The 60,948-nt window shown below is 33.1% G+C and overlaps 1 long non-coding RNA gene across 2 annotated transcripts; it reads right to left on the reverse strand.

Moving 5' to 3' along the window:
* Nucleotides 1-3,129: 3,129 nt before the first annotated feature.
* LOC128222281 (uncharacterized) lies at nucleotides 3,130-58,711 on the reverse strand. 2 transcript variants are annotated; one of them, XR_008259119.1, is made up of 4 exons: nucleotides 58,584-58,711; nucleotides 36,458-36,526; nucleotides 5,074-5,166; nucleotides 3,130-4,120 (listed from the first exon to the last, which is right to left on the reverse strand). It is a non-coding gene; the product is annotated as an uncharacterized LOC128222281 (long non-coding RNA). The 2 variants fall into 2 exon arrangements; XR_008259118.1 differs by having other exon boundaries at nucleotides 3,130-4,398.
* Nucleotides 58,712-60,948: the final 2,237 nt, after the last annotated feature.

Genomic DNA, 60,948 nt, shown 5'->3' on the forward strand with positions numbered 1-60,948 from the left:
GTTTAAGTATAACATAAACGTAGTTTCAGTATCAAATATAAAACACCACGGCAATTTTAGCGTACATTCAGTCGTAGTACGTTTATAATAGCTGTTTTTACAGTTAATTTGGAATTCATCATTTTAAGCCCTTAACGCTTTTGTAATCTTTGATGATGATAATTAAGCATTTTACGTTTTAAACTATGTTGGGTTTTGTTTAATGGTAAGTATTTTATAGTCTGATTCTTTTTAAAATTGTAAATATGCAAAAGTAGTGTAACATTGCAATTCTTTGTATTTAATCTTCTTTGAACCATTTGATTTTAATGTGTTTCTCTATTTGCAGAAGTCGAAATCTGATCGTGTAGTATTTGTCCTTAATGTAATTAGGAGATACATAGCAGAGATTCTCCGTTCAAGAATAGAACTTCTCCTCATCTGTGTGTGCATTTTCTTTTTTTTTGTTGGCATAAAAGAGCGCTTTTTATTACACACTGTGTATTCATATCATAAATATGTCTGTTAACCCACGTATTTCTAAATTAACGAACAACATCCATTTATCATTACTGTCTGGGAAAACATCCAGGACTTTGAACTAATCCTAAATAGTGCCAATGTTTCATGCTTTATAACGAAACAGCAGATGCGTCAATTCAAATTTTTTAAACTGTTTATGATTATACAGATAAGTCATTATGGTTTACAATACTGCTTAAAATAAACCTGTAAACGTGGTATTGACCCTCTGTTTATAACCACTAGTCAATAATCTTACCATATTGACTTATGACCATTCTGATGAAAATATATAACGTACAATGGTTTAATCGGTCACGACATGTTAATTGATATAAATTCTCTGCCTCACTTGTTCTACATTAATAATGAAATAACTTCATGTCACGTTTAACTGTTAAAACAGCAAGGATATCTTATTGACCCCACCCCCCGTCCTTATTTAATCTTTTACTGATAATCAATCACGCGTACTGTATATTTCACAAATTTTATGGTAGGATGAGGTTGGAGAGTATCCTCAATATTATATTTATCGAATTGTTTTCTTGCTTCATTGTTCAATTGGGACATTGAACCGTCGTATTTTACAACACCTCTATGAGCTGCATTAAGTAGAACCTTTAACGAAGATTATGCTTGGTGTCACAAGGATGAAGGCCAAAATGTCGCAAACGAGAGACACGATCTACAAGAAACACAAGTAAAAATACACCTTGAGTGAGCATGTGTGTTTCTTTGATATATTACAACGTATATACATATATCAGTTGAATTAAATCAGACGACAGTAACAATTCAGCGTTAATTATTTTGTTTGCATGCAATAAACAAAAGTGACTTATTGTTTAAGACAGCTATAACTTAAAAGTGTGATATTAACCGTACATATAAAACAGCGTTTATTCATTAAAGGCTCAAAGGTTATAGGTCGTTTAGTCCTAAAACTACCGTTGTGTCAAACTGACGCGCCATGACATTAAAACGTCAATCTGATCATACAAAGTAAACACTATATGACATTAATTGTCCCATAACGGCCTATAGAACAGTTGTGACATGAAGTAATTTATTAAAATGTCTGATCGAAGCCGGTGCATTTCAAGCTTGATGCTGATTCAAAGGTAGATCAATCTGTAGAGTCTAAGACCGAAACTTTTGAAACCCAACACATTGTAGTCAGCATATTTCTCTTGGTGAAAATAGACAGCACACTAATTAAGAAAATACAGATTCAATGAAAAGCTGCATATGCAAAATCATGACTTTAAATTGTTACCAGTCATCAGATAGGCGATTATAAACAAGTGTGATGTTGACCTTTATTCTTGTTAATACCCTAAAGGCATGTTTGAGGTTGACCTTCTTTCTTATTAACTACGTTAGGATACGTGTGAGGTTGAACTTTCCTAATATTAATAACGTTAGGATAGGTTTGAAATTAAACTTCACTCAGCCATTACAGCTAGGACAAGTTAGGCGGAGCTTGTCTTTTATTACTTATCTGTGCTTCAAGTCTGAGGTTGAATTTCATTCTAATTGATATCCGTTATAATAAGAATTAAATTTAGATTCACTCTTATATACTCTTATATATAAATGTGACAATAAGAGTGAGGTTGGGGTTTCTCTTTAATTTCCGTTATAACAAAAGTGAAGTTGGGGTTTCTCTTTAATTTCCGTTATAACAAGAGTGGGGTTGGGGTTTCTCTTTAATTTCCGTTATAACAAGAGTGAGGTTGGGGATTCTCTTTAATTTCCGTTATACCAAGAGTGGGGTTGGGGCTTCATTTCCATTTTCCTTATAACAAGAGTGAGGTTGGGGTTTCTCTTTAATTTCCGTTATAACAAAAGTGAGGTTGGGGATTTTCTTTAATTTCCGTTATAACAAGTGTGGGGTTAGGGTTTCTCTTTAATTTCCGTTATAACAAGTATCGGGTTGGGGTTTCTTTTTAATTTCCGTTATAACAAAAGTGAGGTTGGGGATTTTCTTTAATTTCCGTTATAACAAGTGTGGGGTTAGGGTTTCTCTTTAATTTTCCTTATAACAAGAGTGAGGTTGGGGTTTCTCTTTAATTTCCGTTATAACAAGAGTGGTGTTTGGGTTTCACTTTAATTTCCGTCATAACAAGAGTAAGGTTGGGGTTTCTCTTTAATTTCCCTTATAACAATAGTGAGGTTGGGGTTTCGCTTTAATTTCCGTTATAACAAGAGTGAGTTTGGGGTTTCTCTTTAATTTCCGTTATAACAAGATTGAGGTTGGGGTTTCTCTTTAATTTTCGTTATAACAAGGGTGGGGTTGGGGTTTCTCTTTAATTTCCGTTATAACAAGAGTGGGGTTTGGGTTTCGCTTTAATTTCCGTTATAACAAGAGTAAGGTTGGGGTTCTCTTTAATTTCCGTTATAACAAGATTGAGGTTGGGGTTTCGCTTTAATTTCCGTTATAACAAGATTGAGTTTGGGGTTTCGCTTTAATTTCCGTTATAACAAGAGTGAGGTTGGAGTTTCTTTTAATTTCCGTTATAACAAGAGTTAGGTTGGAGTTTCTTTTTAATTTCCGTTATAACAAGAGTTAGGTTGGGGTTTCTCTTTTATTTCCGTTATAACAAGAGTGAGGTTGGGGTTTCGCTTTAATTTCCGTTAAACCAAGAGTGAGGTTCGGGTTTCGCTTTAATTTCCTTTGTAACAAAAGTGAGGTTGGGGTTTCTCTTTAATTTCCATTATAACAAGAGTTAGGTTGGGGTTTCTCTTTAATTTCCGTTATATCGAGAGTTTTACTTTTGAGTGATAATATGATCAAATGGCATTAAACCTGTATGAAAGTGTATCTGAATCACACGCATTCTAAAACTTACAAATTATAATGTGATATACTGCATTCAAAATAACAAAACATATACACCGATCAATGTTGAAAAAATAGGATATAACATACAAAATGAAAATAGAATATACGAGTAAAAACATATGATTTAATTATGGAAAAGTATGAAGCGCAAAGTGTGTTGCACGAGAATGCGTTTCATTCAATATGCTCAACAAAATAACTTGTTTAAGAAGATGTATGAGAAAGTGTGGGTTACGGTGATGTCATAAATAATATCTTCATAAACAAAACAAAACAAATATTATCTATCATGTCGTATCATAGTTCATGTACACATAATTTGCAGGTAACAAAACAATAGTTCAGTGGTTTAATATAGAAGTCCGTGAAAAAGTTTATATATTAATATTACTGAATGTATGAAAATCAGAATACATTTCTAAAGACTTCTTACTTCGTATTGTTGAAACGCAGCCTCAAAGTAAGCCTTTGAACTGTACAATGTGAGCAAAATATGCAGCACGGTGATTCTTACAAATAACTTAAAGAAAGATCATCGATCAAAAGAAAACGTTTTCATATGATAGCGCATCCATCATTCTCACTGCATTAGGAACGGTGAGGAATACACCTCGACGACAAGATGGTTGGTCTGGTCGAGGGATAAATTCAAACCTGTGTTCCTCCCGCCCGCTGTTGCCGATTTATAAGCTCTTGTTGAAGTCGCAGGTTCTCTTGAAGTAGACTGTTTTGTTCTTTGAGAGTTTGGAAAGTTGAATTGGTAAACCTCTCCTGCGAATGTACATCCTCAATTTGTGTAATAAAAGTTGTATATTTGCCAATAGTTCCGTAGCTTATCACAACTCCATCTCTTTGATCATCAAGAATATGAACGCCAACATTGCTACCATATGTGCGTACAATACACATGCCTAATACGTTAACACCTACTGTCAATATGCAGACGGCGATTGTAACACCAGATAGAACTTTCACTTTGTCCTCATATCCTGTTTGGTTATAAGTGGTTCTTATGCCGGCGGTAATCGTTCCAGCAAAACAGCCGATAACTAGTATCATTGACAGGAAGTATTGGCATGTTATCTAAATATGGCACTAAATATTTTCAACTTGTGTTATTTTAACCAAATTACTAAGTAACAATAAAGTATTAAAGTGAGAAAGACGTTATCAGACAACCAGAAATAGGCGATATATATCATGAACCTTTTAAACGTATACGATTTAGATGCAACCTTCATTCAACGAGAGATGCAAACAACGCATGATAAAACTCAAACCGACCACACAGATATTGTCTAGTTTTGATAAAAATGTAAAGTAAAAAGTATAAGTAACCAAAGTATAAAAATCGTCCGCGATGAATTGCAATTTGCATTTTAAGAAGGCATCAATAAGACTTTCAAGATAAGGTGTTAGACTAAGTTTAAGTAAGTAAAAAAATGATCACGAAATAATCGTCCTCGGAACTTATTTTTTTTGTAAATTACAAACGATGAATGAGCTGTTCATATATGCATATACTGCTATGTATTTTTTATTACTTTCAACCATTCATGTATGTCGATCATTCATAACAATTTCTAAACTATTGGTTTAAAGCCCAATTAACATAATAGCGTTTTAATACCATACAAATGTTTTACATTATGCATGTATATTTCATCGCAAAATAACTATAAGAAGAGTGACCTTGAATTACCATCTAAAATTACATTACTTACCACGCTACCGATTGCTCTTTTCTTGATGTCATCATTTTCGATATCGCCGCCCTTTAACACAAGGAATGCACTTATCGACGAGTGAAGCAGACCCTGTAAAGTTGTATGAACCCAGTCATATGTAAACAAAATATAATAAATCAGTACAGTGTACTTAAATCAAACACTATCAGACGGATGACTACGCCCCAATTTGAGAAGTATATCGCTTTGGACAAGTCGATCCGTCGGTCCGTCTGTCCTTTTCCTATCATCATCATCATCATCATCAGCATCATCATCATCATCATCATCATCATAATCATCATCATCATCATCATCATCATCATCATCATCATCATCATCATCATCATTTACAATAAAAATGGCTTGTAACTAGAGACGTTCTGGTGGGAGAGAGTTCAGTATATAATGAATATACTCAGTTTGTGTTTTACATCATAACATTTTTTATTTAACATTTTATAGAAATAGTATGATCCCTTGGTCTATTCTTATTTCAAACGTTAGTCCAAGGAGTTATACAGTTGTTTGTTGTTGGTGGTGTTTGTTGCTGTCTTAGGTTTCTGAAAGTCTGTCTTCGACATTCGTGGTCCGCGAGTAATTTTAGTTTTTGTTTTGTCTTAGATCTTACTTTGTCTCGGAAATTCTTCAGTGTGCCATTAAATAGGAAAACACAATTAATGTTGATCATGGGACTGTGATTAGTGTTTCTAATGCATCATAATAACAACATGATGCCTGCTCACATGAAAACACTCACTATAAAAAAAGGAAGAAGCTAATAAAACCTTCAGTTTTTCAGTCAGATTAGTTGCATGGGATTGTCCCAATTAGTTATACTATGCATCATTAATAACATTGTCAGACGTTTCATATTAATAATGCACTATCATAATCAGATAGAAGCCAAAAATGCGTCTCGTTATTGTTGAATGGCACTACGGTGAGTGCCAAATACGTGTGTTTGTTATTTTTGTTTACTGTCAATTCATTTCGAAGAAGAATGCCAAATACTTGTTCTCGAATCATGAATGTTTTTCTATTGCATTCTGTTTACTTTAAAAACATAGATGTATAATGCCAAATAATTATCGATAATTAACGAACCTTTTTTTCATTCTGTTTACTGTAAAATCATTTGAAGAATGCCAAATATTTGTTCGAACGTCACTTTCAAATCACTCAAATGTAGAATGCCAAATACTAGTTCAAGAACCATGTATATATTTTTTTTTCATTTTTTACTAAGACGAAATCTAATACATAATGTTCAAGCAACTTAAATGCCTCTATTTATCCGTATTTTGGACATTCAAACGAAAGTTTGATTCTGAATTGCGGTCAATAATGTGTACACTCCACTGATGTATATAAATACTTGAATGAAATATTATACAAATTAGAATACCATGCACTGTTTTAAAGTTTTGAGATAAGAATATGCACTACACCGAAGGCGACGCCACCGAAGATGTCACAAAACCACGACTTTTAGCGACTATATTATCGTCTTAAACAATAACGGACAATGTAATTTAAACCTAACTGTAGATTGTATTTTTACATGTTCGATACAACATTTTAAAGTCACGTATTGCATTAAAAGATACGATACAACAAGCATCCAATTTTGTACATTAATGGATTTTCAGCAGTCTTTTAAAAGGAAATATTTTATTAATAATGATCAGATTTATTAAATATATTGGCGATAAATATCATCAATTTCGTTCGTATTAAGAGTATTTAGAAAGATGCAATCATTTCGTTTAAATGTACCAAAATACATCAAAACTAGTTAAATACAGGGACAGTCCAAGAAGTAAAGCAATAACGAAACATCAACAAATACCCTGTCGAGAGGGACATTGTTAAGCCTAGCATTCACTAAGGTGATTACAAATAACGTAACATAACAACAAAGACAAACCACTTAACATTACAAAATATATAATAAATTCTCACTATAAACGTGTATATGGACTCTTTTGTTTACTGTACGTCAAGGTTTATATGTGTGATTTCTGTAAGCTGACAGTCCAGTATATATGAATGTGATATCTACAGCTTTTTAGAGGGCACTATTTACCAAACTTCAATTTACCTGTGCCTTCTTTCCCGGAATTTTAACCCTGTTATTAATACCGTATTAGACGGATGAATATACTATTCAAGAATCGAAACATCTATTAAACTTAAACATTTACATGTATCTCGTTACATGATATTATGAGTTAAACAAACATGATCAACGTCAATATCTTAAGAATAAAACGTGTAAAAAAAATCAAACAAAAAATCATATAACTTATATCTTTAAGTTTATATCACAACAAGATGGTTAAGAAATAACTACACACAGTAATTTGTTAAGTATTGAAACGTAAAGTAAGAAATATTATCGAGAGGGTGGATTTTATATAAAGTACAGTGAACATATACATGTATGCAATATATACACAATATAAAAAAAATAATTATAACCACAAAAATAACAGTTAAAAATAAAATGATAAACAATTTGTTTGACAATATTCTTACGTATAACAAATGTCTTAAATATATATTTACACAATCTAAGCTGACCTTTCTTAGTATTTGACTGTAACAAATTAACATTTTTTTATCATACTTGGCCTTGCATAGTATTTTTGTTTAAATATTTCAAGCGCAATATAGTTTCGTCAACTATATACCTATGCAGTTGCATGTTGAGGCCTGTGGATATTACAAATGCTTGTTTTAGTCGGTATTTACAATTTATTAGGTCTTATTTTGTTGCCACAACTTTTCATTACAGTGTTATTTAACAGAATCACATAAATGATTCTGCTATTTGACTGTCTTGATTGCATTATAAATAACAACATGTTGCCTCTTTACCATAAAACAGTTAGAAACCAATAGAATATCTAGCATCCCAGTTAAGATGTGTTGCATGGGTATGTTCCTGTAGGATCAGCTATGCACCAATAATTACAATATCACACGTGTAACATGAATAATGCACTACCATAAACAGATAGAGGGCAATAAAAACGTCTTGTTATCGTTCAATGCCACAGCGAAAAAGGCCATCTTATTGTCGGTGAAACATGAACGTGTTATTTTATCATTCTGTTTAAACAATGTTTTAAACGGAATCGTAAGTGGTGGGCACAAAAGAGGTCTCTCGAATGACTCGGTAAACCAGTATGCAATTTTAGTGGATACTGTATTAGGTTATTGCAAAAACAATCTGAAACTTGCGTCTGACTTCAAATAAAATAAATCCACACAGTCGGGAAGTATTTAAGTACGTAAATGATGAAACGAATCCAATTTGAAAACTTAACATAAATTCAACTTTTAGCCAAGAAATTTGTACTACGACTACAAGGATCAAAGGTCGTGGTAATATTCTAAAGATGAAGTATGTTGTAAATATAATTTACATATATCATTATCGCGTAAACTTTATAGAAATGTTCCTGTATCTGTAAACGATTGCAAACCTACCTTCATTTTTTCAGGTGTTTGATATAAATATGGCAGCTCGAGTAACAAGAACGTCACAATATTTTACCAGCTGTTAACGTATGTAATGTGGCCATTTTATGTGTATGCTTCCTGTTGAAGACAATCGGTATACATTGTCTACAAGTAACTATGGGTAGCTATTGGCCAAGTAATCAGAAGTTTTGTCATAACCGTTTCAAGTTGACATTAATAAGGAGATTTAACGTATCAACTATGATGTGAGTATTTAATTACAAGGTAATATAACAAGCCCTGAAATAGAAACATTATTTATCTTTGTATTTTTTTTATTATTTACCTGACTGTCATAGTTTACAAAAATGTTATATAGTCGAAACATCATATCTTCAAATGTACAAGTCTGTTGACGTTGTAACCCATACCTACATTCGTAATTTATGTCATGGGAGTTAACAACTTGAGTCTGATGTCAAAACTATGCATCAGAAATCAGCCCTTTCTACCTTATTAAATTACCTACCCTTTCAGCACAGTAAAGTCACTTTGTTACCGTTTTTATCGGAAAGGATCATACAGACACATTGGATCTTTTTTATATAACTTTGATTCGGTCAATAATTAATGAACATTTTTCTTGTTTTTTTTTATTTTAAAATTGTAATGTTCTTGATGAATGAACATTAAATAACCATTCTCTGCTTTTGAATCTGTGACTAGGTTTGATGCAGGTACTTGTAATATTTCAATTGAATATGCTAAAGGTGGATTTAAGGAAAATATCAGGTTAAAATTTCACAGAACAAATTAATGCCAAAGTAAAGTATCCTGTTTCTAAGTCGGTTATACTAATATATATATACATTTGTTTAGTTGATACATCATATCACACTTTTATAACATTAACGATTTTTATACATTTGTAAAGATAAAACATCATATCACTCTTACACTATTATAACATTTAGGAATCAATAACCAGACATTTTCATTATCCTAATTCAATTCACTTTAATAACCGAAACGCCATGAAAAGCTTAACTACTATACACACTATAGTAGAGGGACAGGACTCGACCCGTACGAAATTTTCAGCAGGAATCCGGCCAGAATTTGGCAGGAAAGTGGCAGGAAAACCATATTTACGCTCGTAATCTGGCAGTAATTTATTTGTGGGCAGGAAAGTTATGTACCTGGACTGGAACTTCATTCATTTACGTACGGAAAATATACAAAATGTTACAAAATTACGGTTGGAAACTGATTCTGGCCGTAATTTCAAACTTAGAAAATTTCTGAAATACTTTTTACTGCTAAAACAGACGAAGTTTTACATGACACACGTAAAGTTCATTTTTCTGGCCGTAAATAGGGACTTCCATTTTTTTCTTAATGACTTTTATGTTTAATGGTGCTTCATCAGAATTTGTCTTTATTTTTATTCTTATTATTAATATTACTATTATTTATTTATTATCATTATTTATTATTATTATTATTATTATTATTATTATTATTATTATTATTATTATTATTATTATTATTATTATTATATTTTTTATTATTCATTATTATTATTATTATTATTAAATTTTCATTTAAGAAGTTTAAGAAAGCAAAAAAGATAAACATACATTCTAGTGTTATTGGTTTATAACCTTATTAATGTTAATTGTTCTTCCTTTCACTATACACTTTTCTAAAGCAAAACATGAACATAAATAATTCAGTTTTGTATTCTTTAGAAGTTAGATACCTTTTATCAGTGTGCTCTGTTAGTTTATTGACCAAGCTATTTCTCACAGTACAGGCTGGGCTTATCAGATTATCTAAGGTCAGGCAGAAAATTTCAGTGAGTATGCAGAGAATCAGGGCTCAGTAGCCAATAAGATCAGTGTATTTCAAATGTTCAGGCGGTTTTCTTGATGTAAACATGCAGCCATGGTGATTTAACCTTCTGAAGATTTCTATTGTTTTGCTGGATATAATCAGGATCTCTCATGGTTTGAAGGTAAACACTTATTTCAAAATGTATCTTAAATTATATGTCATTCATTTGATCCTATTTGTTACATTATATGAGTCTTTTAAAAAGTTATGCTATAGATAAGTAAAATAATGCTATTTTCCTCATTGTGAGTTCATAACAAATGGTATTTCAGATTGTATTTGTATAGAAAACATGGTCAGAACTTTACATTTGTATGTGGAAAACCTGGGAAATGTTTAAATTGAGTGTGTCATAAAGCCATATAAATGTACATGCATGATACATTGCATAATAAAATATAAAAAATAAAATATATAGATAACTTAAATAACTTTCAACTTAAGAAACTGTAAGTGACAAGTCTGACAGTAAAATTGAGTTTTAATTATGTTTTTCTGTATATGTATGTTATTCTTTGTTAAAATGCTTGTAGATGGCTTTAATATTCAATGGTGAGGGAGAAAACAAGATCTGAAAGTAACAGTTGGAGCATATAAAGCCGACCTTACCCTCAAAAAAGGTTTGTGGAGGATTGTATTTTAATTCAGAAAGAAATATATCTATATGAAAATCATGCTGATTTTATAATCTTATAGTTTTAAAGCAGTATTGTTACTCATGTAAAAAACAACAAAAACACATTTGTGATGAGTAACATCTTTATGTAGCGGGTAATTAAAATAGAGGCTATGTTGATTGAATGTTTGCATTTGTGTTTTGTTGCACGTTTCTAGCCATTGCCCAGATCCATAAAACAGGGTTTGACTGCTGGGCATGTCCTTGTCAACATATCCACCAATCTGTATAAGTCCTGGTGGCTGTGTGGACAAGCCTGCTGTTTTCTAATAATTTCTTGACTTAAACGGCATTGGTTCGAACTCCACTTTAACCAAAATCTTTTTTATACTTTAACTGTATTTTTGTCTGCAATTTTGATATGATAGAGTAAAATAATGATAAATAAGTGTTTTCAGATGCATTACCGGGAAAACTTATTTTTGGTCCAAAATCATGAGCGAGTCACTTTAAGCTGTGAGGATGATAAAGTGTGCTTGAGAATGTATAAATGGATTAAAAATGATGCATTTTGATACTAGTGATAAAATAATTTTACATGATATTAAATTTTACTGCAGATTGTGTGACGTCATAGTTGCTGGACAGAATACATTTGGATCTAGACTGGAAAAAAGGCGTCATCAATCCAGCAAGTTGAGTCTGTGTTAAAAAAGTGAAAATAACAATTGATGTAAAACTCACAGACGATTCCAAAAACACTATAACTTTTATTTTCAAATAAGTCTTTGTTAGGACTTAGTGTCTCTTCATTTCATGATAAATTTATATTGCAGATTATATCATTATAATCAGTGTATTGATTTTAAAATCAGAAAAAAATAAACTCATGAAAATGTAAATAAAGTATATAATATAATAAATAATATGAATATATATATAAATTATATTATTTGATTTAGACAAGAGTTGGAAAAGTTAAAGCAGGCATGTAGTGAGAAGCAATGAATTGAGTTCTAGAAATGTTGTTAATTCCAGTTACAGTAAATATTACGTGCCATTTTACGGTCAGATATTTGAAAAATTCCTGTACCAAAATTCCGGTTAATTTAAATATTACGTCCACCTTTACGGTCAGATTCCGTCCGTTTAGCACACGTAAATTCTACCTTAATTTTACGTACGGAAATATTTACGCACAGAATTTTATAAAAATTCCTGTTCCGAAATTCCGGGTAATTTAAATATTACGTGCCATTTTACGGTCAGATTTTTGAAAAATTCCTGTTTCAAAATTCCGGTTAATTTAAATATTACGTCCACTTTTGCGGTCAGATTCCGTCTGTTTAGCACACGTAAATCGTTCTTTATTTTCCTTAATTCTGGGCGTAATTTCCATGATTCCGTACGTAAAAATTAAAGTTTTACGTATGTTTTACGGTTGGAAAATTTCGTACAGGAAGTTACTCACCATTTTTCAGCTAACTGGAGTAATTTGATATTGTATATATGACCTTGCATAGCAAATATGTTAAAACCAATCCACCAACCAGATATTCAATGCATTTTAGAATCATACATTTTGACATACAAAATAATTGCAATTATAAAATGCATTGGTAATGTCACTCGAATGGCTAGTAAGTAAGACGTCATTGTGGCAGAGTGTTCAAATATATAAAACATTCTTTCCCTTTTTTATTGAGAGGGTTTGATCCCTGAGTATTTTTATTTTATTTAAAACGTTAGTAATAAAGATGTTTGTTATTGTAAATGCTGTTGTCTAAGGTTTCTTAGAGATTGTCTTTGACTTCCGTGGTCCTTGAGTAATAATTGTTTTTGTTTTGTGCTGTTTTACCATGTTTCTTGTTTGTGATGTTTTGTTTTTATGTTCTATGTCTTTGGCGTTTACCCAGTGCCATTAAACGGGGTTTATGTCGAAACTTTTGGCTACTGAGCTTGTTTATGTAGTTGTTTGCATAAATATTGTCACAGGAGTTCATTTGTCTCGGAAATTCTTCAGTGTGCGGTTAAACAGGAAAACACGAGTAATGATGATCATGGGACTGTGTCTATTGTTTTTATTACATCATAAATAACACCATGATGCCTGCTCGCATACAAAAACTCACTATAATAAACAGAAAGAAGCCAATAAAACCTTCAGTTTCCCTGTTATGATCACTTGCACGGGTTAGTCCCAATTGGTTTTATTATGCATAATTTAAAACACCGCTAGACGCATCACATTAATAATGCACCATCATAAACGGATAGAAGCAGACAAGGCGTCTCGTTGTTGTTGAATGACACAACGGTGAAAGTCAAATACCCTTGTTTTTCTTACCCTTCTGTTTACTTTAAAAACACCCAGTCGTGGAATGCCAAATACTTGTTCTAGAATCATGAATAGTTGTTTTGTTTCATTCTGTTCACTTTCAAAAATATTCAGAAGCATTATGCCAAATACTCGTTCGAGAACCAACTTTTTTATTTCCATTCTGTTGATTTCAACACCACTCAGACGAAATCTTAGCAAACCAAACAGACACACCTGAAGCCTCTCGAATGACACATTTAATCAGTATACATTTGGAACATATAATGCTAGTGTTTATTTGATTTGGGTTGTTCAAATAAATACTTAAGTTTGAATCTGGATTGTGGTCAATAACTTGTACACTCCTATTATGTACACACAAACTTGTATTAAAAGTTATTCAAATTAAATTTGAAGGCCATGCAAGGCACAAGAGTTTTGGCCAAATGATACGCACTACGGCGACACCAAAGCACCTGAGCTCATTTAAAAAAATCACGTTAAAAACAATAGCAGACAACGAAAACTTAATTGTATACTGCCTTTTTAGCATGTATGGATCAATTAATGAGGTCACGTAGTCAGCCGCTGATTGACAAACGTCCTTCATATATGTATTCTAAGAAATCTTTAAAAGGCAGATGTTTTATTAATATAGCTCAGACTTTAATGACGTAGTAAGTGTTGTAGATTTATATAATAGATTCCTTTCGTATTCAGAGTATCTAGAAAAATGCAAGCATTTCGTCTTATAAGACCAAAATGAAACAACACAAGGTAAATACAGGAACAAGCCAAGAGGAACAACAATACGAAACATTATCAAATAACCTGTGGTGATAGACCAAATTATGGACATAATGTTATAAGGCATTTAGGCCTAAGAAACATTTTGAAGTTACAAATAACGTAATAAAACACAAAAGACAAACCACTTCAAAAATATAACTTACAAATAATTAAATAAGTATATTATTAGAAATACATGTGTAGAAAACCTTATTGGAACAGTCGGCCGAATTTGTGGGGTTATACATTTTTTACGCAACCTTACAATTGCTGAACCGATGCAATTCGACCAATTGTTGACTGTGAACATATTACAAACAGTTATCCAGATTCTGTTTCCTTGAAATAAATGAGTACTTTCATTTTCTAAGCAAGCAAATAATCTTCTTTGAAATGGTTACATCGCATATGCAGTTTCTTCAGTTTTATAAGGTTATAGTCCTTGCATCATTAAATGATTGTATTAAACATTAATGTTGTTGTCCAAGATAAGAGATACAATACTCTGATTTAAAGAAACTATATGATGACGACAATTATTAACCCAATGAGCTATTTCTCGACATCAGCAGAGGCCTGACTGGTTAGGCAAGCTCTACATTTTCACATACTCGTATGTGTTACTTTATTGCATTTGGCCATCAGATGAACTATTCAAAACCATACCTTTTACAACACACTATCATTTATTAAACAAACAGTGATTTTATGAATATGTCTATGGTATGTCTTTATCGTGTCGTTTTTTCAAACACAAATAGGGCTCTAGAAGTGAAATTTTAATATGCTTATATCTGTGTTAGTTTCTGCTTTTGGATTCTCGATAAATATCACCATATATTAAAGGAATCTCTGACTTACATAGAAGGGCATGGAAATTGGGTAAAAACCCACTCATTATCTTACGGAAACTTTAGTTAATTACTGCTTCTGGCACGCAAATAAATCCCTCATTTCTTCTGTCTGAGGCGATAAATGGTTAAAAATGAATAGAAAAACAATTAAGCCCGGTTACAAAATAGTTTTCAATCTCATTCGCATATAAGTATTTTGGGGTGGAACTTTCAATATTGTCTCAATGATGTTGGATATTAATGTGACCTGTGTACTGTCATGTGAATAAAATTCCTTTGTTGAGGTTGGATTTTTATCGCTGTATTTTTAGAGCGTATTTACGAAAATAGCAAAGTGTTTTTGAACGTTACTTTAACTGATTTAAGTCCTTATTAAAACGAATCAAACTTCTTTTAGTATTTCGCATAAATATTGTTTAATGATTTAACTTTCAATGATTAAATCGCAATACGTAGAAAATCATTTGGTTAGAATGATATTATGGACAAGCCACAATAGACATGTTGGCTTTTCTCGTCATATAAATCGTTATTCAGGTCAAAAGACAGTGTGCCATTTCCTTAACAGACTAGACCAAAGGAAATGTGTTTGCATAATTTCCATGTCGAATTGACGGAAAACCATTAATTTGTCTTCAGTCCACGTATGCTGGTTTCACAACGTCTGGTAAATGTATGCCAATATGAATCTAGTTTAGTTCGCTTACAAAGGCATTTTAAGCATATATGAGTCATTGTTGAATTCGTTTCCGAAACAGTTCCAAACTAACCTGTTTAAATTTTTATACATATTGGTCCGAATTTAGCTTAAAATGATGTAAGTCGGTATCTAGATCTTTTCCGAAAACGATGCATCTCAAGCCAGAAGTATTTGTTTTTAGTTTGAAGGCCTTTTGAGATGTCGGTCACATAGGGTCAACTTCCTCAACTAACACTACTCAAGACTGGATGCATATCTTTTTTATTATTTTTGTTCGTTTTTAAAGGCAGCTCAAGAAGATATAAATCATAATATAGAATATTTCAGAGACGGAAACAAATTAATGATCGACAAGCGCAGTAAAAGGCACACTCGCATTTTACCTATGGTGACTCGGGTTCGATTCCATGGGCGCATTTGGTTTTGTTTGGTGGTCACCAAACCGGTCAAGTGGTTTTTCTCCGGCTACTCCGGTTCCCACCAAGACAAAAAAAAACATAATCTCGCACAACATCGTGCCAACGAAAGATAGTTATTATTAGTCAATATAGTATTCCCCCTCAATTATTATCAAAAAAAAATATAAAGTTTAAACTTAACCTAACGCATATCTATGCAACCACATATTGTAACAACGGCGTCTGGATGAGGATAGTTTTATGGCGGTGTGTGTTGTCGGTCCGTCCGTCCTGCGGTCCGTCTGTACATGGAAAAACAGCCTGCAATCTATAGGTATCATGTGAGGACAGTGTTAGACGCTGGGGTTTAGCCGTATGCCTCAACATAGGATAATCAAATATTTAATACTAACGGGTTTTACAATGTATTGCTACATTAGGTAACTCTTATTTTTAACCCGGTTTTCAACAAAAACCTTGTCCTTCGTTCGGACGGGCGGGTGGACGACAAACATTGGTTTCTGTTCAATAACTTTAATTTGCATAGATAGATATTGATGAAACTTGGTGTGTAGGTAGCTTATGGGAAGTGCTAGCTTGGGATTGCTATTGAGTGGGGAGGGACTAAGGTCAAGGTCACTGTTACTTAAAATATTAAAATGGTTTCTGCCCAATGACTTTAGTTAGCATAGACCGATATTGATTAAATCTTGGTGTGTAAGTTGCTTATGTAAAGAGCTAGCTTGGGATTGCTTTTGAGTGGGAAGGGACTAAGGTCAAGGTCATTATTACTAAAAAAATAGAAAATTTCCGGCCATTAACTTAAGTTAAGATTGACAGATATTGATGAAATTTGATGTGTAGGTAACATGTAAAGAGCTAGCTTGGGATTGCTTTTGAGTGGGGAGGGACTACGGTCAATGTCACTGTTACTTGAAATAGAAAAAAAATGCCAACTTTTGATAGCATTGATAGATATTGATTAAACTTGGTGTGTGGGTAGCTTATGTAAAGAGCTAGCTTGGGATTGCTTTTGAGGGGTGTGGGGCCAAGGTCACGGTCACTGTTACTAAAAAAATAAAAATGGTTTCTGCCCAATAACTTAAGTTAGGATTGATAGATATTGACGAAATTTTGGGTGTAGGTACTAGTAGCTTATGTGAAGAGCAAGCTGGGAATTTCTTTTGAGGGGGGTGGGGTCAAGGTCACTGTTACTAAAAATAGAAAAATGGTTTCTGCCCAATAACTTTAGTTAGCATTGATAGATATTGATAAAACTTAGAGCGAAGGTAGCTTATGTAAAGAGCTAGCTTGGGAGGTGGGGTCAAGGTCACTGTTCCTAAAAATAGAAAAATGTTTTTCTGTCAAACAACTTAGTTAGAATTGATGGATAGTGATGAATCTTAGTGTGAATAAAGCTTATATAAAGCTGCAGATTGAACGTGCTCATACAACAAATTAATTGGCTTTAATTTCTGATTGCCAATAACAAAAACCTGGTTTCGTCGCATTGCGGCGCTTCTAGATATCCTCTAGGACAAGCTTGATGTTTCCTTAATACGTTATTTGTTTTCCTTTTCTTTTCCCGTAACCTTAGTGCACGATTCGATGTCACATATTAATCCTACATTTCGTTGAACCAAACCATTAATTTCATCAAGAATGATGTCGTGACTCTAGGCAATGGTTTTGTTTCAGATATGATGAATTTCCTGTTCAGACAGACTCTAAAAGCTTTTTTCTTAGACCAAAACAATTAAACACACATGATACTTGGTAATATGTCAATCTTGACTTCATAGTTTTGCAATTAGGAAACATAAAGTAAATCCTGTTAAACACACAAAGACATGCACAATTCAAATCCTAGGTATAAAGCACTGTCACTGAAAACCAGCTTCTTGATATATAGCTTGATATAACGTAAATGGCAACATTTTTAAATACCGAACATAATACCGATGACTCTGGCCCTGGTTGCCATTAAATATCTATAACGAACTATTTATTACTCTTTATGTGTCACTCTTCATTATTCATCATACAAAATTAGAGAGAACAAACGCGTTTGCATTATTTTACAGATACAAAACCACTGTTTTAAATCAGCATGTTGAGTAGCAGGTTATAAATGGATCACGTTTAAAGTATTTCCATTGTATATCGTCTATAACTATAATAATACATAACATCATACTATTATTGAAAAAATCAATTCTCATAAGCTTTGACCTATAAAAATATTACCATATATATGTTACAACTTTCACCGAGAACATATAACGCCGATGAAAATGGTGGTGCTATTACCATGTTCGATAAATGATCAAAATTCCAGGGTATTTTCTGTCTAGCGAAAATGTGTTCGTATAAGATATGAGTGCAATTGACCCACGCATAGGAGTAAAAGGACGGTGTCCTTTCTTTGTTATATATTGAAAAATATCACGAGACAATTCTTGGTATTGTGCATTTACAAAGTGCTTCTCTAATTACAGATCATGATGTATATGACAGATATGTCTGAAAACCCACGTATTTCTGAAAACGAATATTAACAATCCATCATCCATGTCGGGGAATTATTTCAGGGATATAAAATACTTGAGCCTAAGAGAGCTTATTTCGAATATTTCATAACAGTACAACAGATGTGTCTATTTATACTATTGTTTGAACTTTATTTGATTACATTGATACATCGTTACGCCATAATTATAATAATTTATGGCTGATATTGTTGTGAACGAATGAAATTATTAACGAACTATTGACCAACTGTTTATAAGCAAGAGTTAAACATTGATCCGACCATATTCAACTATGACCTTTCATATGATATGTACAACATACATTAAGCGAAAAATGCTTTAATCATTCAGGACATATTTAATTATATAGATTCTCTGTCTTATATTTAAAAGCATAAAGTATTAAAAATCAAACTATTTTACGTAACATATACATAGGAATCGGAATAACATCAATCACGTCACGTGTTATTGTTTTATAAGCTTTGAAATGTCATTTAATAGTATCCAACTGTCTTGCCTTTCATTGATAATCATCAAACATAAGGTAGTTTTCAGATATAATGTGGGTTTGTTGGGTAGAATGAGGAGAGAGAGTATACTTCATATTTCATCGGAGACATCTTGTTGCCGTTTATAAAACACCTTTATGAGCTGCAACAACAAGACCTTTAAACAATATCCCGTCTGTAAGCACACAATTTAAATCAAACAATAACGAAATGGCGGAACAAGACACCACAGTACAATAAGTCATTAAGTGAGTATGTAAGTGTCTTTAATATCTAAACTTGTCACATGCATAAATATGATTTTAATAGTATGTCTAGATCATACTATATTCACAAATTACCGTTAATCTTCAAATTAAGATTACATTTTGCAGAAAATAAAAGAAATCTGACATATTGGTTGAGACCGCAATTTTCTTCATTGACTTGTTGGACAGACTGATTGTTGTAAATTTGTTATGACATCCGGATACATTGACAGTTTTTTCATTTCTATGCCTTATACACTTCAAATATGTCCCAAAAGACCTTTCTATCAAATTGACACACCATGAAATTAAAACGCCACTCATTTTAAACAACGAAATCATCACAACAATATGAGTCTAGTGGTCCTAAGACGTTCCATCGAACAGTTATGACATTAAATCGATTACAAGCTTCCAGTCGAATCTTATGCTGATGTATTTTGAGACCTAACACATTCCAGACCAAATCTCTGTCTTGATGGAAAACGCAGAACACTTACTACATGAAAGCTATCTTCAATAAAAGGATAAATATGTAAGGTCATGCCTATGAATTGTTTGTTTATCGGCTTAAACAGTAGCTATTATAAAACAAGAAAATATATACTGTAATCTTTTGTTTTGTCCAAAATATCTCAAATGACGTATTTCTTAATGTCTTAGTCTTGAGAAAAGCACTCGAATTATAGGTGCTTTTCGTATATCGAACGCATCACTTAAGACTATTTAAGACTTGCGGAAAATTTATAGATAAGGTATTAAATAACAATAATACACTGTGACATGCTGTTTTCGTTTCGCTAAATAAAGATTTTGAATTCGATATCAAATAACTGTTACACACTAGAAAACCCTTGTAATGGATACGTGATGTTAGAATGTACTTTTATATACATACATTTGAAACCGATGTAGTGGTTAAAGGTTGTTAGTATGAAATTACACACAGTCGCATAACCATTTATTTGGTGTAAGTACTTACTTACAATATTTAATTTAGTGGTCTACATACTTATGTGTAAACAACCCACATACATTGTTTATATCTACCGCTTCAACTGAATAAACTTAATAACGGCTAACTGCTTATTTACAGAAATAAATATTTTGGCAAAATTGAAGAGTCCTACCTTCTCACTGGACATTATATGTTGTTGACCAGGTTTGCCTGTAAAAGGTACTAGTAGACCGGTTTTATGTCAACAACATTTATTGTTATACTTTGTTGAATTTAACAATTTTACTCACTTTATGAAGCACACCAAACACTAACTGGAATATACTTAGCCACACCTACCTTTGTGAATCCAAGCCAGAAATCATAGAGCATTAAATGTCGCATCTTTATAGTAACAAAAAAGGTCATATTTGAACGCGTAATGATGTTGTTTTTTTATCTAAATACTAATATAAAAAATACTATAAAATAATTAAAATTAACTTCTTCTGTCACTTTTTTTTATCCAACCAGTGAACAAGTCCCTTTAACGTAACTGGATAGAAGTGTATACTTACGTATTCCTGAAACATTGACCTTAAAGTATGTGTTTTTTCTCAACTCTGCGAGGTGAGAGGCTTACATAACTGATATTATGCTGAAGTAAGCAGCTTATGGGCTGCTCGTGGTTTTATGAATGTACCTCATGTGGTAAGAAGAATATTAATACATATTTAGAATAATAAAAAAAACATCCCATCTGATCCGAATAACATCAAAAGCATCACTTAGAAATAGTCTAAGTTGTACGAGAACGAGGGTTGATTAGAGTACTACTTTTACCCTCTATTCCGTTATACAATTAAACGCGGGGAAATATTTTCTCTTTCATCTCGAAAATATTTCTTAAAATATTAGTGTGGAGTCGAGAAGTAAAACTATTTGACAAATAGTTAGTCAGTAATCATATTAAGGCAGTCAACCGAAAACATGCGTCCTTTAACCTTATAAAAACAAACTGGTGAAATAGCTAAAATTGAAAGAAAATTATAAAATAAATCCGTACAAATAACACTCATTTTGAAAGAAAATGAAATCCCCTATTTCTGAGTTAATTTTTTATATTTTGATTTATAGCATTGAAATTAACCCGTAATATTTATTTATTATTTAGTTTCAATATTTATATGAAACACTACAGAAAACAAGCTCAGTAGCCAACAGTTTAAATATAAACCCTGTTAAATGGCACAAGGTAAAGGCCAAAGACATATAACACAAAGACAAAATATCACACCAAGAAACATGGAACAACAGCACAAAACTCCACAAACAACACAGTGATATATATTATATAAAAAACAGGTGTTTTTTATCAAGGATTGTTAGTTACCGCGTTTAAACGGTCAATACCATGTAAGATTACTGGGGAATTAAACAGGTTTGCGTGCACATCCTCAGTCTTATCCCAACAAATTTAGTGTCTGTACTGTTGCTACTAATAATGATCCTTCTTTAAGAAGAAATACATATATTTATCAGTCTGTCCCTTTGATTTAGTGTCGGCTTCCTCATTGGTTTCTATGTTCGTTTGCAATACGAGATAAAAGGCATTATCGTGAACACATTATGAATGTACTAAAGGAAACCCTATATAATAGACTTTCACGGACATTTTCTAATGGAGACTTGGAAAACACTGTGTCTGGTAAACACTTCCTTTATATAGATATTGTTTCTTATTTTGTATTAAATATCGGGCAGTAAAAGTACACATAAATGACATAACGGTGCACCAATATCATATGGCAACATATGGTCGTTATTTTCAAAAGCCGGGGAGAGAGAATAAGAGAAACACCCGCTGCTGTTGTGAACTTGCAACATTAGACGATTAACACAGATGGGAATTTGAGAGTTTTATTCAAAATTTATCAAAAAGGTTCCTTAGTATATACTGTTTTCATTACGGAAAATTTAAAGTAACATATTAAAGACTTGTGTTTGTCAGAAAACATGAATTGTCTGACATATGTATATTGACACAACTATGACTAATCAAATATCAAGCAGGCGATATCCTTGTGTGTTTTTATTTGATCAAATAAAAACGCTCTGGAGCAGTACAACTACACCCATACCCCTATAACAAATAATGTATGTAAATATCGCAAAATAGTAACATCAGGTACAAATACATCAGATACAAATGGCTATATGAGGTACGATTAAAATGTGAACGAAAGATTTCATAACTTTACCGTTTGAATATAACTTGTCGATAAACTTGCCTGACATACCATTAATATGAAATATGATAGAATATTGCCAAAACTACTAATTGATAACACTTACGACGTGGTGTCTTTAGTGCAGGAGCCAAGGTTAAGATTATTCGTTACGTGTAGAAAACACACGGAGCAGACAACACACGGAACAGGCAACATATGTAGCAGAGAACAGTTGACAACATAATTTCGATATTCTTTTTGCTGACTGATGTTTGTCTGACAATTCCCCTCGTACAATTCAGCTTGAGAGAGGGGCAGAAAACAAATGAAGACATATTTGCTTTATACACGCGTATTAGCTCTTCGATTTAAAAACACAATAATAAGTATTAATACACATATTATAAAACTTTCAACGCTTCGGTATTTGTGTATGTACGTGTAGACAAAGAACCACTCCTGAACTGTTCAGTCGTTGTACTTTGTCTACATTCACAAATGTCAAAAATACTGACAAACTGTACTTATTTGAGTTTCAGATGTAGTCTGAGACTGAAATAAGTACAGTTTGGAAGTATTTTTAGCATTTGTGAATTGAAAAGAGAACATACCGTTTTATGTGCGTTCAATCAAACGGTTTGGTAACGTCTTGCAAGGAAAAACACATTGAAAGGAAATGTGGTCGTTCACCTGATCAAGTCTTATATACATTGCATTGATTTATAAGTCAAGTACTAGGTACTTACGTTGTACCCGGGTACTCGCAAATACGTCCCGGGGTTCCCGTCCATGCATTCATTGGTACAGTCGTGTAGAGTGGACAAAAATGTGAGGCCCTTGCTATCTCCATACACGAACTTTAAATTTGTTTAATGAAACAGCCGATACTTATCCTCGCCATATACAACTATTCCCGACCTAATAGATCTACTGAATAATGTTTTCCTCGGGAAATTTTAGCAGACATTCATATTGATGGCCTCTTAACAAGGAAACGCATTTATTGAGAAACGTCTGTGTCAATTACATCTTATTACCACAGATCTATTGATATCAGTCATATCAGTGAAACACAATCTTACCAAGGTCAAGACAATGACACTTCAACAACATAATGAATCATTTTTCAAGGCATGTCAGTGTTTAGTAACAAGCATATTATATAAACACTTCTTAACCAGAAATAAGGAAAAGCAAAAGTGCGTTAATGTTTGTGAAATAAAATATAGGGTATGTAATGAGTTATTATTTGGCATATGGAACATATGTTATTCGAAAGCAGTATGAGCTGTTCCTGCAGTTTTGACTTTTCATTCAAGACCATTTTCCTGATTTAATACAAAATGTCATTGTAATAGAATATTTTTTATGTTCTCGAATCCATCGTTCTCCTTTATAATAGTATATAATGAGAACTTAAAAACATTACCGATGACTATATTTCGGCAACTTGCAAGAGTACGCAAAACATAGAATAAGCTTCAGATATTTCTTCCCAATATTGTCCTTGATTTATTGACATGTATTAAGGTCACACAACGTCATTTGTTTATTTTATTTAAAAACAAAACAACAGAAAATGTTATGTTAAATAAATGTCTTTTAAACTAAACCCAAGCAGACCTCAATGTCATCAAGGATTTAATCTTGAAAGGCAATCACTCATTTAAAATGACATTTGTACAAATGGCAATTTTCAGGTTTTTTTCTTCGAAATCAACAACATAATAAGTGTCCGTGACCCTTTTACTTAAAATGTATTCATCGTTTTCGGAATACATCTCTTTTTTGTCATACTACCTTATTTAAGAACATTTAGCATTTATATTTGCTTTTTTGAGTTGATAACATACATTTAAAGGAATATTGTTTCCAAATTGATGAAGTGGATTTATCTATAAGAATAGCACCAATTGTTTTTCAAGGACACTCCTTATGTTGCACTTATTTAAGTATTTAGAAGACAAATTTGTTCGATATATTATTTTCTTTATATAAAAGGGCGAATGGACGTGAAAAACAGAATATATGGAATTTTTAACATCACTCTCGGAAAAAGGGCTTTATCTTTCTAGCCGAATAACGCCTTTAAAGAGTTGAAGCATTGTTTGTTTAAAATTACAACAGATGTTTACAATGAACCGATTGTTTATAAGGGTAATATTGATATTTTGTGTTGATATGGGTCGTGTTTACTTCGATCTCACGTGTCTGCTTTTTCATTCGTGGGTAGTTAAGTAGAATCTGACGAGTACTTCTGGTCATAGAGTGCCTTTATTGTTTATATTGAATTATAAATAACCGAATGCCAGTTAACATGAATAATTCACCATAATAAACTGTTTGAAACTAATATAAACGTTAGAATCACAGTAAAGATGTGGAATGGGATTATTCCTATCGGAGGTATTATGCATTATTAATGACATCATCAGACGTGTAACATGAATAAAGCACAACCATTAGCAGATAGAAGGCAATTAAAACGTTTCCATATTGTGTTATGACTGAATGATTTAGGCCAAATATTTGTTTGTAAAACATTAGAATGTTGTTTTCTTTCATTTTTTTTAATATTTTAAAACCGATCAGACAAATGGTAGCTACAAACAGAGACCAAGCGCCTCGAATGCCTCTGTAATTTAGTTTGTATTTATCATTTTATACGATTTTAGGAAGTCAAATTAAGGATGAATTTGAGTCTAATTTTTGAACTGTAATCAAATACTTGAAGAATTAAACAAACTTAATTTGAATATTTTTGAAGGTTTGGCAAATGGGTTTGTACTACTGCAACAACGACTACACTTAGACTCTCATACTAACACAACAGACCAGCTAAATATAAATATTCATATTTATTTAAGATACTCTTTAAGTTCCACTTTTTCTGGACTCATTAAGTACTTTTACGAGATTTTTACATAAGGTTACGGGCAACGAAGGCAGTAACCCAAACAATTGCTAATGAATATAATTCGTTCAAGATGTTGTATCTTTGTGGTGTTTCCTACGTGGTATGTCTGTGCTTTCTTGTACATTCTTATACTCTTTAAGATTGAAGATAATATGCATAAAACTGTAACATGTAACATTCTGTGTGGGCATTCGCGATACGTATCAAACCTCATTGAAACCAAAAGGAGTATTCTACCTAAAAGATAAATGCACTGAAAATATGTCAACACCCACTCAATATCTTAGGAAAAAATAGCGAGACACATTGATAGACATTACAAGAAAGCCTTATATCTGGGACGATATATGGCTTCGTATAAAAGGAGATACTGTTAAGCCTGGTCACTCCTTTGTAAAAATTGTTTGTCATGACAAATCTCCTCCGCATACTACTACAATTATTTACTACTTAAATGAACCTTATAAGAAGGATTCTGTGGTTACATGCGTCGACTCTGTGTTTAGCATATTGATATAAATTCTTTGTTATGTATGTTTGCATTATTTATTACGCAGGTAATGAAAAATTAAATATGCACACACACACACACGCACACACACACACGCACGCATGCGCGCGCGCACGCTAGCAAGAACGCACTCATGAACGCACACACGCGCACACCCAAGAAAGCGATTTGAAAGTATATTAAAAAAAAATCAAGAACATAACGTTAGTATTATCGTTGTGTTTGCTTAATTCATGTTCCTTTTAGTTGACAATATAACACATGTATGCACTTTTATTAAAATGTTATTACATGCAATCCATTATATTTCACCATAATTATTATCTTTGTACTAAGCAGTTTTAAAAATTGCTTGTACTACTGTGTGTTGTGCCACGATTCTTTAAAGTCTTAGGTAACCGATAATGGATTTAAATTCTGATTAATACATTAAAGCGTTAATTGCTTAAACGATGCTTTATAGCTCACAGATTTTCAAAGATATTTAATTTAATACCACGTTTCAACACTAGTGATACAACAAAATGATATAAGACGTTATTTTTGGATGGCGACGTCATTTCTGACACAAAATAGGATGTTGAGAGCATAATTTGCAACATGTTAATAAACAACCCACCAACTAGATATATTGGCTTTCTTTGTCAAAGATATCGTAAATTAAGGTCAAAATTATTTGTGCCATTTTCCTGTAATCGTTTATTTATTTCAACATTATGTGTCCCATTTTCTATATATCGTAAATTAAGGTCAAACGACAGTGTGTCATTTTCTTAACAGAGTTTTGTTCTTACATTACTTTCTATACTCAATATGTTTACATTAATTACGGCTTAACACGACAGAAACAAATTAACTTGTCTGGTGTCAACTTCTGCTGTGCTGATATCGTTAACGAAAAGCCTCTTGCAAATGTCATTTTGAGTATACTTTAGTCCGATTGTAAAAGCAGCTTTCAGCAAATATAAATCGTATCACATTCGTTTTCGAAACAAATACAATTCAAGTCTATATTATTAGATTATTAGTCCGATTTCTAAGTCAGCTTCAAAGAGATCAGAGTCGGAATCCAGCTTAAAACAATTTATTCATAATAATTAAATCAACTTTTGACTAGTTCTGCAACATTTAAGAATGCATGGATCTTATAAAGACATTTCTGTCAGAATGAGGATTCGTGGGGTTGAATCGTCATTTAGTTACAACAACCCGGGCCCCCGGGTAACAGGACAAGAGGACAGTGGTTGTCATTTACGCTATATCAAACATATGTTGACACCATATCGATCCCTGAAAATGGAAGACCGTAGGACCTAAAATAAAATTTGTTTTGTAAATGCTGACTCCACGTGAAGTATTCGTTGTTCAGTGGATTATGTAGACGAATATCATTTCATAATAAGCCTTGTGTCTGATGACATCAGCTCGTACATTACAATATTTAATTCTATTTCTAACTGTTAGGACAAGTATAAGGTGAAGCGTCTCGTCTTTCCAGTTTTATACTGATCTGGTTTGGACTTAAGAATTAACTTTACTCTAGTTGTACTCTTTGTATTTCAATGGATTGAGTAGACGAAAATCATTTCATAATTAGTCCTGTGTGAGTTAACTTCAGCACATGGAGGTAAAGCATTTCATGTTTTCATTACTTAGCTTGTCCCTGTTAACTGTAAAGTGAAGAGTGTCATGTGTTCACAGTGTTTTTCGTCCCTGTTAACTGTTAGGCCATTATTGAGGTGATTTTTAACAGTAAGTCTAGATCATACTACATTTACAATTTAGATTACATTTTGCACAGAATAAACAAATCTGACATATTGGTTAAGACCACAATCCTCTTTCATAGACTGGTTGTACAGACTGATTATGTAAATTAGGTTTGACATCCGGACACATTGACAGCTATTTCATTTTTGGCTTTAATGTTTATGCGATGTAAAAATGCCAAAGTCTTACAAATACCTTTCTATCAAATTGACGCACCATGAAGTTAAAACGCCATTCATTTTAAACAACGAAAGCATCACTTCAACATGAAGCTATTGGTCCTACGACGGTCCATTGAACACTTATGACATTAAATATATTACATGCTTCCAGTCGAATCTAAGGCTGATGCATTTTAAGACCTAACACATTCAAGACCAAATCCTTGTCTTGATGGAAAAAGTAGCACACTTACTACATGAAAGCTTTCTTTAATAAAAGGACAAATATTTATGGTCATGACTATGAATTGCGACCATTCAGCGTATGAAGATGCGAAAATACGAGTAGTCACGATACAATCGAATGATACTTATATGATAATAATATTGAAAGTCACCATTAATAAAAAATGTCTGTATCATGAAACTTTGTGTGTAGGTAACTTGTAAAGAGCTAGCTTGGGAGGGGCTACGGTCAATGTCACTGTTACTTGAAATAGAAAAAAGTTTTTTGGCAAATAACTTTTGATAGCATTGATAGATATTGATTAAACTTGGTGTGTGGGTTGCTTATGTAAAGAGCTAGCTTGGGGTTGCTTTTGAGGGGGTGGGGCTAAGGTCAAGGTCACTGTTACAAAAAAAATAAAAATGGTTTCTGCCCAATAACTTTAGTTAAGATTGATAGATATTGACGAAATTTTGTGTGTAGGTACTAGTAGCATATGTGAAGAGCAAGCTGGGAATTTCTTTTGAGGGGATGGGGTCAAGGTCACTGTTCCTAAAAATAGAAAATGCTTTTCTGCCCAACAACTGAGTTAGAATTGATGGATAGTGATGAATCTTTGAGTGAATATAGCTTATATAAAGCTGCAGATTGAACGTGCTCATACAACAAATTAATTGGCTTTAATTTCTGATTGCCCATAACAAAAACTTCGTCTCGTCGCATTGCGGCGCTTCTAGTTATCCTCTAGGACAAGCTTGATGTTTCCTTAATACGTTATTTGTTTTCCTTTTCTTTTCCCGTAACCTTAGTGCACGATTCGATGTCACATATTAATCCTACATTTCGTTGAACCAAACCATTAATTGCATCAATAATGATGTCGTGACTCTAGGCAATGGTTTTGTTTCAGATATGATGAATTTCCTGTTCAGACAGACTCTAAAAGCTTTTTTCTTAGACCAAAACAATTAAACACACATGATACTTGTTAATATGTCAATCTTGACTTCATAGTTTTGCAATTAGGAAACATAAAGTAAATCCTGTTAAACACACAAAGACATGCACAATTCAAATCCTAGGTATAAAGCACTGTCACTGAAAATCAGCTTCTTGATATATAGCTTGATATAACGTATATGGCAACATTTTTAAATACCGAACATAATACCGATGACTCTGGCCCTGGTTGCCATTAAATATCTATAACGAACTATTTATTATCCTATATGTGTCACTCTTCATTATTCATCATACAAAATTAGAGAGAACAAACGCGTTTGCATTATTTTACAGAAACAAAACCACTGTTTTAAATCAGCATGTTGAGTAGCAGGTTATAAATGGATCACATTTAAAGTATTTCCATTGTATATCGTCTATAACTATAATAATACATAACATCATACTATTATTGAAAAAATCAATTCTCATAAGCTTTGACCTATAAAAATATTACCATATATATGTTACAACTTTCGCCGAGAACATATAACGCCGATGAAAATGGTGGTGCTATTACCATGTTCGATAAATGATCAAAATTCCAGGGTATTTTCTGTCTAGCGAAAATGTGTTCGTATAAGATATGAGTGCAATTGACCCACGCATAGGAGTAAAAGGACGGTGTCCTTTCTTTGTTATATATTGAAAATATCACGAGACAATTCTTGGTATTGTGCATTTACAAAGTGCTTCTCTATTTACAGATCATGATGTATATGACAGATATGTCTGAAAACCCACGTATTTCTGAAAACGAATATTAACAATCCATCATCCATGTCGGGGAATTATTTCAGGGATATAAAATACTTGAGCCTAAGAGAGCTTATTTCGAATATTTCATAACAGTACAACAGATGTGTCTATTTATACTATTGTTTGAACTTTATTTGATTACATTGATACATCGTTACGCCATAATTATAATAATTTATGGCTGATATTGTTGTGAACGAATGAAATTATTAACGAAATATTGACCAACTGTTTATAAGCAATTATTAAAAATCAAACTATTTTACGTAACATATACATAGGAATCGGAATAACATCAATCACGTCACGTGTTATTGTTTTATAAGCTTTGAAATGGCATTTAATAGTATCCAACTGTCTTGCCTTTCATTGATAATCATCAAACATAAGGTAGTTTTCAGATATAATGTGGGTTTGTTGTGTAGAATGAGGAGAGAGAGTATACTTCATATTTCATCGGAGACATCTTGTTGCCGTTTATAAAACACCTTTATGAGCTGCAACAACAAGACCTTTAAACAATATCCCGTTGGTAGGCACACAATTTAAATCAAACAATAACGAAATGGCGGAACAAGACACCACAGTACAATAAGTCATTAAGTGAGTATGTAAGTGTCTTTAATATCTAAACTTGTCACATGCATAAATATGATTTTAATAGTATGTCTAGATCATACTATTTTCACAAATTACCGTTAATCTTCAAATTAAGATTACATTTTGCAGAAAATAAAAGAAATCTGACATATTGGTTGAGACCGCAATTTTCTTCATTGACTTGTTGGACAGACTGATTGTTGTAAATTTGTTATGACATCCGGATACATTGACAGTTTTTTCATTTCTATGCCTTATACACTTCAAATATGTCCCAAAAGACCTTTCTATCAAATTGACACACCATGAAATTAAAACGCCACTCACTTTAAACAACGAAAGCATCACAACAATATGAGTCTAGTGGTCCTAAGACGTTCCATCGAACAGTTATGACATTAAATCGATTACAAGCTTCCAATCGAATCTGATGCTGATGTATTTTGAGACCTAACACATTCCAGACCAAATCTCTGTCTTGATGGAAAACGCAGAACACTTACTACATGAAAGCTATCTTCAATAAAAGGATAAATATGTAAGGTCATGCCTATGAATTGCGACTATTCAGCATATGAAGATGCGATAATAGTCACGATACACTCGAATAATACTTATATGATAATTATATTGAATGTCACCATTAATAAGAAAATGTCTGTATCATGGAACGGCACAAGAATTGAAATGTCAGACTCATAAAGAGCGTTCTTCTTTAGTTTGTTTATCGGCTTAAAAAGTAGCTATTATGAAACAAGAAAATATATACTGTAATCTTTCGTTTTGTCCAAAATATCTCTAGTGACGTATTTCTTAATGTCTTAGTCTTGAGAAAAGCACTCGAATTATAGGTGCTTTTCGTATATCGAACGCATCACTTAAGAAAAATTATAGATAAGGTATTAAATAACAATAATAAACTGTGACATGCTGTTTTCGCAAAATAAAGATTTTGAAATTGATATCAAATAACTGTTACACACTAGAAAACCCTTGTAATGGATACGTGATGTTAGAATGTACTTTTATATACATACATATGAAACCGATGTAGTGGTTTAAGGTGGTTAGTATCAATTTACACACAGTCGCATAACCATTTATTTGGTGTAAGTTCTTACTTACAATATTTTATTTAGTGGTCTACATACTTATGTGTAAACAACCCACATACATTGGTTATATCTACCGCTTCAACTGATTAAACTCAATAACGGCTAACTGCTGATTTACAGAAATAAATGTCTTGGCAAATTTGAAGAGTCCTGCCTTCTCACTGGACATTATAGTTTGTTGACCAGGTTTGCCTGTAAGAGGTACTAGTAGACCGGTTTTATGTCAGCAACATTTATTGTTATACTTTGTTGAATTTAACAATTTTACTCACTTTATGAAACACACCAAACACTAACTGGAATATACTCAGCCACACCTACCTTTGTGAATCCAAGCCAGAAATCATAGAGCATTAAATGTCACATCTTTATAGTAGCAATAAAGATCTTATTTGAACTCTTTATGATGTTTTTTATCTAAATAATAATAAAATAAATACTATAATAATAATTAATATTAACTTCTTCTGTCACATTTTTAATCCAACCAGTGAACATGTCCCTTTAACTTAACTGAATAGAAGTGTATACTAAGGTATTCCTGAAGCATTGACCTTAAAGTATGTGTTTTTTCTCAACTCTGCGAGGTGAGAGGCTTACATAACTGATATTATGCTTAAGTAAGCAGCTTATGGGCTGCTCATGGTTTGATGAATGTACCTCATGTGGTAAGAAGAATATTAATACATATTTAGAATAATAAAAAAAACATCCCATCTGATCCGAATAACATAAAAAGCATCACTTAGAAATAGTTTAACTTGTACTAGAACGAGGGTTGATTAGAGTACTACTTTTACCCTCTATTCCGTTATACAATTAAACGCGGGAAAATATTTTCTCTTTCATCTCGAAAATATTTCTTAAAATATTATTGTGGAGTCGAGAAGTAAAAATATTTGACAAATAGTTAGTCAGTAATCATATAAAGGCAGCCAACCGAAAACATGCGTCCTTAAACCTTATAAAAACAAACTGGTGAAATAGCTAAAATTGAAAGAAAATTATAAAATAAATCCGTACAAATAACACTCATTTTGAAAGAAATTGAAATCCCCTATTTCTGAGTTTAATTTTTATATTTTTCGTTCCTCATATATTTCCTTTTTTTTAAATAAAGTTGTTTGAAGTTAATTCAATCGTTCAATGGCTCTGTGACTGTATATAATTACAACGCATAACTAACGCTTATATGATACTACGAATAAGTCTAAGATAACATTAAAACTATGTCAAACTTGAATGGAGGTATGTCCTGCAGAAGATTACCTCCAAACAAAATCGTATTATACGAAAACGTCTACTTTGACCTACACGATCTTTACTATCAAATCCATTGCTCAAAGAATTTGACTTAAAACTGTGTTTTCCAGCAACAAACCCAGTGTTTTTCTAGTGTAAATCTAATAAACCTGTGTATCCACCTGTTTAAATGATTAAGGTTCAAATAACAGAAGTTACAACTGACAAACAGGTGGGCATCAAAATGTCTAGCATTGCAAAAACATATCCAGTCAGTCGAACACAAGGCCTGACATTGTATCCATTACATGCGATCATTTAAATACGTTCTGGATCGCAAATCTCTTAAAGTGCTTTATACATCAATCATTAGATCTTTGTTAGATTATCTGTCTGGAATTGACAGTTTGACCGAAGCAAGATACAGTTTTACGTTTCTAAGCTTTCTTTTCCACTCTGTCTAAGTATTGTTCTGTGCACATATAACTTATTTTTCATGTCATTTTACCCGTGTTTATGCTTAAATAGCTTACATTTAAAACAGTTGTATCTAAATGAATAGTGTTTAAAACAAACTGTTATTTTATTTCAGGGTGTTCGAAATTAAAATGTGGCTCAAAAGGCAAAATAATACAAATGTTTCAAAACTTATTTTATATTTAAAGTGGCACTCTTATTCAAATTATTACATACACATGTATAACAAAATTAGATTTTAATTGATAATCCTTAATTAACTTACTAAATAATGCTCTTATGAAAAATAGAAATTTCTGATAACAAGATTGTAACTGTGTATTTAAAAGCTGAAAACGCAAAAATATTAAATGATTGGCGAGTGGTAAAATATTTACTGTCATCTCGTCTCATAAGGTAGAAATACCGTGTTTTCTGCCCCTTTTTTAAAATTAAACCCGGTATCTTTCATAAGAACAATTGTTTTAAACAATTATTCATTCTTCTTGGTATATTACTAATTGTATTAATTGTGGTAAATCTTATTGTGGAGTAAGAGTGAATCTTTAAGTTTGGGCGTAAAATATTTATATTAGTGCAAAACGTACATCCTTTGTGCACTGGTTTGATCAAATATTGATGTTGTGAGGCTTATTGGTATATTTTGTTACTAATAGATATTTAATAGCATCCTGACAAATATTCAGACGTACAACTAGTGCCTTATTCCAACACAAAAATGCATCATCAAATGTTTTAAATAATTGTATATGTGTTAATATTAAAGAGATTGGGTTTCCATCCTTTTCAAAACAGTTATCTTTATAAAAAATATGACACACTTTATAAAACTCAAATAAGGTTCTATTTTGACACAGATTCAAATCGCAAACTATTTATTACATTTGCCGTTTTACTGATAAACAAGATTATCATGGTTTACTTATATGACTTAAATGTTAAAATCCCCCAAAACATGTGATTTAGGTATAGGTTTACAAATATTAACCTTTATAAATGGCTTAGTTATATTACTACTTAAGTAGCCACAATGGTTCAAGTTAAAAAGCGCCAAAATATCGTACATTTTGGATAATAACAGTTTTTTATCTGCAGCTTAATCATATGCCTTTGTTATTGATCATTAATGGTCAATGAGTTAACACGATAATGGATTCAATTTCAATGAATAGTTTGCATCAACCTTTATAGTGCGCAATTAATTGACAACAAAAAGTTCGAATAAGTGTCCACCAATTCGGTTCTGATATTTAGTCTCAATATTTATATGCAACACTACAGAAACAAGCTCAGTAGACAACAGTTTAAATATAAACCCCGTTAAATGGCACAGGGTAAAGGCCATAGACATATAACACAAAGACAAAAGATCACATCAAGAAACATGGACCAACAGCACAAAACTCCACAAACAACACAGAGCATTTATAATATATAAAACTAGGTGTGTGTATCAGGGATTGTTAGTTACCGCTTTTAAACGGTCAATACAATGGAAGATTACTGGGGAATTAAACCAGTTTGCGTGCACATCCTCAGTCTTATCCCAACAAATTTAGTGTCTGTACAGTTGCTACCAATAATGATCTTTCTTTAAGAAGAAATACATATATTTATCAGTCTGTCCCTTTGATTTAGTGTCGGCTTCCTCATTGGTTTCTATGTTCGTTTGCAATACGAGATAAAAGGCATTATCGTGAACACATTATGAATGTACTAAAGGAAACCCTATATAATAGACCGTGCAGAAATCATTAAGTGAAACTGCGAATGAATTGGGATAGCCTTGTTTACGGCTGTCATTTATTGACCTTTCACGGACATTTACTAATGGAGACTTGGAAAACACTGTGTCTGGTAGACACTTCTTTATATAGATATTGTTTCTTATTTTGTATTAAAATTCGGGCAGTAAAAGTACACATAAATGACATAACGGTGCACCAATATCATACGGCGATATATGGTCGTTATTTTCAAAAGCCGGGGAGAGAGAATAAGAGAAACACCCGCTGCTGTTGTGAACTTGCAACATTAGACAATTAACACAGATTGGGATTTAATAACTGAGTGTTTTATTCAAAATTTATCAAAAAGGTTCCTTAGTTTATACTGTTTTCATTACGGAAAATTTAAAGTAATATATTAAAGACTTGTGTTTTTCAGAAAACATGAATTGTCTGACAGATGTATATTAACACATCTGGGACTAATCTAAAATCAAGTAGACGATATCCTTGTGTGTTTTCATTTGATCAAATAAAAACGCTCTGGAGCTGTACAACTACGCCCATACTTCCCTAGCAAATAGGCTATGTGGCCAAACGAGTTTTTTTTATTTAGATTCAGTGGGAAATTTCAATATTAAGATTTTTTATTAGACGGTAAGCCTAGAAACGGCAAATACCATGGTTGGTACGTTAACATCAAGTTTGAAGAAAATAATTTCAGATTTAGGTTTATATAGAATGTGCAATGATCCTTCTTTAAGTTGAAATGCAAAACTAATTTTAGATAATTAATACTGTTTTTTTATAACATACATGACTTCTGTAATTACTGATCGAATTACTATACCGATGAAATATTGACTGGCAAATGTGTCGTTAAAATACTTTAATTTTAAAACAGTATACGCGATAAAACAAAAGGGAAAATGTGATTCGAACCTACACGGCAGAAATTCGTTTTTTCCGAACCAATCCGATTCGTTCTATAGATAAAGGTTTAGTTGTAGATCTACAAATCAAGGAATCGCAGCGAAATATCATCTTAATTTAGCAATTGACTCAATGTGGATCATAGTAACCGTGCGGCGTCTGTTACACGCGAGGTAGCATAGCTAGAGACACTTGTTGTCAACAAAATTGAGGAGAATATTACGTACGCTGTAATCAGTAACGTTAATCATTCTCTAAAGAATGCTCAGAGAAAATAGTGCATACTTGCCAAGTACTCTGGATGGTAAGCATATGACTGTACCTGAAGGACGCTCGCTGCTCCAGACCAAATTTAAGAAAGCAAATATAGTCACAATACCTTAACAAAGAGGTATGCACAAGCACGGATTAGTTGAAGAATGGACTTAAGCGTCATACCCATTTCGATATCCTTTATGCTGGGTTTGTCTGGTCATTCCCCTCGTACAATCCAGTTTGAGAGAGAGACTGAAAACAAATGATGACATATTTGCTTTATACACGCGTATTTGCTTTCCGATTTAAAAACACGATACTAAGTAATAATACACATTAGGTAAAACTTTGAACGTATCGGTATGTGTGTTAAGACGTGTGGGCAAAGTAACGTAACACGACTAAACCATGTCAAGCATGTCTGAAACTAAAATTAGTATACTTTTAAACAAGTATTTTTGACATTTGTGAATTGAAAAGAAAAAATACCGTATCTGTTCATGTGCGTACAGTCAAACGTTTGGGTAACGTCTTGCAAGGAAGAGCACATTGAAAGGAAACATCTCGGTCGTTCAACTCATAAAGTCATATGTACAAATCATTAATGTATACGTCGAGTACAGGGTACTACAATTGTACCCGCAAAAAACGTACCGGGTCTACCGTCTAAACATTAACTAATACAACCATGTACAATAGACACGCAAGTGAGGCGCAGGCTATCTCCAACAAGAACCATGTCTGACCTTTATGTTGTTTATTGAAACAGCTGATACTTATCTTCGCCATATACAATTATTCCCGACGTTATATAGATTTACTGAATAATGTTAAGTAATGTCGGGAAATTTTTAGCAGACATTCATATTGATAGCCACGTAACAAGGAAACGTATTAAATGAGAAACGTCTGTGTTAACTACATCTTTTTTACCACAGATCTATTGATATCAGTCATATCAGTGAATAACAATCTTACCAAGGTCAATACAATGACACTTCCACAAGACAATAAATCATTTTCAATGTATTTCACTGTCTTGTAACAAGCACATTCTATGAAGACTTCTTAACCAGAAGTAAGGAAAAACAAAAGTGTTTAAATGTTTGTATTACATGGTTAAGGGTATGCAGTGAGTTGGAACACATTATTTGGCATTTGGAACATGTTTGTGTTTTGGTATTTGGAAACAGTAGGAGCTGTTCCTGTAGTATTGACTTTCTTTCAAAACCATTATCCTGATGTAATACAAAATGTCATTTTTAATGAAATAAGTATTGTGTTTACTCGCACCAGGCGTTCTTCCTTTAATATTATATGTTAAGAACTAAAGAGCATTATATGTTACTATATTACGGCAACTTTACAGTAACTTGCAAGTAAAAATTAAAGCGTGTAATAAGCTTCAAATATTCCTCCCCAATTTTGTCTTTGTCTTATTGTCATGTATTCTTTTCACAGTTCATTATTGGTTTATAATTAAAATATATTTTGAAAAATGGAATATTAAACAAATCTTGTTTAAACTTAAATAAAACAGACCTAAATACCATTTAGGATTTAATCATGATAGGCAATCACTCATTCAAAACGGCATTTGTACAAATGGTAATTTTTGTGGTCTTTGCTTTTATATCAACAACATTATCAGTGTCCGTAACCTTTTATTTAAAATATTCATAGGTTGGGAATACAACTCTTTTGCCGTTTTACCTAATTTAAGAGCATTTAGCATTTCTATTTGCCTATTTTTAGTTGAAAACATACATTTAAAGGAATATTGTTTCCAAATTGATGAAATGGTTGTATTCATGAGGATAACATCGATACTTTTTAAGGACATTCCTTATGTTGCACTTATGTAATTGATAAGTATTTAGAAGACAACATTTTTCGAGTGATCGACTTTATTTCACAAAAGGCTATTTGATGTGAAAAAAAATTAATATACAATATTATTATCATCACACACTGAAAACAATGCTTTATCTTTTTAGCCTTATAACGTCATCAAGGAGTTGAAGCATTGTTTGTTTAATTCAAAACTAATGTTAACAATAACACGATTGTTTATACTTGTAGTATTTATTTTTTGTTGCTATGGGCTGTATCTTACTTCGATTTCACGTGTTTGCCTTTAGTTAGGCCTTGCATTCGTGTGCAGTTAGGTAGAATCACATGCGTTAGTGTGGTCATGGGATTGCCTCTATTTTTTCATTGAATTATAAATAACAATTTGATGCCTGTTAACATGAATAATTCACCATAATAAACAGTTTGAAGCCAATATAAACGTCAGGATCCAATTGAAGATTCGTGGAATGCGATTGTTCCTATCGGATCTGTTATGCATTATTAAAATGTTTTCAGACGTGTAACATGAATAAATCACTTCCTTTAACAGATAAAAGGCAATAAAAACGTTTTCCTGTTGTGTAATGACTCAATGATTTAGACCAAATATTTGTTCGTTAAACATGTATGGGTTTTTCTTTTCTTTCATTTTTGTTATTTTGAAACCCATCAGACAAAATCGTAGTTTTCAGAAACAGACCAAGCCATTCGCATGCCTCAGCAACTAGGTATTAATTGAACAATTTTAAAGGTTTTTGGCTAAATAATTTGCACTTCTGCGACAGCGACTCCAATTAAAATGTTACAATAACACGTCCTTTTGTGAAATGAAAGTGGGAATTTTCGAAGGGTAGTGGTAGAATACGATATATTTATGAAATGAATCAATATCAAAATTAATGTAGAATCTTGGAAACGGCGACCCTTATCGAAAACAATTTGACATGGACTTATTGCGTGTCAAGACGTTTACGTCATGAAACAAATACACAGATGCCATTTGATAAAGTGCGTAAAAAGCATAAATAACGGCAAATAGTACACAGATACGGAAAAGCTATATGTGTTCACAAGTATGAGGGTGTATTAATAAATGCTAGAGACACATATGATCGTACTGTTCACACAGGCTAAACACGTGGGAAAATCAGCAAAATGAAAAGATGGCCCTTTTATTGTTTTATTTATGAAGTTTGTATTTGTAATAAAACGTTACGCTTATTTTAGGAACAAATCCAAGAAATTGCTGGCCACAAGAGAACAATAGTTAAAATACATGTGATTGTTATAATATTCCTCAGATAGGAAGTTCATGCCAAAAAGCATTTTGATGATCAGTTATAAGCAAAATACCATTACAATATCAAATTGGAAGTATACAGGGACACGGACAACAATAAAATCTGTATCATGCCTTTATTAGAAGCCATAAAAATGAAAAACTGACTTCGTCACAAGACAACTGAGACGTGAAATAATTGATACAAATGGTTGGACTACCGCTTAAATGCAATCACAGCAAAAACATGTGGATGAGAATTAAGGTTGGAGTTTCACTCATCAAACCAATCGTGTTGAGTACTTTTCTTGTTTTCAATATTTCATGAATTCTCGTATCAGAACGGGGACTAATATATAGCATGTAAATAAATTAAGCAATAATATTTTTAGGTATATAAATTTCTTATTAAACCCATTTATTAACAATATAGAACAAAAAAGTCTTTTAGTTACACTAACCGCGTGCGTGAAATAATACATTGCACGCACTCTTAGTTGGTGCAGGTACTTTTACTTTGAAGGAGAAGCTATACTGCTTAAGATTCAAGACAGTATGCATACAACTTTGTAACATTCTGTCTCTGCATTCACGAAACGTTTCAAACCTCATTGAAACCAACAGGAGTATTCTACCTAAAACAAAAGTGCACTGAATAAATGTCAACACCCACTCAATATCTATAAAAAAAATAGTCAGATATGTTATGGACATTAGCAGAAAGCCTAGGAGGTGTCTGAGACGATATATGGCTTCGTATAGAAGGAGATACAATTAAGCCTGGTCACTACATCGACAAAAAGGTGTTTTATAAGTCATCTTTGTCATGACAAACCTCATTCGCAAGCTAGTATTCTGTTCTGACTTCAATGATTCTTATTGGAAGGATATCAGTGAAACATGCATAGATTCTGTGTTTACCATATTGATATACAGTCGAAACTCGTTATGTCGACTTTGTCGGGACCCAGGGAAAATAGTCGAGATAACGAACATTCGACACAAACGAATTACAAAAAATATCACCAATCCCAACACATTTATGTTTGGTTTATGTCTACCATCCGACTTCTTCAATTAAACGGTCTTGTTACCGGCATGAGCACAGCAAACGTATTATTGAAAGATAAAGTGAAAACAAAATTAAGTATTTGTGTCAAATTTATTTAATTCACGTTCATGGATTACACAAAACAGATATAAAACAACAATTACATACACTTATACATTGTAAGAAAACAGTACAGTACATGTGACAAGAACTTAAAATAGTGCATTCGTCATAACTGTTTGTTTTATGCATGCAGTATATAGAAAGTTCACGTAACTTTCAATGTTGTCGAATTTTCCGATGACGTCAGTGGCGTCCTTGTGTGGTTCAATGAATAGCTTGAGCAATAAATGGCTCCTTAATCCACAACATTAACAAACAACTTTAATTATTCACATTTGCCAATAAACCTCCAGTTATGACAGTTTGTTATTTTGACACGGACGATAATTTAGCGACATGCCGCAAACCGTCATATATATTTTCGCACCTACACCTCGATCTACAGTTCGACAGGATAATGTGTGAAATTCGACCACAGGGACTGAATTATGAGGTCGACATAGCGAAAAAGTCGAGATAGAAAAATCGACTCAAGCAGATTGATTTTATATAGAATTAGAAGGAATAAATTCGGGACCGGAGAAAAAAGTCGACACAACCGAAAAGTCGAGATATCCGACGTGATCATAGCGAGTTTGGACTGTATTTGTTTTTTTATGGATGTTGGCATTATTTATAAAGCAGATTAAGTAAAAACGGGAAAGCAAAATATGTACAAACACACACACACACACACACGCCCGCACACACACGCAAATACACACACACACACACAAACACATTTCAGTGGGCACAATAAAACATGTGTGTACTTTTATCGAAATGTACAAACATGCAATCGAAATGTATTTCACCATCATCATTATATTTGTAACCAGCAGGCTAAGTCAATGCATGTGCTGCTTGGTCCGTGTTGCGCCACCAGGCTTAGTAAATGCATGTACTGCTTGGTACGTTTTGCGCGACCAGGTTTAGTAAATGCATGTGCTGCTTGGTCCGTGTTGCACCACCAGGTTTAGTAAATGCATGTGCTGCTTGGTCCGTGTTGCGCCACCAGGTTTAGTAAATGCATGTGCTGCTTGGTCCGTGTTGCACCACCAGGTTTAGTAAATGCATGTGCTGCTTGGTCCGTGTTGCGCCACCAGGATTTACTCTTTTACCTATACTTTAATGGAGCTAACTGATGATAAATACAATTAAGCGTTCACTTCCTTTAACGATGCCTTATAGCTCTTACATTTTTAGAGGGTTTTTTTCTCCATTTATTACGACGTCAATACTCTTGTAATACAGCAAAATGATATACAGACGTTAATCCGGAAGGTGACGTTTTTATGATATAAAATAGGATGTTGTGAGCATTTTTATGCAACAGTAAGGAAACAATACACGTACTAGATATAATGGATATTCGTCCTAGTTATTGTCAATTAAGGTCAACATTACCATTATGTGTGCCATTTTCCAGATATCGTTTATCTTATTCAACACAATGTGTCTCATTTTCTAATTATCGTTAATTAAGGTCAAAAGACAGTGTGTCATTGTCTTAACAAAGTTTTGTTCTTACATTACTGGCCATACTCAATAAGCTTACATTTGTTTACGGGTTTAACACGACGAAACAAATTAAATTGTCTATTTTAGTCCAATTGCAAAGGCAGCTTTCAACAGATATGAATCGTAATCAAATTCGTTTCAGAGTTAAATACAATTTCAAGCCCAAATTATTGGATATTAGTCCGATTGCAAAATCACCTTCAAAGAGATCAAAGTCGGTGTCCATATATGTACAGTCAGAGCTGAACATTGTTATATGATTGTATGCATGCAATGGATGATCATTATGTGTAAACCTATATCCATATCTTTTGACAACATCTGACTAGTTCTGCAACCTTTAAAAATGCATGGATCTTTGAACAGTCAGTCCAACGTGTTTTGTGTTTTTCGAATTGTAAGTGTGGGAAATGTGTGATGTGGAATAATATGGCGGTTTTCGATGGGATTTTGGAATTGTTTTAATGCGAGAAAAGTGATATAACTTACTTACAAGGTGAACATTTCATTCCGCATCACAAATTTTCCTCACATAAAAATTGGAAAACACATAACACGTTGGATCCCCAGTTATAAAGACCATTCTGTCAGAACAAAGATTCGTAGGGTTGACACTTCATTGAATTGGAACAACACGGGCACCCTAGCAACAGGACAACAGGCCAGTGGTGGTCCCTTACGGTATATCAAACATATTATGACACTATATCGATCCCTGAAAACGGAAGATAGTAGCCGGTAATATAAACTTTGTTTTGTAAATGCTGACTCTATGTATAATATTCGTTGTCCAGTGGGTTAAGAAGACGAATATCATTTCATAATAGGCCCTGCATCTGATTAAATCAGCACATACATTACAATATTAATTTTAATCAAATTTCTAACCGTTAAGACAAGTTGAGGTGAAGCATTTCGTGTTTTCACTATAATGTTTGTGCTTGTAATACTTGTTAACACTATAGTTCAATAAACCCAGCCATCGTTGTATTTGTCACTGTTAACAGCAATTGAATACGTCAGGCTGTCGTAAATATTTCACATTACCAAGTAAAATTTCTGTATAGACAGACACTTAAAGGTTTCTTTTCTTGCCCATAAATTCACATTGACGTAATAGCCGATAATAAGTCATTATTATCGTTATTATTTTGTTTCAGGTATGTTGATATGTTTCCTTGTTTGTATAATGTCGTCGCAGAAGCTTATCCTGCGTATAGACGTAACGAAGACATAAACTAACAAACACCTAAACACAAAGCACTGCTATTATTAACATTAAAAAATTATGAACATGAAGTCGCTTTATATATCCACGTTTAATTTTATCTATTATGTTTAGTTAACATACAGTACAAAGAAACCGCTGAGAATAAAGACTGTTCAACAAGTAAACCGACGACACAGATCCGTGATGTCGATGTATATCATCATACAAAACACTATTAAGGAGACATTCGAACTACATCATCCATCATATTAGATAGAATATTATTATGATAACTTGAAAATTGAGTGAACACTGTATGATACATTATTATTAATGATTTAAGGACCCATGGCGATGGCCATGATCCCATAATCAATTGTATGGGGAAAATAAAACGGTTTATTAATGCCTCTTTTAGATAAACAAATCAGATTTGCAACCACTTTAGTCAGAAACTTTCCTATTTGCGCTACAAAAAGGTTGATGATCGGCAGATTAACAAAGAATTATCCTAGACACATTCCATCATAACCAATGATGTATCACCTACTTTTACCCTTTATACGTATATTCAATTCAGATGAATTTCGCATGATGATGTAAACAATGTCATTCCTGTCTAGCGGTAATGTGTTCTCATAGGTCTTGGATTTAATGGACACTTTTATCGATGTAAAAAGACTCAATTCTTTGCATTTACGTAAATCCATTTACTTCTTAAGACATTGTGTACACAATACTTTTGGGTTAAAAAAACAAACATTGTCTGTCTGTATGTCATATGACTGTAATTGCTTGCGCAATCTCAATTCAAATTGGATACCACCAAGCACACGTTACGTTCCTTTTATCGATTGAAAAGGCGACTTAGATAAATTTGAAACATTTTAAATAATGAATTATTAACTACAGTGACAACCCAGTAGTCGAAATTCCACAGAAGTCCCTGTTTAAAGAAACTAGAAAAGAGCCTAAACGACTATAATTAAGGGAAACAAGCGTATTAACACCACATACAGTATAACGCGTCCGTTTCATGGATTGGCTCCCCTTAAATAAGGGATAATGTAACTACAGTGAGAACGCAGTAGTCAAAATTCTACAGAAGACCCTGTTCAAAGACACTAGAAAAGGGCCTCAACGACTAAGATGAAGGGAAACAAGCGTATTAACACCACATACAGTAAAACGCATCCGTTTCATGGATGAGTTCCCCTCAAATAAGGGATAATGTAACTACAGTGACAACACACTAGAAAAGGGCCTAAACGACTATAATGAAGGGAAACAAGCGTATTAACACCACATACAGTAAAACGCGTCCGTTTCATGGATGGGCTCCCCTTAAATAAGGGATAATGTAACTACAGTGACAACACACTAGAAAAGGGTCTAAACGACTATAATGAAGGAAAACAAGCGTATTAACACCACATACAGTAAAACGCGTCCGTTTCATGGATGGGCTACCCTTAAATAAGGGATAATGTAACTTCATTGACAACACACTAGAAAAGGGCCTAAACGACTAGAATGAAGGGAAACAAGCGAATTAACACCACATACAGTAAAACGCGTCCGTTATCCTGATAAGTTCCCCTTAAATAAGGTAATTCAAACCACGTACAGTAAAACGCATCCATTTCATGGATGGGCTCCCCTCAATTTAGTGATAAAGTAATTTAGCTGGTTTTCGACAATATTATTAGGCAGATAAAGATCATTCTTGATATTGTTTTCTTGGTGAATATATATTAGATTCAAGCCACTATTTAGTTATTGTACTTGTTAGTACTTGGGGTAAACGACTATAATCAAGGGAAACAAGAGTATTAACAACACATACAGTAAAACGCGTCCATTTCATGGATGAGTTCCCCTCAAATAAGGGATAATGTAACTGAGCTGGTTTTCGACAATATTATTAGGCAGATATGGATCATTCTCGATATTGTTTTCTTGGTGAATATATATTTGATTCAATCCACTATGTAGTTATTGTTCTTGTTAGTACTTGGGGTTATCATTAAACCAATTAAGCCAAAGCTACGGACCACCACTGAAAATTTATTTTAATAAAATGCATAATATCCGTAGCCATCGGGCGTTTGTTATTACAAGGATTCAAATTAACCTACAAAAAATTGATTTCAAGCAGAAGAATGGAAATTTTCGATCCGGACAGAGACCCCCTGTAATTAAACAAAAGCGTTTATAACATGATCGTAATATGCGACATCCTTATCTCTTATGATCTGGAGAAATATTCATTTAGTATAGAAATCATTATTTCCAAAATTTTAGGTATCTAAATTTATAAGCACCAATACAAACCAATCATTGAAGGATATAAGGTAATTGTATGTCGTCGATAATACACCCACAAATTAATTAAAATGCAGATTAGGATATGGAAAACGGTGTATCTATTGTATTTGATTTGTTGCTGGCTGCAGCAATTGTACTCTATATTGATGGTATTTTTACAGTTTGCATTTACAATACGACAATACTAAAGTTCCAATAAACGATTAGATTATATAATGGAAAAACAACATGTTGACACTAAATAACTTAAACTTCATGCTTCTATGTACGCTTTTACATCAGTCAGCGAGTTTAATAGAACACATCATTTTGACAAATTCCCGTATAGACGTATGGCCTTTATTTGATCCAACTGGATTTGACAGGCCTGGGTTTATGAATTACATATAATCATTGTCAGACGAGCGAACACAGTATTTGCACCAGAACTACCGTCATTACATTATTAAGTAGGTCATCTCTTTTTAAATTGAAAATGACGGAAACATAGTGTATTGTCTGCGAACCAGATTGAATCAATCCAAATCTATGTAACGACGCACGTCGCCTAACAAATACTGTAAGAAGTGTGTTAATTTATGACATTGAGCCCCAAGTAGACTCCCGTTCCAGTGAACTGGTTCCAGCCAAAACATAAAATAACAACCTCCAGCTCGTGTTTTCAATCAACGTTATAAGGCGGTTGAATGACCGACTATTATCTATAGTTTAATGATAGAAAAAAATACTAAGAAAAAATAATGCTACCACTCAAACTGAATACCAATGTCAACGAATATTTAGTCAAGTAATACTTTTGCAATAGTATTTATAGGATCAAGCCTATTACCAAAACAATAATTAAAACACATTGATTGAGTCAAACACTCACTCAATGAGAGACATACAACGTTACAATAAACATTTAAATATATTTTGAAATACATGCTCTGATTAGGACTTGACGTGGGAGTAAAATAAAAATAAATTGATATTACATTTTTCCATGTTCTTTATGCCGTAAAGGCACCAAGAGCCAAATTATCCCCGAATCGTAAGGGTAACAAAATTTGGCATCTTATTTCAGTCTGTTCAATTCAATTAAATCCAATTCAATATCCTTATTTCCTCTTTAACTGATACATGCAATATATAAGTGGAACTTAATATGCGTCATTTCAGGTGAAACATACGTGAATATTAATATGACTACAAGATGGTACAATTTCTAAAGTTTATGATTAAACAAAAATACTCGAATGAATTTGACTAGATTCAAAAGAAAATAGCATCATGCATAACCATAACAACCATAAATATGTATAAAACAAAGAAAATATTATCGTTTTGTTTAAGCATATGGTAAGCAGTTTGATATAATTTGAAACGTTAACATGAAAAACTTCGTATTTACATTATTTCCCATTTACGGATAGATTTGTTTTCCCATAAGTCTCATTGTAAACAAAGTTCAATTCAACTCAATTCAACTCAGACAACTGAGAAACATTATCTGTATCAAGGCCGAAAACCTAACAATGATAAACATAACAATGGGCCGATTGTTCAGGACTAGGTAAACAACGTGATCAACGACATCGTTGTTAAAGTTTAAACTCAAACTATTTCATGATGTGTGAATATATTGAAATAATTCAGTTTAAAATGAGTTCATCTAAAACAGTCATCTCAAGAACTCTGCATATCACTGGTGCATCCATTAAACTTTCAGAGCAGTAACGATTTGAAAGTTAACAACGATGTCGATAATCACGTTTTTAACTTAAACATGGTTCTGAACAATCGAGCCAATGTTAAGATTAAATGCATCTTTCATGGCCGACAGTGTAAGAAAGTTTCATCCCAACCCATGATTTTTTTTTTCGTGGAATCGAGCTTACCGAAGAACTTCCTGCTCGAGGGTTTTCACACGAGCGTCCATGACATATCTTTACTCTGCCACTTAAACATGCTTGCGTCTCTTATTAAGTATTCATCAAGCTACCTTGTTTTTCACAAACGATGTCTGAGTTTAACCATTTGCTACTGGCTTGTCTATAAATGTTGCATTTTATTTCGAGATAATAGTCAATCAAATATTTTTCTCATAACGTTAAGAATTTGTTTTCAATTTAACACAAAATAGATGAATATCTACAACTACACAAACGGAAAACCAATTCTAAATAATATGTATTTAATAGTTCGTAAAAGAACAAATAAAGTACTAGATATAGGAACAATATTTATGCAAAAAGCAACAAAAACAAGCTCAGTAGCAAACATTTTAAACATAAACCCGGTTTAATGGCACTGGGTAAACGCCAAAGACATAGAATCATATAAATTCACAAACAAGAAGCATGGAAGAACAGCACAAACAGCACCGTGCATACATACTTTATATAAAAAAAACTAGGTATGTTTATCAAGAATTGTTAGGTACCGCCCTGGAATGGTCAGTTCCAAGCCTCGTAACCAAACACTCTTAAGAACACAATGTTAAGGTATCATACACACTCAATGGGAAACGCGAAAGATGACAATAAACCTTAGACTAACTTGTAACTACATATTATGATTAGGAAATGACATGGTAGAAAAATCATACTGAGTTAATATTGCATTATGTCATGTTATCTCCAGACAAATCATAATCATGTCATCATAAATGTCTTGCAGGTAATCAAAGTGTCTATAACTCGTGATTTGATATGACATGAACTTTCCAGACAGGGTATTATCTAAACAACGCTTTTGTCTATCAGGGTATTTTGTGTGTATCTCTCGTGACTAAAACAAGAACGTGTTGATCATTTTCAGGGAAACAAATAAAAACATAGCAGTATCAAACCCTTTGCACATTCCTGAAAGTCGTTCGAGTTAACTTATAAACATAATAAAAATACCGTGATTAAACTGGCAGCCACTTGACCTTTCGTATTACAAAAAGGGTAAAAATCAATCATTTCAAAATCTGCAGTCGGCTTCATAATACGAGAAGTTGCCGTCGTTCTTCGTGCATTTTAAGAACTGGCCTAATTATGTCCTTAAGATTGGTTCGTCTGAGGAAGAAGTGGTCTTAGTCAGTACTGTTTATTGATTGCTCTGAGGTAGTACAGGCCTAATTTTATACTTTAATTTGGTTCGGTTGAGAACAAAACTGGCGTAATTATGATTTTGAAATTAGTGCTTATAAGGAAATACTGGCCTCATTATGTACTTTAGGTTGTTGCATTTGATGATGAACTGGCCTAACCCTATCCTTAAAATTGGTGTGTTCAAGGAAAAAAGGATCTAAAAATATGCAAAAGTTTGTTGCATATCGGTATAAAGTAGCATATTTATGTCCTTTCAATTGGTGCGTCTGATAAATTGTTGGCATAATTATGTATTTTTGAATTGTGCGTATTAGCAAAAAAATCCTTATTATGTACCTATATATATCGCGTTTCAAGACCAACTGGCCTCATTTGTCGCTTAGATTGATGCATAAAGCAGGGTCTGGGCTTATTAATACTTAAGATCGGTGCGTTTGAGAACTAGCTTAATTTAGTACTTTATGTTGGTGCTTATAAAAAAGAACAGGCATAAATATGTACTTTTAATTGGTGCGTATGTGGAAGTTCTTGCCTATTTCAACTCTTTAGATTGATGTATCTGAGGAAGTACTGGCCTTTTTGATATTTGAGATTAGTGCGTTCGAGGAAGAAGTTGTCTTACCATAAACTTAAGATTAGTACCTCCTTGGAAGAAGTGACCTTATAATATTCTTAAGATTGACGCATTTGATAAGGAACTGGCCTAATTCGGTCTTATAGATTGGTGCGTCAACCGAAACACTGGCCCAATTCTGAGATTGGTATGTCTGTAAAAATACAGGCCTCATACGAAATTTCAGTTAGATCAATGCATCTGAGGAGTTATAGGACTAATTATATGCTTTAGTTTGTTGAGTCTGAGAAAATTCTGGAATAATTATGTAATGAAAACTCCTCAGTAGGTCTGCACCGGAAAGACATCTGTAGAGAGACAATTTTTTTCTGCCAAAGGCATGACGGAATTTGCGCCATCACATTGAGTGCGTACATAACTTTTTCAAGTGAGATTGGGCGAATATAAATAAGTTGAAAATCTTCTGGCTAGTATTCAAAGCGATATCTCCAATATTTACGATGATCATTCTCCAGTCCATTAGGGTTAATATTCATGACGATAACCCCAATATTTACGATGATCATTCTCCAGTCCATTAGGGTTAATATTCATGACGATAACCCCAATATTTACTTTAAAATATCTCCAGTCATTTGGGTTAATATTCAAGGCGATAACCCCAATATTTACTATGAAGATATCTTCAGTCATTTGGGTTAATATTCCAGGCGATAACCCTAATATTTACTATTAAGATATCTCAAGTCATTTGGGTTAATATTCCAGGCGATAACCCCAATATTTACTATGAAGATTCTCTAGTCATTTGGATTAATATTCCAGGCGATAATCCCAATATTTACGATGATGATTTCCAAGTCCATTAGGGTTAATATTCAAGGCGGTAGCCCCAATATTTACGATGATGATTTCCCAGTCCATTATGGTCAATATTCAAGGCGGTAACCACAATATTTACGATGAAGATTCTCGAGTTCATACGTATGTTCATTAGGATTAGTGTTTAAGACGATTACCCCAACATAGGTTATTGTTATTAGTACTAAAGTATTTCAATACTAATTTTCAAGGCGATAAAACCAACAGTTTTAAATGATTATGGTTAGTACTTATGTATGTTTTTTTTTTCATAGGTGGCAATGATCTAGTCGTATATATGGTGGGAGGCGAGGTCCCCGCAGAAAATCAAGCGCGATGGTTTGGATGCACCTATCTTACACGAACAACCATGTAAGATGCCCTTTTCTCCCACCTCAGATAAGTAGATCCATTAATTTAACCATGCTAGAAATTCTTATCTTGCCCACGGGCGAAGATAAAATGCCCGTATAGAATTTCTTTTAATGGTTACCACATTGTAATTACCTCCCTTGTTGAAGACTGTCGTCTGTAGCGCATCATGAAAATCTTGTCTTGTGGCAATATTTAGAACGCGAGTTAATTATTTCTCGCTTCATATGTCACCAGAAACCAGTTTTCACGCACCTTTCAAGAAATAATGCTTCACTCTTCTTAGAACTATTTAAAGACCGATCAGACCATTTACATACTCTGAATAACTGCGCGAATATCCATGACAACCACGAATTATTGCATATCCGTACGCAATTATTTTCACTAAGCACAAAAGAGTTTCGGCAAAAAAATACATTTTTACTTAATTTTGTTTAACTGAGGTGGGGGAAAAAGCATCTACCATAACCGCTCGTGTAAGATAGGTTTATCCCAACCCTCGCGCAGGGTAAACCTCGTTTCCGCAAAACACCATACGCTATGGTCGGAATGAACCTATCTTACACTCTCGGCCATGGAAGATACTTATATTCTCCACCAAAGTTAAAGATATATAGTAAAAATGTAATTTTTCGCTGGAACTTCTTTGAGCATGGTGTACAAATGTTCTACACGTTTTTTTTTTTTAATTTTCCCGTGGGCAAGATAAGGATTTAAAGCATATTTGGATCTTCTTGCCTCGGGTGGGAGAAAAAACATATTTGTAATTAATATTTTTGTAATAATAAAACGGCCAATCTTAATAAGACACCAGCTTCCATGATCTACTAGCATTATAGGTTTACTAAAAATAGAAATAACATATCGTTTATATTAAGTTTGATTTACATTAAAAAAAACTTCTTGCTACTTTGTAGATTAATGCACCAGTTAACGAGTATAATAAAACACATATAATGAAAACTAGTGTAGACGTATGCCCTTTATGTGATCTGATTGGGCTGAACAATCCTGAGTAAATGCATTACATGTAATCATCGTAAGACGATTGGGCTCACTATTTGCATCAGGATTGCCATCATTATCACCTAAAGTGGGTATTCTCCTTACAAACTGCCAATTAAAACTGACTGTAATAAAATGTATTGTCTGAGTGCCTCGTTATCGGTTATATTTAAATCAATCAAAATCTGGATAACGAGGCACGTCGCCTACGCCGAAATAGTCAGTAAAATACTTTGTTTGCCCCAATAAATACATTTTATAAGCATTATAGAATTTTGTCAACTGTTCAGCAATTTTGTACAGCTCCTAATATTCTTTATCTTAACGCTATATAACGGCAAATACATTGGCATACAAAGGGAGTTTTTATGAGTCAGCCTACTGTTGGTTGGACGATCATTCAAATAACATTTTTGGCTCCTACGTATTGTACAGACATAGCGCTGGTCTCACTAAACTGTATGACGTATGGTAAACTTGGTCACAACGTGATTGACTTTTGTCTGGTATGTTGTGGTAGTCTTGCCTTCAATAATAGCATAATTGATATATTCGAGCCGAAAATTCATTCTATGAAATTTACATTATGTTATGAGATAAAAGTTGATCAAATAATATTATCATAATGTTTAGTCTAGAGTTAAGAGTTTTATTTCAATTTCAAGAAAGTAATTAGATCAATAAATGCTACTACATTATACTGATATACTGACAAGATATAGTCAAAAAATAAAAATAAGAATTCTTAACGAACTAAAACAAAATTAGATATAGAACAATTCTTAATAACCAAACCCTGTTTACAACTAAATTAAAAGGTCTAACTCAAACTCATGGAGAGGCGCATACGTTACAATAAAACAATGACAGATAACATATGCACGTAATTAATTGAGAGTAAGCTAAAATGATTTGATATAACATGATGTCATTTTCTATCCAGACAGAATAGTATCTTAACATCTTCTATTTCTGGCAGGTAATCTAAGTGTCTCTATCGTGATTTGATATGACATGAACGTTCCAGACAGAACAGTATCTAAACTTCATCTATTTCTGGCAGGTAATCCAAGTGTCCTTTTCTAATAAATTGATATGACGTGAACTTTCCAATCAGAAAAGTATCTAAACATTATCTATGTCCGGCAGGTAATCTAAATGTCTCTATCGTGATTTGATTTGTCATTATCTCAACGAGTGGACTATTATCAAAACATAATTAATTTATGTCTGGCAGGTAATCCAAGTGTCTCTCTCGTGATTTGATATGTCAAGTTCTCTCCAGACAAAACATTATCAATTCATCATTTATGTCTGGCAGGTAATCCAAGTGTCTCTATCGTGATTTGATATGACATGTACTTTCCAGACAGAATAGTATCTAAACATCATTTATGTCTGGCAGGTAATCCAAGTGTCTCTTTCGTGATTTGATATGACATGAACTTGCCAGCCAGAATAGTATCTAAACATCAATTATGGCTGGCAGGTAATCTAATTCTGTTTTTCTCGTAAATTGATATGACCTGAACTTGCCAGTCAGAACAGTATCTAAACATTATCTATGTTTGACAGGTAACCTGAGTTCTCTCTCATGATATGATATGTCCTGTTCCCTCCAGACAGAATATTATCAGTACATCAGTTATGTCTGGCAGGTATTACTTCAAGTGTCTTTTTCTCAGGATTCGATCTCTAAACACCATCTATGTCTGGCAGGTATTTCTTCAAGTGTCTTTTTCTAATGATTTGATATCCAAACACCATCTATGTCTGGCAGGTAACCTAAGTGTCTATCTCGTGATTTAATATTCACTCCGAAAAGAATATCAAGAAGACATCATTCATGCTGGCTGGTCATCCAAGGGTCTGTATCTTGTGATTGGATATTACATGACTTTTCCAAACAGAATAGTATCTAAACCTCATTTTTGTGTCTATCAGGTGATCTCCAGTGTATGTCTCTTTTTTTATTTGCAGAGAAACGTAAGAGTTTAATATCATTTGCACTTTGCCAATATTATGTTATGTAAGCGTATACATATAGTAAACAAGGCCAGGGGTAAACTGTTGGCTTGACGTCTCTTCATTATAAAAAAAATAGTGTAGTCAATGTTTGTGAATTTTTCATCTCTTAATTAGTTTGATGTACTCTCCGCCATCGACGAAAAAATAAATAAGGTTATCACGACATCGATAATTTAAAATATTCATTTCAAAAACAACAGTCGATTTTTTTATATCATAGTATTAAGTTCATACGATTGTTGTGGGTTAACTTGAATAAGTGGTCTAATATCTCAACCAAACTTAATATCAACATAACTTTCTGGGCCATAATCAACTTATCTTGAAATTAACATAATAGAAGGCCAAAGCTTTTGCACAACTTTGAGTTCGTTGTAACTAAAATGGGTTTCTATAGCAATACGCCATGGTCATGGTGATCTTTGCACCGACGAAATATAAGTATTGAATAGCATTGATACGATAAACATTTGTAACGATTTATCGGCATCAGTCTGGCCAAGGCATTTTAATAATATAAATTCTGATTATGCTGTACTCATAGTTTGATAAACATTGTTTCCCTTTTTTTTCAATTCTTATCGAACTTTAAATAGATCTTAACCTGACGGAAAATGTAGAATTACATTAATCATACTTAAGGGATACTAATTATTGTACTATTGACATTACTTGAAGTACCCACGTTTACAATTCATGTGTTTGAGCAATTTAAAGCAGATCTAAGAGTAGCCATTTACTTATAAAACTAGTAATATATAGTGAATAGAAAACCATCGTAACTCAGAGAGTCTTTTTTTCATAACAATACATGTAAATTGGCGTATTTTTGCTGCCTTATACTTTGTGTTCAAGATGGCACAATTGTATTCAAGATTATTTTTATAGCCCACAAAAAACTCATTTAAAATAAAACCTGTTTAAAATATCTACACACTTTAATAGATAGTTATGTAAGTGTTTGAAATAATAGTTCGTTCAACTTGCTAGTATATCTATCTCAGTCAATTGAAATACAGTCAACTGTATTAAAACAGATTTATTATTAAATTGTAATAGACATGTGCAACATTTCAAACTTAGTGCTTAAATTGACAAACGATTCATCAAGGCGTATATCGCCGCTGTTACGACCACTAAACACATCAAGGCGCTTATCGCCGCTGTTACGACCACTAAACACATCAAGGCGTATATCGCCGCTGTTACGACCACTTAACACATCAAGGAGTATATCGCCGCTGTTACGACCACTAAACACATCAAGGCGTATATCGCCGCTGTTCCGACCACTAAACACATCAAGGCGTATATCGCCGCTGTTACGACCACTAAACACATCAAGGCGTATATCGCCGCTGTTACGACCACTAAACACATCAAGGCGTATATCGCCGCTGTTACGACCACTAAACACGTCAAGGAGTATATCGCCGTTGTTACGACCACTAAACACGTTAAGGAGTATATCGCTGTTGTTACGACCACTAAACACATCAAGGCATATATCGCCATTGTTACGACCACTAAACACATCAATGCGTATATCGCCGTTGTTACGACCACTAAACACATCAAGGCGTATATCGCCGTTGTTGCGACCACTAAACACATCAAGGCGTATATCGCCGTTGTTACGACCACTAAACACATCAAGGCGTATATCGCCGTTGTTACGACCACTAAACACATCAAGGCGTATATCGCCGTTGTTACGACCACTAAACACATCAAGGAGTATATCGCCGTTGTTACGACCACTAAACACATCAGGGCAAGAAAAATCAGCAATAAACTTTTAATAAGGAAAGAAAAAAACATTTATTTATAAATCCGGATAATTTCATTAAAAAATGTAGGGAAAAAGCATAATTTATTTCAATGAATCTAGGTCACCCAGCAGTAGTTCTTAAATATAATACAAAAACATGTAACAATGCTTATACTGCGTTTATTTCAGTGCAAATAAAATCAAGGATCTCTTCAATGCAAGAAGGTGTATTTAAAATGAATGAATTTTAAATAGCGTATCGACTCCTATGTTTTATATTTACGACGTAAATGTTATACATGTGATGCGTGTATTAATAGATTCAAGAAAAGAAATTTAAACAACGATTAACGAAATATGAAAATCATCGAACATACAATATAAATTGATTGCAATCGAATACACTTAATGATTAAAATGTAAGAATGTATGAACCTGAAGAAGCATCGACCGTTTCTTTCAGTTGCCCAACTAGTACTTGTTTGATACTTTTTAAGAGAGTCTTTGTTTTCTTGATGTCACAATAACATTGAAATATATTATAAACGAGACAATTATAACAAATTCCCTTGCATTTTAAAAAGGTTGTCGCATCAATTAAAAAAAAGAAAGATGCGATTTGAAAATAAAAATAACAATAAAAAAACCCATATACTTTGGTAAATCAAGAGTGTCTGCTTATATAGATTATAATTGTATTTATGATAAAACATATATGTGTAACATAAGGTGTGTAACATAAGGTGTGTAACATAAGGTGTGTAACATAAGGTGTGTAACATAAGGTGTGTAACATAAGGTGTGTAACATAAGGTGTGCAACATAAGGTGTGTAACATAAGGTGTGTAACATAAGGTGTGTAACATAAGGTGTGTAGCATAAGGTGTGTAACATAAGGTATGTAACATAAGGTGTGCAACATAAGGTGTGTAACATAAGGTGTGCAACATAAGGTGTGTAACATAAGGTGTGTAACATAAGATGTGTAACATAAGGTGTTATATAAGGTGTGTAACATAAGGTGTGTAACATAAGGTGTGTAACATAAGGTGTGTAACATTATGTGTGTAACATAAGGTGTGTAACATAAGGTGTGCAACATAAGGTGTGTAACATAAGGTGTGTAACATAAGGTGTGTAACATAAGGTGTGTAACATAAGGTGTGTAACATAAGGTGTGTAACATAAGGTGTGTAACATAAGGTGTGTAACATAAGGTGTGTAACATAAGGTGTGTAACATAAGGTGTGTAACATAAGGTGTGTAACATAAGGTGTGTAACATAAGGTGTGTAACATAAGGTGTGTAGCATAAGGTGTGTAACATAAGGTGTGTAACATAAGGTGTGTAACATAAGGTGTGTAACATAAGGTGTGTAACATAAGGTGTGTAACATAAGGTGTGTAACATAAGGTGTGTAACATAAGGTGTGTAACATAAGGTGTGTAACATAAGGTGTGTAACATAAGGTGTGTAACATAAGGTGTGTAACATAAGGTGTGTAACATAAGGTGTGTAACATAAGGTGTGTAGCATAAGGTGTGTAACATAAGGTGTGTAACATAAGGTGTGTAACATAAGGTGTGTAACATAAGGTGTCTAACATAAGGTGTGTATCATAAGGTGTGTAACATAAGGTGTGTAACATAAGGTGTGTAACATAAGGTGTGTAACATAAGGTGTGTAATTGAGTAATCCCCACCTAGGTCATTTGAGTAATCCCCACCCCACTAGGAGCATTGACAGAAAGTAGTGCCCTTTGGTCTGAAAGAACGGGATTTACTTTTGTACGCCGTGTATGTTGAATCAAAGTTCTAATGCAACTGAAATGTTGAACTAAAGACAAGGCTATTTAACAAGCCCCTTCGATTCGAAAATATTTTAAGTTAAACCCACAAAAAGGTATATGGTTAAGATCAAACGGACGATCACCGAGAGTCACGTGAGTAAACGAGCGTCATGTGACTAAATGAGAGTCACGTGACTAAACGAGCGTCATGTGACCAATCGAGAGTCACGCAGCGCACGAAACAACATTGACAAACAACACAGATAGTTTATTTTTTAACTATCAAACTTATAAAGCATCATATTATTATCAAGTATAAGCCATTATCTTAAATAATCACGCGAGGTTGTAAAATAATGTGTCGTTATTCAAATGCAACTTCTAGAGTCTGAAAGTATGGGTTTTACTGAATTATGTAATGTAAAAAATAAATAAGACAGACTCGCATTTAAAAGTGTTTATAACGGTATTATTCAAAACTACGATCGATGCATAAGGTGACTTTATCAATATTTTGCCTTTCAGGTCAGTCGATTATGAATGTTTATACTACAGTTGAATAGCTAATTTAATATAACAGCGTTCAGAAACAATATAACTATTTTAACATTCATTTGTATACTCCCAACGTCAAACAAAATAATCGTTTACATTTACAGTACTTACCACACTTCCTATTTTTCTTTTCTTGATCTCATCATTTCCGATTTGATCGCCTTTTAAAGCAATGAATGAACATACCAAATCGTGAAGCAGGCCTGTATAGTTGAATAAACCGAGTAACAATTAAACAAATACATTATATTTTAGGATAAAACGTAATCATCGTCATCGTCATCATCATCATCATCATCATCATCATCATCATCATCATCATCATCATCATCATTCATCTAGTTATCATTCATCACTTTATGTAATTTTAAATTGATCAAACATCCGACGACAAAACAGCCGATGTAATATGGTGGTCCGGATCCGCTTTCTGGGATTTCGATAACAGCAATGATTCCAATGGTTAATAGTCCAATAGACAGAAGTCCCATCAGGATTGCTAAACCCTTGTAATTTTTCAATGCTATCGCACGGCCCTCCTCTGTTGATTATATCAACGTTCATATGCATTCCGTAATTAACACAGTTTTATGTGGGTCGTTGGGATTGTTATTTGCACTTAAAGTGCGATTAAAATAAGTAGATATTGAGAGATAATACCATTTCATTGACACAGATAAATACAAAAAGAATTAACAGGCGAGCGATAAACAAAATACATGTGTTTACAAGTGTTGCTATGAACAATTTCTCTCTGTTATGGCTTGATACAGTATAACATACACCAGTTCATTTATTGAATAACAGAACCAGTGTCAGTTGGTGTGTATATCTATGAAAATGAATTCATGCAAGCATTGTTAAACCATGTGCGATAACCAAATTATCAGAACTGGTATTATATCGTTTAACATTTAAAAACGTACCTTCAGTAGTCATGGTTATATCCTCACGTTAATGTCTATGTCCCCCAATTAACATCCTTATCGCTTCAAAATGATGTAAATATAGCTGTAACTTTAGTTTTATTGCAAAACAACATTCATTGTTCGTGGCTTAAGAAAACCAGGAAGTCAATAAGGCGGCTCGCTCTACCAGGAAGTCACAAACTTCAATCTCCGTAAGTATAAGTGTACTTTCTCAAGCGGAAATAAAGTGTTTACACGATAAAAACGTATTAAAATATTTTTTGTATATTAAATAGATATGAGCATTTAGTTGTGTCTATTTGACAAATATTGACCAATCAATAAGTGTTTGGGCCAATAGTGACGTAACCCAAAACGAAATCGGACCATGTTTATATCAGTATTTTTATCGTTATAACGGAACATTAATCTTGTTAATACACAACTAAGGTATATAAATTAATTCATCTGACTGACCTGCTTAATATTTATTTTTCTAAATTCTCATTTTTTTTGTAACAATACGTCACAATATAGTAACCAGTCACAGGCTTTCCACTGGGTCAGTATAAGTGCTAAGCGGAAGTTGTTTATGCCCTTATGTTGTTAACAGCCTGTTCTAAGAAGGTTCACTACAATACAACATTAATCTTATTTGCACAGTTAAATGATATGATTATATAGTCGTTCTTATTGGACATATGTTGACAAATTAATGAATGGTAACCTAACCAAAACAGCCAACAACCTTGAACCATATCTGTATGAACTTGCCAATCATCATAATGAAACATGAGCTTCATTAACAACATTCTTAAGGTCAATAAGTTAAAGCTATTCTCTGCATTATATCCATTTTTATTTAAACGATATTTTAAAAACTTAATCTAATGCCCTTCCGTGCATCTAGAGAAGAGATTGTATAAATCTGTATGATATCAAAATACATGTTATGATAATTTATTATTGATGCCAGAAAAGGTTGTGGAGGAATAGAATTTTGAACAATAACTAGCATTACAGTAATTTAAACGTTTTCCTTTTCATTTGAAACGTTTAGTGTTAAAACAGTTTCCCATTTTTAAGAATCTAAAATATAATCTTTTACAAACTTTTGCTTTCTCAAACATCAATCTCCCTTAATGATCCACGTTAGGGGAAGTGTGATTTAGAATTATATTTTATTACTTACCGTAAGGACAAGTGGGAGCTTCAGCTTCCATCTTATTACTAAACGTTATAACAAGTTTGGGATTATCGATAACCATAAGGACAAGTGCGTGTTTCTGCTTCACTGTCATTAACAACAGTTAGAACAAGGATGAAGCTGGGCTTTACTTGAATTAATTATCGTTAAAACAAGATGGAAGTTGAGCTTCGATGTTGTTGATTTGATAATTGTTACAACCAGACCGAAATTGAGCTTCAATATTATTAACAACCGACAGAACAAGAACAAAGTTGAACCTGAATTAACAACCGTTAGAACCAAAACGAAGTTGAGCTTCACTGTTATTAACAACCGTTAGAACAAGAACTAGGGAGAGCTTCACTGTTATTGACAACCGTTAGAACAAGAACGAGGTTGAGCTTCACTGTTATAGTTAACCGTTAGAACAAGAACGAGGTTGAGCTTCACTGTTATAGATAATCGTTAGAACAAGAACGAAATTGAGCTTCACTGTTGTAGATAACCGTTAGAACAAGAACGAGGTTGAGCTTCACTGTTGTAGACAATCGTTAGAACAAGAACGAAATTGAGCTTCACTGTTGTAGACAATCGTTAGAACAAGAACGAGGTTGAGCTTCACTGTTGTAGACGATCGTTAGAACAAGAACGAGGTTGAGCGTGAATGGAATTAATTTTCGTTAGGACAAGTGGGAAGTTGTGCATTTTATTATTGATGATTGTTACAATAAGATGGAAATTGTGTTTGCTGTTATTAGCAACCGTTAGGACAATACGAACATTGATTTTCTTTAATGTTAAAGATAACCGATAAGACACAAGGTAAATAGTGATTCACCGTTATAAATAACCGTTAGGACAATAGGAAATATGAGATTCCATTGTATTAATAGTTAATAGTTAATAGTTAACTGTTAGGACACGATGGATTGAGTTCAACTGTTAAAATTAACCGTTATGTCAAGAATGAAGTTGTGCTTAACTGTTACCAATGACTGTTAAAACAAAATGGAAGTTGAGGTTCACTATTATATATAACCGTGATGACAATAGGGGTTGTATTTCACTGTTATTCATATCCGTTAGAAGGAGAGGGAAGTTGAGCTTCACTGTTATTAATAATCGTTCAGACAAGAGATGTATGTTAAGCTTCTTCACTGTTATAAATAACCGTAAGGACAAGATGGAAGTCGG

This window comes from Mya arenaria, chromosome 16 (genome assembly GCF_026914265.1).
Source record: "Mya arenaria isolate MELC-2E11 chromosome 16, ASM2691426v1".
NCBI lineage: Eukaryota > Metazoa > Mollusca > Bivalvia > Myida > Myidae > Mya > Mya arenaria.